The following is a 72,089-nucleotide window of genomic DNA, read 5'->3' on the forward strand; positions in this document are numbered from 1 at the left end:
GCAACGTGGAATGGAATGTGGAAGGGAATGGAATGGAATCTGGAATGGAAGGAAATGTATGTGGAATGGAATGTGGAAGGGAATGGAATGGAATCTGGAATGGAAGGAAATGTATGTGGAATGGAATGTGGAATGAAATGAAATGGAATGTGGAATGAAATTCAATGGAATGTGGAATGGAATTCGACGTTCCATTCAACGGTCCATTCCACGTTACATTCCATTCCATTCCATTCAATTCCATTCTGGATTCCTTTCCATTCCATTCCACATTATATTCTTATTCCATTCCATTCCATTCCACATTCCATTCCATTCCACATTCCATTCGATTCCATTCCACATTGCATTCCATTCCATTCCACATTCCATTCCATTCCATTCCACATAACATTCTACTTTCGATTACACATTCCATACCACATTACAATCTATGTTCCATACTACATTCCACTATATGCCATTCCACGTTCCATTCCGTGTTCCATTCCACGTTCCTTTCCACGTTCCATTCCATTCCTTTCCATTCCATTCAACGTTGCATTTCACGTTCAATTCCGTAACCTTCCACATTCCATTCTATTCAATACCGTTCCATTCCATTCCACATTCCATTCCACATTCCATTACCTTCCATTACACATTCTTATCCATTCCATTCCACATTCCATTCCATGTTCCAATCCATGTTCCATTTCGCGTTCCATTCCACATTCCATTCCATTACACATTCCATTCCGTTCCATTCCACTTTCCATTGCACGTTCCATTCCACATTCCATTCCATTCCATTACACATTCCATTCCGTTCCATTCCACTTTCCATTGCACGTTCCATTCCACCTTCCATTCCACATTCCATTCCGGTCCATTCCATTACATTACAAGTTTCACTCCACATTCCATTCCATTCCACATTCCATTCCATTCCACATTCCATTCCATTCCACATTTCATTCCATTCCACTCCACATTCCATTCCTTTCCATTCCACATAGCATTCCACTTTCCATTACACATTCCATACCACATTTCAATCTACGTTCCATAATACGTTCCACTCCATTCTATTCCACGTTCCATTCCGCGTTCCATTCCACGTTCCATTCCACGTTCCATTCCGTTCCATTCCATTCCATTCAGCCTTGCATTCCACATTCCATTCCATATCTTTCCACATTCCATTCCATTCAATTCCGTTCCATTCAATCCCACATTCCGTTCCACATTCCATTACCTTCCATTCCACATTTTTTTCATTCCATTACACTTTCCATTCCACGTTCCAATCCACGTTCCACTTCGCGTTCCATTCCGCATTCCATTCCGTTCCATTCTACTTTCCATTTGACGTTCCATTCCACATTCCTTTCCGCATTTCATTCCGTTCCATTCAATACTCCATTCCACATTCCTTTCCACGTTCCATTCCACGTTCCATTCCATTCCATTCCACATTCCATTGCACATATCATTCCACATTCCATTCCTCATTCCATGCCATTCCATTCCACATTCCATTCCATTCCATTCCACATTCCATTGCATTCCATTCCACATTCCATTCCACATTCCATTCCATTCCATTCCACGTTCCATTACACATTCCATTGCATTCCATTCCACATTCCATTCCACATTCCATTCCACGTTTCATTCCGTTCCATTCCTTGCCCCAATCCACCTCCCATTCCTCGCTCCACTCCATGTTCCATTCCATGATCCATTCCATTCCATTCCCCGCTCCATTCCATGTTCCAGTCCACATTTCATTCCACATTCCATTAAACATTCCATTACTCATTACCATCCATTGCAGCCCTCATTACGTTCCACATTCCATTCCATTAGACTTAAGCTTTCCTTTCCTTTCGATTCCACATTCCATTCCACCTTCCATTCCATTCAACATTCCATTCAACTTTCTATTCCACATTCCATTTCACAGTCCATTCCATGCAGTTGACATTCCATTCCACACTCTATTCCATATCATTCCACATTCCATTCCGTTCCATTCTAGTTTCCATTTCACATTCCATTCCACATTCCATTCCATTCCATTCCATTACTTTCCACATTGCATTCCACATTCCTTTCCACATTTCATTCCGTTCCATTCAATATTCCATTCCACATTCCTTTCCACATTCAATTCCACATTCCATTCCATTCCATTCCTTTGCATTACACTACACATTCCATTCCGCATTCCATTTCACATTCCCTTCCATTCCATTCCACATTCCATTGCATTCCATTCCACATTCCTTTCTACATTCTATTGCACATTCCATTCCATGTTGCATTCCACATTGTATTCCATGTTCCATTCCACATTCCATGCCATGTTCCCTTCCATTCCATTCCACAATCCATTCCACATTCCACTCCATTCCATTCCGCTTCCCATTCCACATTCCATTTCATGTTCCATTCCGCATTCCATTACATTGTAATCCACGTTCCATTCCACATTCCATTTTATTCCACGTTCCATTTCACATTCCATTCCACATTCCATTCCACATTGCACTCCGTTCCATTCCACGTGCCTCTCCACATTCCCTTCCACATTCCATTCCTCATTCCATTCCAGTCCATTCCACATTCCACTGCATTCCTTTCCACATACCATTCCTCATTCCATTCCCTTCCATTCAATATTCCATTACACATTCCATTCCACTCCATTCCACATTCCATTCCACATTCCATTCCACATTCCATTCCATTGCATTCCAATCCATTCCAAATTGCATTTCGCATTCCTTACCACATTCCATTCCATTCCATTCCACGTTCCTTTCCACCTTCTTTTCTACGTTACTTTCCATTCCACTCCACTTTCAATTCCACTTACGATTGCATTCCATTCCACGTTCCATTCCACATTCCATTCCACATATCATTCCACATTCCATTCCACATTCCATTCCGTTCCATCCCACACTCCATTCCATTCCATTCCACATTCCATTGCATTCCATTCCACATTCCATTCCACATTCCATTCCATTATATTCCACGTTCCATTACACATTCCATTCCGTTCCATTCCACATTCCATTCCACATTCCATTCCACACTCCATTCCATTCCATTCCACGCACAAATCCACCTCCAATTCCTCGTTCCATTCCATGTCCCATTCCACGATCCATTCCATTCCATTCCCCGATCCATTCCACGTTCCAGTCCACATTTCATTCCACATTCCATTAAACATTACATTATACTTTGCATTCCATTGCAGCCCTCATTCCATTCCACATTCCATTGCATTCCATTTAAATATTCCATTCCATTGGATTCCACATTCGATTCCACCTTCCATTCCATTCAACATTCCATTCAACTTTCTATTCCACATTCCATTTCACACTCCATTCCATGCATTTCACATTCTATTCCACACTCTATTCCTTATCATTCCACATTCCATTCCACATTCCATTCCATTCCATTACATTACATTCCACAATCCATTCCACATTCCATTCCGTTCCATTCCACGTTTCATTCCACATTCCATTGCTCATTCATTCCACGTTCCATTACACGTTACATTCCAATCCGTTGCACGTTCCTTCCACTTTCCATTCCATTCCATTCCACGTTCCATTCCACATTCCGTTGTACATTCCATTCCATGTTCCATTCCACATTCCATTCCGAGTTCCATTCCACATTCAATTCCACGTTCCATTCCATTGAAGTTCCAATCCACATTCTATTCCATTCCGTTCCACGTTGCATTCAACATTCCATTCTACGATCCATTCCACATTCCATTGCACATTGCATTCCACGTAACATTCCACATTCCATTCCACGTTGCATTCCACATATCATTCCATGATCCATTCCATTCAATTGCACTTTCCATTCCACATTCCATTCCACTCCATTCCACGTTCCATTCCACATCCCATTCCACATTCCATTCCACATTCCATACCATTCCATTCCATATTCCACTGCATTCCTTTCCACATTCCAATCCTCATTCCTTTCCATTCCATTCCACATTTCATTACACATTCCATTCCATTCCACATTCCATTCCACATTCCATTCCATTCCTTTTCACATTCCATTCCACCTTCTATTCCACAGTCCATTCCATTCCATTCCATTCCATTCCAAATTCCATTCCACATTCCTTACCACACTTCATTCCATTACATTCCACATTCCATTCCACATTCCATTCCACCATCTATTCCACATTCCATTCCATTCCATTCCTTTCCATTACACTACACATTCCATTCCACATTCCATTCTACGTTCCATTCCACATTCCATTCCACGATCCATTCCACATTCCATTACACATTGCATTCAATGTAATATTCCACATTCCCTTCCACGTAGCATTCCACATTCCATTCCATGTTCCATTCCGTTCAATTACACGTTGCATTACACATTCCATTCTACTCCATTCCACGTTCCATTCGACATCCCATTCCACATTCCATTCCATTCCACATTCCGTTCCACATTCCATTCCATTCCATTCCACATTCCATTCCACATTCCATTCCATTTCATTCCACATATCTTTCCACATTCCATTCCATTCAATTCCAGATATCATTCCACATTCCATTTCATTCCATTCCACATTCAATTCTATATTCCTTTCCAATCCATTCCACCTTCCATTCCACATTTTGTTCCATTTCATTCCACATTCCAATCCACATTCCATTCCACATTGCATTCCACATTCCCTTTCACATTCCATTCGACATCACATACCACATTCCATTCCACATTCAATTCCATTCCATTCCATTTCACTTTCCATTCTACGTTCCATTAGAGGTTCCATTTGCTGTTTCATTCCACATTCCATTCCATTCCATTCCACGTTACATTCCGTATTCCATTCCATTCCATTAAACATTCCATTCCTTTCCATTCAACATTCCATTCCATTCCATTCCATGTTCCATTCCACGTTCCATTCCACTTTCCATTCCATTCCATTGCACCTTCCATTCCGTTCCTTTTCTCGTTCCGTTTCCTTCCATTTCACTTTCCATTCCAGGTTTAATTTCACATTCCATTCCACCTTCCATTCCATTCCATTCCATTCCACTTTCCATTTCAATACATTCCACTTTCTATTTCATTCCATTCCACATTCCATTCCATTCCATCCCATTCCATTCCACATTCCATTGCATGCCATTCTGCATTCCATTGCACTCCACTCCATTCCATATTCGATTCCATTCCATTCCATTTTCCATTCCATTCCATTCCACATTCCTTTCCACATTCCATTCCATTCCATTTCACATTCCATTGCCTTCCATTCCTCATTCCATTCCATTCCTTTCCATATTCTATTCCACGTTCCATTCAACGTTCCATTCCACGTTCCATTCCGTTCCCTTCCATTCAATTCCATTCTGGATTCCTTTCCATTCCATTCCACATTATATTCGCATTGCATTCCATTCCATTCCACATTCCATTTAAATCCATTCCACTTTTCATTCCATTCAATTTCACATTCCGTTCCATGCCATTCCATTCCGCATTCCATTGCATACCATTCTGCATTCCATTGCATTCCACTCCATTCCATATTCGATTCCATTCCATTCCACATTCTATTCCTTTCCATTCCACATAACTTTCCACTTTCCATTACACATTCCATTCCATATTACAATCTACGTTCCATACTATGTTCCACTCCAATCCATTCCACATTCCATTCCTCGTTCCATTCCGATCCATTCCATTCCATTCAACGTTGCATTCCACATTCCATTCCGTAAACTTCTACATTCCGTTCCATTCAATTCCGCTCCATTCCATTCCACATTCCATTCCAGGTTCCATTACCTTCCATTCCACATTCTTTTCCATTCCTTTCCACATTCCATTCCACGTTCCAATCCACGTTCCATTTCGCGTTCCATTCCACGTTCCATTCCATTCCATTCCACATTCCATTCCGATCCATTCCACTTTCCATTGCACGTTCCATTCCACATTCTTTTCCACATTCCATTCTTTTCCATTCCATTATATTCCACGTTCCATTCCACATTCCATTCCATATTCCATTCCAGAATTCATTCCATTGCATTCCACATTGCATTCTACATTCCATTGCACATTCCATTCCACGTTCCTTTCCACATTCCATTCCACGTTCCATTCCACGTTCCATTCCACGTTCCTTTCCATTCCATTCCACGATCCATTACACAGTCCACTCCATTCCACTCCACTTTCCATTGCACATTCCATTCCATGTTCCATTCCGCGTTCCATTACATTGCAATCCACGTTCCATTCCACATTGCATTTTATTCCATGTTCCATTTCACATTCCATTCCACATTGCACTCCATTCCATTCCACGTGCCACTCCACATTCCATTCCACATTCCATTCCATTCCATTCCACGTTCCACTGCATTCCATTCCACATTCCATTCCTCATTCAATTTCATTCCATTCCACATTCCATTACACATTCCCTTTCATTCCATTCCACTTTCCATTCCACATTCCATTCCATTCCATTAAATTCCATTCCAAATTCCATTCCACATTCCTTACCACATTTCGTTCCATTCCATTCCACTGTCCATTCCACATTCCCTTCCACATTCTATTCCACGTTCCTTTTCATTCCATTCCACTTTCAATAACACTTTCCATTCCATTATATTCCACGTTCCATTCCACATTCCATTAAACATACCATTCCACATTCCATTCCATTCCATTCCACATTCCATTGTATTCCATTCCACATTCCATTCCACATTCCATTCCACATTTCATTCCATTCTATTCCACATTCCATTCCACATTCCTTTCCATTCCATTCCACATTCAATTCCACCTCCCATTCCTCGTTCCATTCCACGATCCTTTCCACGATCCATTCCATTCCATTCCCCGATCCATTCCACGTTCCAGTCCACAATTCATTCCACTTTCCATTAAACATCTCATTCCACATTCCATTACATTCCATTCCAAATTGTATTCCATTGCAGCCGGCAGTCCATTGCACATTCCATTCCATTCCATTTAAACATTCCATTCCATTCCATTCCACATTCCATTCCAAATTCCATTCCATTCAACATTTCATTCAACATTCCATTACAAATTCCATTCCACACTCCATTCCATGCATTTCACGTTCAATTCCACATTCCATTCCACATTCCATTCCATTGCATTCCATTCCACATTCCATTCCACATTCCATTCCACATTCCACTCCATTCCATTCCACGTTCCATTCCACGTTCCATTCCACATTCATTCCAAGTTCCATTCCACGTTACATTCCAATCCATTCCACGTTCCATTCCACTTTCCATTCCATTCCATTCCATGTTCCATTTCACATTCTGTTGTACATTCCATTACAATTTTCTTTCATCTTTCCATTCCACGTTCCATTCCACATTCAATTCCACGTTCCATTACACGTTCAGTTCCATTCAACTTCCATTCGAAATTCTATTCCATTCCATTCCGCGTTGCGTTCAATATTCCATTCCACATTCCATTCCACGATCCATTCCACATTCCATTCCACATTGCATTCAACATAACATTCCACATTCCATCACAAGTTCCATTCCAAATTCCATTCCATGTTCCATTCCATTCAATTCCACGTTCCATTTGACATTCCATTCCACTCCATTCCGCGTTCCATTGCACATCGCATTCCACATTCCATTCCACATTCCTTTCCATTCCATTCCATTCCACATTCCGTTCCACATTCCCTTCCGTTCCATTCCACATTCCATTCTATATTCCATTCCATTTCATTCCACATAATATTCCACATTCCATTCCATTCCATTCCAGATATCATTTCACATTCCATTTCATTCCATTCCACATTCCATTCCACATTCCTTTCCAATCCATTCCAACTTCCATTCCACATTCCATTCCATTTCATTCCACATTCCAATCCACATTCCATCCCACATTGCATTCCACATTCCCTTTCACTCTCCATTCGACATACCATACCACATTCCATTCCACATTCAATTCCATTCTATTCCACATTCCATAAAACATTCCATTGCATTCCATTCCACACTACATTGCATTCCATTCCGCATTCAATTCCACATTGCATTCCACGTTCCATTCCATTCCATTAAAACGTTCCATTCTACTTTCCATTAGACGTTCCCTTCCATTCCATTTCAGTTTCCATTCTACGTTCCATTAGAGGTTCCATTCGGCATTCCATTCCACGTTCTATTCCATTCCATTCCACATTACATTCCATATTCCATTTCATTCCATTCCACGTTCCATTCCACGTTCCATTCCACTTTCCATTCCATTCCTTTGCAAGTTCCATTCCATTCCTTTTCACGTTCCATTTCCTTCCATTTCACGTTCCATTCCAGATTCAATTTCACATTCCATTCCACCTTCCATTCTATTTCATTCCACTTCACATTCCATTTCAATACATTCCGCTTTCCATTTCATTCAATTCCACATTCCATTTCATTCCATTCCACATTCCATTGCATACAATTCTGCGTTCCATTGCATTCCACTCCATTCCATATTCGTTTCCATTCCATTCCAGATTCCATTGCATTCCACTCCACATTCTTTTCCACATTCCATTCCACATTCCTTTGCCTTCCATTCCACATTCCATTCCACATTCCATTGCCTTCCATTCCTCATTCCTTTCCTTTCCTTTCCACATTCTATTCCACGTTCCATTCAGCGTTCCATTCCATGTTCCATTCAATTCCATTCTGGATTCCTTTCCATTCCATTCCACTTTATATACACATTTCATTCCATTCCATTCCACATTCCATTTCAATCCATTCCACTTTGCATTCCATTCAATTCCACATTCAATTCCATTCCATTCCACATTCCTTTGCATACCATTCTGCATTCCATTGCATTCCACTCCATTCCATATTCGATTCCATGCCATTCCTGATTCCATTCCATTCCATTCCACATTCTTTCCACATTCCGTTCCACATTCCTTTGCATACCATTCCACATTCCATTCCACATTCCATTGCCTTCCATTCCACTTTCCATTCCATTCCTTTCCACATTCCATTCCACGTTCCATTCAACGTTCCATTCCTCGTTCCATTCCACGTTCTATTCCCCGATACATTCCGCGTTCCATTCCATTCAATTCCAAGTTCCATTCCACATGCCATTCCATTCCACTTTCCTTCCCACATTCCATTCCACATTCTATTCCACATTACATTCTGTTCCACTCCACATTCCATTCGACATTCCGTACCAGATTCCATTCCATTCCATTTCACTTTCCATTCTACGTTCCATTCAACATTCCATTCTACATTCCATTCCATTCCATTCCACATTCCATTCCACGTTCATTCCATTACATTCCAAATTGCATTGCACATTCCTTTCTATTCCATTCAACACTCCATTCCACAATCGATTCCATTCCATTCCGCATTCCATTCCACTTTCTCTTCCAGATTCCGTTCCACATTCCATTCAACGTTCCATTGCATTCCATTCCAGGTTCCATTCAATATTCCATTCCATTCAATTTCACGTTCCATTCCACACTTCATTCCACATTCCATTCCACATACCATTCCATGTTCCATTCCACGATCCATTCCACATTCCATTCCACGTTGAATTCCATTCCATTTCGCGTTCCATTCCACATTCCATTCCACGTTCCATTTCACAATCCATTCCACATTCCATTCCATTCCACATTCCATTACATTCCATTCCAGATTCCATTCCTCATTTAATTCCATTCCATTCCACGTTCCATTACACGTTCCATTCCACAATCCACTCCACTTTCCATTCCATGTTCCATTCCATTCCATTCCACGTTCCATTCCACTTTCCATTCCGTTCCATTCCGGGATCCATTCCACGTTCCATTCGACTTTCCATTCCACGTTCCATTCCATTCCACTCCCCATTCCAGTCCACATTATATTCCATTTTATTCCACTTTCCCTTCCACATTCCATTCCACATTCCATTCATTTCCATTCCACATTCCATTCCATTCCATTCCATTCCAATCCACAATCCATTCCATTCCTTTCCAGATTCCATTCCACACTGCATTCCATTCCATTCCACATTCCATATCATTCCATTCCATTCCATTACAGAATCCATTCCATTCAATTCCACATTACTTTGCAAGATAAATTCCACATTCCATTCCTCGTTACATTCCATGTTCTATTCCACGATACATTCCACATTCCGTTCCATTTTATTCCAACTTCCATTCCACGTGCCATTGCATTCCACTTTCCTTTCCACATTTCATTCCACGTTAAATATTATCCACTCCACAGTCCATTCCACATTCCATTCTATTCCATTTCACTTTCCATTATATGTTTCATTTCATTCCATTCCACATTCCATTCCAAATTCCATTCTATTACATATTCCTTTCCATTCCATTCCACATTCAATTCCATTCTATTCCACATTTAATTAAATTCCATTGCATTCATTATTACATTCCATTTCATTCCACATTCCATTCCATTCCATTCCATTCTATTCTAGATTCCATTCCACATTCCATTCCATTCCATTCCATTCCACATTCCATTCTATTCCTTTCCACATTGCATTTCATTGCATTCCATTACATATTCCATTCCATTGCACATTCCATTACATTGCATTCCTTTCCACATTCCATTCCACATTCCTTTCCACATTCCATTACACATTACTTTCCACATTCCATTCCACATTACATTCCATTGATCTTCCCATTCCACATTCCATTACATTCAATTCCATATTCCATTCCATTGCATTCCACATTCCTTTCCATTGCATTACACATTCCATTCCTTTCCATTATACATTCCATTCCATTCCTCATTCCATTCAATTCCTTTCCATTCAAATCCAAATTCCATTCCAAATTCCCTTCCATTCCGTTCCACATTTCATTCCATTCCTTTCCATTCTATTCTAAATTCCATTCCACATTCCATTAAACATTCAATTCCTTTCCAGTCCACATTCCTTGCCATTAAATATTCCATTCCATTCCATTCCACTTTCCATTCCATTCCATTCCATTCTACATTCCATTCCATTACTTTGCACATTCCATTACATTCAATTCCACTTTCCATTCCACTCCATTCCACATTGCATTCCATACCATTCCATTCCACACTTAATTACATTCCATTCCATTCCACATTCCATTCCATTCCATTGCATATTGCATTCAATTCCATTCCATTCCACCTTCCATTCCATTCCATTCCACATTCAATTCCATTCCATTCCACATTCCATTCCGTTCCATTCCATTCCATTCCATATTCCATTCCATTGCATTCCACATTCCATTTAATTCCATTCCATTCCATTACACATTCGATTCCACATTCCATTCCGTTTCATTCCACATTCCATTCCATTCCATTCCACATTCATTTCCATTATATTCCACATTGCATTCCATTCCATCCCTTTAAACATTCCATTCCATTCCATTCCAAATTACATTCTATTAGATTCCACATTCGATTCCATATTCTATTCCTTTCAGTTGTACATTCCATTCAACATTCAACATTCCTTTCCTCATTCCATTCCACATTCCATTTCATTCCATTTCACATTTCATTCCACATTACATTGCCTTTCATTCCACATTACCTTCCACATTCCATTCCACGTTTCATTCCTCGTTCCATTCCACATTCCATTCCATAACATTCCACGTTCCATTCCATTCACTTCCACGTTCCATTTCATTCTATTCCACGTTCCATTCCACAGTCCATTCCACATTCCAATTCGCAATCCGTTTCACATTCCATTGCATTCCATTCCATTCCATTCCACATTCCATTCCACATTCCATTCCGCATTCCACTGCGCATTCTATTTCGGATTCCATTGCACTCCATTCCATTCCATTCCATTCCACTTTAGATTCCACTTTCCATTCCAGATCCATTCCACATTGCATTCCATTCCGTTCCACATTCCATTGCACTTTCCATTCCACATTCCATAGCACTATCCGTTCCGTTGAATTCCACATGCCACTCCACGTTGCATTCCACATTCCATTCCACATTCTATTCCACATTCCATTCCACATTCCATTGCATTCAATTTCACTTTCCTTTCCATATTTCATTCAATTCCATTCCACTTTCCATTCCACATTCCTATCCTGTATATTCCATTCCACATTCATTTCCGCATTCCATTCCGCAGTCCATTCCACATTCTATTCCAATTTCCATTCCTCGTTCCATTCTCATTCCATTTAATTTCATTCCACATTCCATTGCATTTCGTTCCAACTTCCATTCCACAATCCTTTGCATTCCAATTCACATGCCATTCCACATTCCATTCCATACCGTTCCATTCCATTCCACATTCCATCACACACTCCATTCCACATTCCATTGCGCAGGCCATTCCATTCCATTCCACTTTCCATTCCATTGCAATCCACGTTTTATGCCACTTTTCATTCCATTACATTCCACATTCCATTCCACATTCTATTCCACATTCCATTCCACATTCCATTCCATTCAATTCCAAATTCCATTCCACATTCCATTCCATTCCACATTCCATTCCACGTTCCATTAAATTCCATTCCACATTCCATTCCATGATCCATTCCATTCCATTACACATTCCTTTTCACATCTCATCCCTCATATCTTTCCATTCCATTCCTTTCCACATTCCATTTCATTCCACATTCCATTCCATTCCACATTCTATTCCATCCCATTCCACATTCAATTCCCTTCTGTTCCACATTTCAATACACATTCCATTCCTTTCCACATTCAATTCCATTACACATTCCTTTCCATTCCACATTCCATTCCATTAGATTCCATTCCACATTACATTCCTTTGCGTTCCACATTCCATTCCATTCCGTTGCATTTCACGTTCCATTCCACATTCCATTCCACTGTCCATTCAGCATTCCTTTCCACATTCCATTCCATTACATTCCACATTCCCTTTGTATTCCATTCCATTCCCTTCCAAATTTCATTCCATTCCATTCCATTCCACATTCCATTCCACTTTCCATTCCTCTTTCCTTTCCGCATTCGATTCCACATTCCATTCCATTCCATTCCACACTCCATTCCTATTCCATTCCGTTCCTTTCCACACTCCATTCCATTCTCTTCAACCTTCCTTTCCACATTCCATTCCATTACGTTCGACATTCCATTCCAAAGACCATTCCAATTCCTTTCTATTCCATTCCACGTTCCAGTCCACTTTCCATTCCATTCCAATCCACATTCAATTCCATGGTGCATATAAAATTCATTACATTCTATTCCACATTCCACTCCACATTCCATTCCACATTCCATTCCATTCTATTCCACATTCCATTGCAGATTGCATTTCATTCTATTCCACAATGCATTCCACATACCATTCCATTCCAATCCACATTCCATTCCACATTCCTTTCCATTTAATTTCACTTTGCTTTCCATCCCTTCGAAATTACATTCCATTCAATTCCATTCCACATTCCATTCAATTCCATTCCACTTTCCATTCCATTGCATTCCAAATTTCATTAAATTCCTTTCCCATTCCGTTCCATTCCACATTCCAATCCATTCCACATTCCATTCCGTTCCATTCCATTCCCTTTCAATTATATTCCATTACACTCCATTTCACTTTCAATTCTATTCCTCATTACAATCCATTCCATTCCAATCACTTTCCATTTCATTCCATTCCACATTCCTTTCCATTCCACATACCATTCCATTCAGTTCCACATTCCATTCAATTCCTTTGCTTTCCTCTTTCCATTCCATTCCACATTCCTTTCCATTCCACATTCCATTCCACGTTCCTTTCCACGTTCCATTCCATGTTTATTTCCATATTCCATTCCATTCCATTCCACATTCCATTCAATTCTCTTCCACCTTTCCTTCCATTCCATTGCATTCCACTTTCCAGTACATTCCTTTCCATTCCACTTTCCATTCCACGTTCCATTCCACGTTCCAGTCGGCATTCCACACCACCTTCCAATCCATTACTTTCCAGGTTCAATTCCGCTTCACATTCCATTTTATTCCACATTCCATTCCTATACATTCCACATTCCATTCCATATTCCGTTCTATTACATTCCACATTCCTTTCCACATTCCATTCCAATCCATTCCACTTTACATTCCATTCCATTCCACATTCCATTCCACATTCCTTTCCATTCCATTCCACATTCCATTCCACGTTCTATTGCATTCCATTCAATTCCACATCCCATTCCATTCCATCTCATATTCCATTCCATATTCCTTTCCACATTCCATCCCATTCTATTCCACATTCCATTCCATTCCATTCCACATTCGATTCCACAGTCCATTACACGTTCTATTACTTTCCATTACATTCCAAATTCCATTCCATTCCATTTCACATTCCATTCCATTTAACATTCCATTCTACGTTCCATACCATCCCATTCCACTTTCCATTCCTCATTCCATTACATTTCATTCCACAGTCCATTTCAAATACCATTGCATTGCAGTCTACATTCCATTCCATTGCATTCCACATTCCATTCCATATTCCATTCCATTACATTCCACATTCCATTACACATTGTTTACCGTTCCATTCCAGATTCCGTTGCACATTCCTTTCCTCATTCCATTCCACAATCCTGTCCATTCCATTACACCTTCCTTTCCATTCCATTCCACTTTCCATTCCACATTCCATTCCATTCCACATTCCATTCCACATAACATTCCGTTCCATTCCACATGGCATTCCATTCCATTAACTTGCACTTTCCATTCCACTATCCATTCCATTCCATTCCACATTCCATTCCACATTCCATTCCACATTCCATTCCGAATTTCATTCCATTCCATTCCAGATTCCATTCCAAATTCCATTCCACCTTCTATTCCATTCCATTGAACATTCTATTCCACGTTCCATTACATTCCATTCCACATTCTGTTGCATTCCATTTCACATTCCATTACATTCAATTCCACTTTCCATTCCATTCCATTCCATTTCAGTCCATATTCTATTCCATTTGAATCCAGGTTCCTTTCCATTCCATTCCACATTGCATTCAATTCCATTTCATATTCCATTCCATTCTATTAAACGTTCCATTACATTCCATTTCACATTCCTTTCCATTCCATTCCATTCCAGTTTCCATAAATTTCCATTCCATTCCATATTCCATTCTTCCCATTGCACATTTCATTGCATTCCATTCCACATTCCATTCCATTCCAATCCCTTCCATTCCACATTCCATTCCATTCCATTCCACATATCATTCCATGTTCCATTTTTTGTTCCATTCCGTGTTCCATTCCACGTTCAATTCCACTTTCCATTCCACGTTACATTGCGTTCCATTCCACATTCCATTCCATATTATATTCCGTTGCATTCCACATTCCATACCAGTAAATTCCATTCCATTCCATATTCCATTCCAATCCATTAAACATTTCATTCCACGTTCCGTTGCATTCCTTTCCACATTCCATTCCCCATTACATTCCATTCTATTCCACATCCCATTACATTCCATTCTACCTCCCATAGCTTTCCATTCAACATTCCATTCCACATTCCATTAAACATTCCATTCCATTCCATTGCATATTACATTCTCCATTCCATTCCATTCCATTCCACATTCCATTCCTTTCCATTCCAAATTCCATGTCACATTCCATTCCATTCCATTCTACAATCCATTCCACATTGCATTCCACTTCATTCCGCATTCCATTCCACGTTCCATAACTTTCCATTCAATATCTTTCCACATTCCTTTCCATTTCAATCCACACTCCATTCAATTACATTCCTCATTCCATTCCATTCCATTCCACATTCCTTTCCATTCCTTTCCACATTCCATTCAATTCCATTCCACATTCCATTCCATTCCATTCCACATTCCATTTCACATTCCATTGTATTCCATTCCACATTCCATTCCCTTCCATTCCACATTGCATTCCACATTCCAATCCATTACCTTCTACATTCCATTCCACATTCCATTCCACTGCGTTCCATGTTCACTTCCATTTGGTTCCATATTCCATTATATTCCATTCCATTCCACATTCCATTCCATTCGATTCCATTCAAAATTCCTTTCCGCATTCCATTCCATTCCACTCCACATTCCATTACTTACCATACCGTGTTCCCTTCCATTCCATTTCACATTAAATTCCACATTCCATTCCATTCCATATTCCATTCCCCCCTATTGCACATTCCGTTCCTCATTCCATTGCCTTCTGTTCCTATTTCCATTTTGTTCCATTTCACATTCCATTCCACTCCACGTTCCTTTTACTTCCATTTCATTCCATTCAATTCCACATTCTATTCCATTTCATTCCACACTCCGTTACATTCCATTCGTCATTCCATTCCATTCCATTTCATTATCCATTCCATTCCACGTTCCATTGAATTCCATTCCATTCCATTCCATTCTACATTCCATTCCAATCTATTCCACATTGCATTACGCTCCATCCCATTCCATTCCATTCCACTTTCCATTCCAATCCACATTCCATTACATTCCATTTCATTGCAGTGCATTCGACACTCCATTCCATTCCATTCCACATTCCATTCCTTTCCACTCAACATTCCTTTCCACTACAATCCACATTCCATTCCATTCCACTCCACATTCCTTTCAACTACATTAAACATTCCATTCTATTCGACTCCACATTCCATTCCACTCCATTCCATTCCACATTCCATTCCATTCCATTCCTTTCCACAATCCAACCCATTCCACATTCCATTCCCCATTCCATTCCATACCATTCCACATTCATTTCGATTCCATTCCACGTTCCACTCCATTCCATTCCACGTTCTATTCCACATTCCATTCCACATTCCATTCCATAATCTTAACCACATTCCATTCCACGATCTTATCCACATTCCATTCCACGTTCTATTCCACATTCCAACACATTCCATTCCACATTCCAATCCACATTGCTTTCCATTCCATTGCACATTCCATTCCACAATCCATTACATTCCATTCGACATTCCATTCCATTCCATTTCACATTCCATTACATTTGCCGTTTCATTCCATTCCATTCCACATTCCATTCCGTTATGTTTCATTTCATTCCACATTCCATTCCATTCCATTCCACATTCAATTCCATTCCTTTGCCTTTCATTCCAAATTACATTGCATTACATTTGACATTCCATTACACATTCCATTCCACACTACATTTCACATTCCATTCCGTTCCGTTATACATTCCATTCCACACTCCATTCCACATTCCATTCTACATTACATTTCACATTCCATTCCATTCCGCATTCCATACCACATTCCATTCCACATTCCGTTCCATTCCACTCCACTTTCCATTTAACATTCCATTTTATTCCACTCCACATTCCATTTCAAATTCCAGTCCATTCCATTCCACATTACATTTCACAATCCTTTTAACATTGCTTTCCATTCCACTCCACATTCCATTTCACAAACCAGTCCATTCCATTCCACATTCCATTCCTTTCCATTCCATTCCGTATTCCATTACATTCCAATCCACATCGATTCCATTCCATTCCACGTTTCATTCCATTCCAGATTCCATTCTATTGCATTCCACATTCCATTCCATTCCATTACACATTCCATTCCAATCCACATTCCATTCCACATTCCATTCCACATTGCTTTCCATTCCATTCTATTCCACATTCTATTCCATTCCATTCCACATTCCATTCCATTCCATTCCACATTCCATTCCATTCCATTCCACATTCTATTCCACATTCCATTCCGCATTCCTTTCAACCTTCCATTCCATTCCATTCCACATATCATTGCATTCCATTTCACATTCCATTCCATTCAATTCCACATTCCATTCCATTCCATTACATTCCTCATTCCATTCTATTCCATTCCACATTCCGTTACATTGCATTCCATTCTAATCCGCATTGTTTTCCATTCCTTTCGAGGTTCCAGTCTACATTCCATTCCACGTTATATTCCACATTACCTTCCATGTTCCATTCCACTTTCCATTCCACATTCCATTCAATTCGATTTCACATTCCATACAATTGCATTCAATTTCATTCCACATTGCATTCCATTCCATTCCGCATTCCATGCCATTCCATTCCACTTCATTCCACATTCCATTCCATTCCATTCCACATTCTAATCCACATTCCATTCCATTATACTCCACTTTCCATTCCTTTCCGTTGCACTTTCCCTTCCACATTACATTCCACATTCCATTCCACATATCATTCCACAATCCATTCCACGTTGCATTCCACGTTCCATTCCTAGCATTCCACGTTCCATTCCACGTTCTATTCCATTCCATTCCACGTCCCATTCCAAAATCCATTGCACATTCCGTTCCATGTACCATTCCACATTCCATTCCAAGTTCCATTACACTTTTCGTTCCATACCAATCCAAGCTCCATTCCACATTCCACTCGATTCCATTCCACGTTCCATTCCACACTCCATTCCGCATTCCATTCCACATTCCATTTCACATTCCATTCCAATCCGTTTCACATTCCATTTCACATTCCATTAAACATTCCATTCCATTCCACTCCACATTCCATTTAACATTCCATTCAATTTAACTCCACATTAAATTTCACATTCCTGTCCATTCCATTCCACATTCCATTCCGCATTCCATTCCATTCCATTCCACTATCCATTTCATTCCAATCCATGTTCCATTTCATTCCATTACACATTCCATTCCACATTCCATGCCACATTCCAATTCTTTCCATTCCACGTTCCGTTCCACATTCCATCCCTCATTCCATTCCATTCCATTCCACATTCCATTCCACATTCCATTCTATTCCATTATACATTCCATTCCAAGTTCGATTCCATTTCATTCCATTAAACTTTTCATTCGATTCCATTCCACATTCCATTCCAGGTTCCATTCCATGTTCCATTCTACGTTCCATTTGACGTTCCATTCCACGTTCCATTCCAGGTTCCATTCCACGTTCCATTCTACATTCCATTTGACGTTCCATTCCACGTTCCATTCCAAGTTCCATTCCACATTCAATTTCATTCCATTCCACATTCCATTCCACGTTCCATTCCAGGTTTCATTGCACGTTTGATTCACCTTCCATTTCACTTCCCTTTCCATGTCCCATTCCACGTCCCTTACCATTCCATTCCACATTCCATTCCACCTTCCATTCCGCGTCCCATTTCACGTCCAATTCCAATCCATTCCATATTCCATTCCATTCAATTCCACATTCCTTTCCATTTCTTTCCATTCCTTTCCACATTGTATTGCATTCCATTCCATTCCACATTCCATTGCATTCCCTTAAAAATTCCATTCCGTTCGATTCCACATTCCATTCCACATAACATTCCCTCCTATTCCACTTTCCATTCCATTCCATTCCAAGGTTCTATTTCCCGTTCCGTTCCATGTTCAATTGCACGTTCCATTGCACGTTCCATTCCATTCCATTCCACTTTCTATTGCATTCCATTCCATCTTCCGTGCCATTACGTTCGACGTTCCATTCCATGTTCCATTCCACATTCCATTCCACATTCAATTCCTTTCCATTCCACATTCCATACCATTCCATTCTATATTCCATTCCACGTTCCTTTCTATTGCATTCCACATTCCATTCCACGTTCCATTCCACATTCCATTTCACATTCCATTCAAATCCATTCCATATTCCATTCCTTTCCATTATTCATTCCATTCCACATTCCATTAAATTCCATTACGTATTCGATTCCTCTTTCCATTCCATTCCATTCCATTTCACGTTCCATTCCACTTTCCATTCCATATTGTTTTACACATTCCATTCCATTCCATTCCACATTCCTTTCCACATTGCATTCCATTACGTTACTCATTCCATTCCACATTCCTTTCGATTGCATTCCACATTCCATTCCATGTTCCATTCCACGTTGAATTCTATTTCAGTATTTTCCAATCCACTTTCCAATTCATTCCATTCCACATTCCATTCCACATTGCATTTCACATTCGTTTCCAGATTACATTTCACATTCTATTCAATTTAACTCCACATTCCATTCCACGTTCCATTACACGTTAAATTCCATTCCATTCCATACCTTTCCACTTTCCATTTCATTCCATTCCGCATTCCATTCAACATTCCATTTCACATTCCTTTCCACATTCCATTTCACCTTCCATTCCACATTCCATTCAACATTCCATTTCACATTCCTTTCCACATTCCATACGACATTCGAATCCAATCCATTCCATTCCACATTGCATTTCATTCCATTCTACATTGCATTTCACATTCCGTTTCACATACCTTTCCAAAGTCCATGTCAAATGCCATTTCATATTCCATTCCTTTGCATTCAATTACTTTCCACATACCATTCCATTCCAATCCACATTCCATTCCTTTCCATTCCACGTTACAATACATTCCACATTCCATTCCTGTCTATTCCACATTCCTTTCCACTACATTCCACATTCCATTCCACGTTTCATTCCATTCCATTCCACATTCCATTGCATTCCACTCCACATTCCACTGTATTCAATTCCACATTCCATTACAATCCATTTCACCTTCCATGCCATTCCATTCCATTCCATTCTCTTCCTTGTTCCTATCCATGTTCCATTCCAATTTCCTTTCCATTCCATTCCATTCCACGTTCCATTCCATTCCGTTCCATTCCAATCCATTCCATTCCATTCCACGTTGCATTCTATGTTCCATTCCAAGTTCCTTTCCTTTCCACTCCACATTACATTTAACGTTCCAATCCACGATCATTTCCAGTGAATTTCACATTCCATGTCATTCCATTCCACGTTCAATTCTATTCAGTTCCAAATTCCATTGCATTCCATTCCATATTCCATTACATTAAATTGCACATTCCATTCCATTCCATTCCATTCCATTTTCCATTCAATTCCATTCCATATTCCATTCCATTCCTTTCCACATTAAATTCCATTGCATTCCATTCCATTCCACGTTGCTTTCCACATTCAATTCCATTCCATTCCACATTCCATTCCATTCCATTCCATGTTCCATTCCATTCCCTTCCACATTTCATTCTATTGGATTCCACATTGACTTCCATTACATTCCATTCCACATTCCATTCCGTTCCATTCCACATTCCATTGCATTCCACATTCAATTCGATTACACATTCCATTCCATTCCACATTCCATTCCATTCCACATTCCATTCCATTCCACATTCCATTCCATTCCACATTCCTTTCCATTCCTTTCCATTTAATTCCAAATTACATTCCACATTCCATTCCATTCAATTCCCCATTCCATTAGATTCCAATCCACATTCAATTCCATTGCATTCCACTTTCCATTCCATTCCATTCCACATTCCATTCCATTCCATTCCACATTCCATTCCATTCTTTTCCACATTGCATTCCATTCCACTCCGTTCCACATTCCATTCCACGTTCATTTCCATTCCATTCCACATTCCATTCCACATTCCATTCCACATTCCATTTTGTTCCATTCCACATTCCATTCCACATTCCATTCCATTCCATTCCACAATGCATTCCGCATTCCAAATTGCATTACATTCCATTCCACCTTCCATTCCACGATCCAATCCATTCCACGTTCCACTCTACATTCCATTCCTTTCCACATTCCATTCCACATTCCAATCCCTTCTATTCCACATTCCGTTCCATTCCATTCGATTCCATATTCCATTCCATTCCATTCCACATTGCATTCGATTCCATTCCATTCCACTTTCCATTCCACATTCCAATTCGCGATCCATTCCATTCCAGCATTTCTTTCCATTCCATTCCACATTCCATTCCACATTCCACTCTATTCCATACCACATTCCTTTCCTTTCCACTCCATGCCACATTCCATTTGACATTAATTCCATTCCATTCCACATTCCATTCCATTCCATTTCATTCCACATTGCATTCCATTCCACTCCATTTCACATTCTATTCCATTCCATTCCACATTACACTGTGTTCCTTTCCACATTGCATTCCATTCCATTTCTTTCCACATTCCAATCTATTTCTTTCCATATTCCATTGCATTCTATTCGAAATTGCATTTCATTGCATTCCATTCCACATTCCATTCCATTGCAGTGCACATTCCATTCCATATACCATTAATTTCAATACCACATTCCATTCCATTCCATTACATATTCCATGCCATTCCACATTATATTCAGTTCCACTTTCCATTCCATTCCTTTCCATTGAAATCTATATTCCATTAAACATTGCATTTCATTCCATTCCTCATTCAATTCCATTCCATTCCACATTCCACTCCATTCCATTCCTTACCATATTCCATTCCATTGCATTCCACATTCCATTCCATTCCATTCCACATTCCACTCCATTCCATTCCACATTCCATTCCATTCCAATCCATTCCACATTAAATTTCATTCCATTCCACATTCCATGCCATTCCCTTCCATTCCACATTGCATTCCATTCCATCCCCTTTCCATTCCATTCCATTCCGCTTTCAATACCATTCTATTCCACATTCCATTCCATTCCATTCCTTTCCATTCCACATTCCTTTCAACATTCCATTCGATTCCATTCCACGTTCCATTCTACATTCCATTCCATTTCATGCCTCATTCCATTGCTTTCCATTCTGCATTCCATTCCACATTTCATTCCATTCCATTCCACGTTCCATTCCACATTCCTTTCCATTTCATGCCGCATTCCATTTCACATTCCATTCCATTCCATTCCACATTCCATTGCATTCCATTCCACATTGTATTCATTCCATTCCATTCCTCATTTCATTCCGTCCAATTCAATTCCATTGCACATTCCATTCCACTTTTCATTACATTCCATTCTACATTCCATTCCATTCCATTCCACATTAAATTCCATTCCACATTCCATTCCATTCCACCTTCCATTCCATTCCACATTCCATTTCATTCATTTCCACTGAATTCCAAATTCCATTCCACATTCCATTCTACGTTCTGCACCCTTCCATTCGATTCCATTCCATATTTCACTCCATTCAATTCCAAATTCAATTCCCCATTCCATCCCAGTTTCCATTCCTTTTCCATTCCATCGCATTCCACATTCCACTCCACAATCCATTCCAGATTCCATTCCATTCAATTCCACACTCTACTAGTCATTCCATTCCCCATTCCATTTCACATTCCATTCCACCTTCCATTAAACAATCCCTTCCAAATGCCATTCCAACCCATTCCATATTCCATTCCGTTCCATTCCACGTTTCATTCCATTTCACTTTCCATTACATTCCACATCCCATTCCGTTCCATTCCGCATTCCATTCCATTCCTTTCCACATTCCGTTCCACATTCCATTCCATTCCATTCTATTCCACTTTCTATTCCACATTACATTCAACATTGCATTCCATATTTCATTCCAGGTTCCACTCCATATTCCATTCCACGTTCCATTCTATTCAATTCCATTCCACATTCCGTTCCATTCCATTCTGCTTTCCACATTCCATTCAATTCCGTTCCATTCCACATTCCATTATATTCCATTACACATTCCCTTCCATTCCATTCCACATTCCATGCCATTCCATTCCACATGACATTCCACATTCCATTCCATTCCATTCCATATTCCATACCATTCCATTAAATTACAAATTCCATTCTTTCCATTCCACGTTCTATTCCATTCCATTCCATTCCACATTCTATTCAATTCCATTCCACATTCCATTCCATTCCATTCCACGTTCCATTCCAAATTAAATTCCAGTCCATACCACATCTCATTCGACATTACATTCCACGTTCCATTCCACTTTACATTCCACTTGCCATTCCACATTCCATTCCATTCCATTCCACAATCCATTCCTTTCCATTCCACATTCCATTCCACGTTGCATTCCACCTTCCATTCCACATTCCATTCCACGTTTCATTCCCTTCCATTCCACCTTCCATTCTATTCCATTCTACTTTCCATTCCATGTTACATTCCATTCCATTGCAGTTTCCATTCCACATTCCATTCCATTACATTCCACTTTCATTCCACGTTACATTCCACCTGCCATTCCACATTCCATTCCATTCCAATCCACATTCCATTCCTTTCCATTCCACATTCCATTCCGCATTGCACTCCACGTTCCTGTCCACATTCCATTACACGTTTCATTCCCTTCCATTCCACCTTCCATTCCATTCCACTCCATTCCTCTTTCCATTCCATGTTGCATTCCATTCCATTCCACTTTCCATTCCACATTCTATTCCATTCCATTCCACATTCCAAGCCACGTTTCATTCCACATTACATTTCACGTTCCATTCCATGTTCCATTGCACGATCCATTCCACGTTCCATTCCTTTCCATTCCAAGTTCCATTCCATTCCATTCCACCTTCCATTCCACATTCCATTTCACATTCCATTTCACATTGCATTTCACATTCCATTCCATTCAATTCCAAATTCCATTCCATTCTATTCTACATTCCATTCCTTTCCATTCCACATTCGATTCGACTTTCTATTCCTTTCCATTCCACATTCCATTCCACGTTCCATTCCACGTTCCATTCGACTTTCCATTGCAAGTTTCATTCCATTCCATTCCACTTTGCATTCCACATTCCATCCCATTCCACATTACATTCCATTCCACATTCTATTCTGTTCCTTTCCATTCAATTCCAAATTCCATTCCACATTCCATTCCATTCCATTCCCCATTCCATTGGATTCCTCTCCACATTAAATTCCATTCCAATCCACATTCCATTCCATTCCATTCTAATCCATATTCCATTCCATTCCATTCCACATTCCATTCCATTAATTTCCACATTACCTTCCATTCCATTCCATTCCACATTCCATTCCATTAATTTCCACATTACCTTCCATTCCATTCCATTCCACATTCTATTAATTTCCATTCCACATTCCATTCCATTTCACTCCACATTGCATTCCATTACGTTCCATTCCACATTCCATTCACATTGCATTCCATTCTATTCCACATTGCATTCTGCATTCCACATTCCACTGCATTCCATTCCACTTTCCATTCCGCGATCCATTCCATTCCACATTCCACTCTACGTTCCTTTCCTTTCCACATTCCATTTCACATTCCAATGCATTCTATTCCACATTCCATTCCATTCCATTCCATGTTCCTTTAAACATTCCATTCCACATTCCATTCCGTTCAATTCCACATGCCATTCCAATTTCCATTCCACATTCCCTTCCACAGTCCATTACATTGCATTCCACTTTCCATTCCACATTCCGTTCCATTCCACGTTCCTTTCCACATTCCATTCCATATTGCATTAGATTCGATTCCACATTCCATTCCAAATTCCATTCCATTCCATACCACTTTCCATTCCACATTCCAATGCATTCCATTCCACGTTCCTTTAAACATTCCATTCCACATCCCATTCTGTTCCATTCCACATGGCATTCCTATTTCCATTCCACATTCCATTCCACATTTCTTTCCTTTCCATTCCATTCCTCATTTCATTCCACATTCTATTCCACATTCCATTCCATATTCCAATCGATATCATTCCACATTCTATTCCACATTCCATTCCATTCCATTCCACATTCCATTCCACTGCTTTCCAAATTCTATACTATTCCATTCCGCATTCCTGTCCACATTTCATTCTAATCCATTTCACATTGCATTCCACATTCCATTCCATTCCATTTCACATTCCATTCCGCATTCCACTCAACGTTCCATTGCATTCCATTCCACGTTGCATTTCACGTTCCATTCCGTGATCAATTCCATTCCATTCCATTCCACGTTCCATGCCATTCCATTCCACGTTCCATTCCATTCCATTCCATGCCCCATTCCACCTGTAATTCCACGTTCCATTTAACTATCCATTCCATTCCTTTCCATGTTCCATTCCATGTTCCACTGCATTCCATTAACTTTCCATTCCAAATTTCATTATATTCCATTCCACATTGCATTACACATTGTATTCCATTCCACTCCGCATTCCATTACACATTACATTACATTACATTTAACAATTACTTTCCATTCTATTCCACATTCCATTCTACGTTCCATTCCATTCCACATTCCATTCCACTTTCCATTCCATTCCATTCTGCATTCCACTCCACATTCCGTTCCTTTCCATTCCACAATCCATTCCACTTTCCATTCCACAATCAATTCCTCTTTCCATTTCACATTTAATTTCATTACTCATTCCATTCCAGATTCCATTCCATTGCATTCCACATTCCATTCCGCTTTCCATTCCACTTTCCTTTCCACATTCCATAGCATTCCACTCCATTCCATTCCGTGTTCCATTCCATTCCATTCCACATTTTTTTCCACATTCCATTCCATTGCATTCCACATTCCATTGCATTGCATTCCACATTCTATTCCTTTCCATTCCACATTCCATTCGTTTCCATTCCACATTACATTCCACATTCCAATCCACGTACCATTCCACATTCCATTCCACGTTCCATTCCAAATTCCATTCCACGTTCCATTCCACGTTCCATTCCATTCCAATCCACGTTCCATTCCAAGTTCCATTCCATTGCATTCCACGTTCCATTCTGCATTCCATTGCACATTCAATTCCATGCTCAATTCCAACTCCCATTCCATTTTTCTTTCCACATTCCATTTCACATTCCATTCCATTTCATTCCGTATTCCATGAAATTCCATTCTATTGCATTCCATTCCTTTCCATTACACATTCCATTCCACATTCCAATCCCTTCCTTTACACATTCCATTCCATTCCATTCCACATTCCATTCCACGTACCATTCCATGTCCTTTCCACTTCCAATTTCATTACTTTCCCTCCATACCATTCAGGCTTCATTTCCATTCTATTCCACATTATATTCGACATTCCATTTTATTCCATTCCACATTCCATTCCATTCCATTCCACATTCCATTCAATTCCATTTCACATTCCATTTCTTTCCCTTCCACAATACTTTCCACTTTCCTTTCCATATTCCATTCCACATTCCATTCCACGTTCAATTCTGCGTTCCAATCAATTCCATTCCACGTTCCTTTTCACGTTCCATTACACATTCCATTCCATGTTCCATTCCTCGTTCCATTCCTTTCCATTGCACTTTCCATTCCATGTTCCATTCCATAACATTCCACATTCAATTCCATTCCATTCCTTTCCATTCCATTCCAAATTCCATTCCACATTCCACTTACTTCCATTCCAAATTCTTTTCCATTCCATTCCACATTCCGTTCCATTCCATTCCAGATTCCATACCATTATCTATTCCATTCCATTCCATTCCACAGTCCATTCTACATTCCATTCAATTCCATACCACTTTCCATTCCATTCCATTCATCATTCTATACAATTCCTTTCCACGTTCCATTCCATCCCATTCCAAATTCCATTCCATTCCATTCCCTTTCCATTGCATTCCGTTCCACTCAATTCCACTTTCCATTCCATTCCATATTCCGTTCCATTCCATTGTATTCCCTTTCCATTCGATTCCATTTAACATTCCATTCCATTCCACATGCCATTCCATTCAATTCCACATTACATTTAATTCCATTACATTCCTATTTCCATTCCATTCCACATTCCTTGCCATTCCACATTCCATTCTACTTTCCATTACACGTTCCATTCCACCTTCCATTCGATATTCCATTTCATTCCATTCAACTTTCCATTTCATTCCGTTACACATTCCATTCCATTCCATTTCACATTCCATTCCACGTTCGATTCCTTTCCATTGCATTCCACATTCCATTCCATTCCATTCCATTTCACATTCCATTCCAAATTCCATTAGACATTCCATTCCATTCCATTCCATTCCACATTCGATTGCACATTCCATTCCACGTTCTATTACTTTCCATTCAATTCAAAATTACATTCCATTCCCTTCCACATTCCGATCCACATTCCATTCCATTCCACATTCCATTCTACATTGCATTCCATTCCATTACATATTCCATTCCTCATTCCATTCCGTTTCATTAAACAGTCCATTTCAAATTCCATTGCATTTCATTCCACATTGCATTCCACATTCCAATCCATTGCATTCCGCTTTCCGTTTCACATTCCATTCCATTTCATTCCACATTGCTTTCCATTCCATTGTATTTCATTCCATTCCATTCCATTCCACATTAGGTTCCATTCCATTCCATTCCGCTTTCCATTCCATTGCATATGGAATTCCAATCCTTTCCATTCCACATTCCATTCTTCATTGCATTCCTTTCCTGTCCAGTTTCCATTGTACATTCCATTCCACATTCTGTTCTACAATCCCTTCCGTTCCATTCCACATTGCTTTGCATTCCATTCCACTTTCCATTCCACATTCCATTCCATTCCATTCCACATTCCATTCCATTCCACTTTCCTTTCCACATTCCATTTCATTCCATAGCAGATTCCATTCCACATTCCATTCCATGCTGCATTTCACATTCCATTCCATGTTCCATTCCACTTTCCATTTCAAGTTCCATCCACGTTCCTTTACATTCCATTCCAATTGACATTGCACATTCCATTCAATTTCATTCCACAATCTATTCCACATTCCTTTCCACTCTCTATATCACAATCCATTCCGATCACTTCCACATTCGATTCCACATTTCATTCCACATTCCGGCACATTCCATTCCACATTCAATTCCATTCCACTCCACATTCCATTACACATTGCCTTGCATTTAATTCCACATTCCATTCCACAGTACATTCCACATTCCATTCCAATTCATTGCACGTTCCATTTCACGTTCCACTCCACAGTCCATGCCACATTCCATTCCAGATTCAATTCCATTCCATTCCACGTTCCACTCCACTTTCAATTCCTTTCCACTTCACATTCCATTCCACATTCCATTGCACATTCCATTCCACGTTCCATTCAATTCCATTGCACGTTCCATTCCATATTACATTCCACATTCCATTCCACGTTCCATTCCGTTCCATTCTGTTCCATTGCACATTCCATTCCAGATTCCATTCCACATTCCATTCCATATTGCACTCCATTCCATTCCACGTGCCACACCACATTCCATTCCACATTCCATTCCATTCCATTCCATTCCGTTCCACATTCCATTCCACATTCCATTCCATTCCATTCCGCATTCTATTCCACATTCCAATACATTCCATTCCACATTCCATTCGATTCCATTCCACATTCCATTCCACATTACATTCTACTTTCCAATACTTTCCATCCCGCGTTGTATTCCACATTCCATAACATTCCATTCCACATTCCATTCCATTCCAATCCATATTCCAAACCATTCCATTCCATTCCACTGTGCATTCCATTCCATTCCATACCACATTGTATTCCACATTTCATTCCATTCCATTCCACATTCCATTCCACATTCCATTCCATTCCCCATTCCATTTCGTAGTCCATTCCACACTGCATTCCGCATTCCATTCCATGTTCCATTCCACATTGCATTCCAAGATCCATTCTACGTTACTTTCCATTCCATTCCACGTTCCATTGCACAATCCATTCCATTCCATTCCACTTTCTATTCCACATTCCATTCCACTTTCCATTCCACATTACATTCCTTTCCAGTCCACATTCCATTCCATTCCAGATTTCATTCCATATTCCCTTATATTCCATTCCACATTCCATTCTACTCCATTCCACATTCCATTACACATTCCCTGGCATTACATTCCACATTCCATTCCACATTCCATTCCACATTCTATTCCAATACATTCCACTTTCCATTTCACTTTCCATTCCACAGTCCATTTCACTTTACATTCCATGATACTTTCCCTTCCATTCCTTTCCATTCCACGTTCCATTCCACATTCCATTGCACATTCCATTGCACGTTCCATTCCATGTTCCATTCCACGTTCCATTACAACCCATTCCACGTTCCATTCCATTCCATTCCAAGTTCCATTCCACATTCCATTCCACATTCCATTCCGTTCCATTCCATTCCATTCCACATTCCATTCCACATTGCATTCCACATTCGATTCCACAGTCTATTCCGTTCCATTCCACTTTCCTTTCTATTCTATACCCTTCCATTCCACATTCCATTACATTCCATACTACATTCATTTCCATTCCATTCCTTTCCAAATACTATTCTATTGGTTACATTCCACATTCCATCAATTCCATTCCACATTCCATTCCATACCATTTCACATTCCATTCCATTCCATTCCGTTGCATTCCACATTCCATACCATTTCATTCTATTCCACATTCCATTCCTTTCCATTCAACATTCCATACCATTCCATTCCATTCCACATTGCATTCTTTCCATTATATATTCTATTCCATTCCATTCCATTCCATTCGACTTTCCTTTCCATTCTATTCCACATTCCATTTCACATACCATTACACATTGCATTCCATTCCATTCCACATTCCTTTCCACATTCCATTCCACCTTCCATTCCATTCCATTCCATATTCCATTCCATTCCATATTTCATTCCATTCCATTCCACATTCCATTCCATTCCACATTCATTCCACTTTCTATTCCTCGTTCTGTTCCACATTCCATTCCAGGTTTGATTGCAATCCATAGCATGTTCCATTGCACGTTCCAATCCACGTTCCTTTCCATTTCATTCCACTTTCCATTCCATTGTACATTCCATTCCATTCCACTGTACATTCCATTCCATTCCACTTTCCATTACATATTCCTTTCTATTCCATTCGATGTTCCTATCCACATTCAATTCCATATTTCATTCCTCATTGCATTCCATTTCATTCAACATTCCATTACACATTCCATTCCACATTCCACTCCATTCCACTCCATTACATTCCACTTTCCATTCCACATTACAAGGCACGTCCCATTCCACATTCCATTCCATGTTTGTTTCCATGTTCCATTCCACGATCCATTCCACTTTCCATTCCATATGCCATTCCTTTCCATTACACATTCCATTCCATTCCATTCCACATTCTGTTTCACATTCCATTCCATTCCATTCCACATTCCATTCCACATTCCATTCCACATTCTGTTTCACATTCCATTCCTTTTCATTCCACATTCCATTCCATATTCCATTCCACATTCCATTCTCATTTCGTTGCATTTCATTCCACATTCCATTCCACATTCCATTGCATTCCAATTCACATTCCATTCCACATTACATTCCATTCTCATTTCGTTGCATTTCATTCCACATTCCATTCCACATTCCATTGCATTCCAATTCACATTCCATTCCACATTCCATTCCATTCCATTCCAGTCCACATTCCATTCCACATTCCTTTCTCATTCCATTGCATTTCATTCCACATTCCACTCCACGTTCCATTGCATTCCAATTCCCTTGTCAATACACTTTCCATTCCATTTCATTCCGTTCCATTTCAGATTCCCTTCCACATTCCATTCCATATTCCATTCCGCAGTCCATACCATTCCATTCCACATTCCATTCCATTCTTTTCCACATTCCATTCCAAATTCCATTCCACATTCCATTCCATTCCATATCACATTCCATTCTTTCTATTCTGCTACATTCCATTCCACGCTCCATTCCACTTTCCATTAAATTCTATTCCACATTGCATTCCTTTCCATTCCACATTCCATCCCATTCTATACCAGATTCCCTTCCATTCAATTCCATTCGACGTTCCATTCCACTTTCCATTTAATTCTAATCCACATTCCATTCCATTCCATTCCACATTCCATTCCATTACAATCCACATTTCATTCCACATTTCATTTCATTCCATTCCACATTCGATTCCACTTTCCATGCCTTTCAATTCCACATTCCATACCATTGCTTTCCATTCCATTCCACATTTCATTCCATTCCATTCCATTTCATTACATTCCACGTTCCATTCCTAATTCCATTCCATTCAATTCCACGTTCCATTCCACCGTCAATTCCACATTCCATTACACATTCCATTCCGTTCCATTCCACATTGCATTCCACATTCCATCCCACGTTCAATTCCACATTCCATTCCACGTTCCTTTCCACGTTACATTCCATGTTCCTTTCCATTCCATTTCAAGTTCCATTCCACATTCCATTGCATTCCATTCCATTCCAAGTTTCATTCCATATTCCATTCCAGTTTCCGTTCCATTGAATTCCACTTTCCATTCCGCATCGCATTCCACATTCCATTCCATTCCATTCCACGTTCCATTCCACATTCCATCGCATTGCATTCCAAGTTCCATTCCACAGTCCATTCCACATTCCATTCCACATTCCATTCCGTTCCATTCCATATTCAATTCCACAATCCATTCCACTATCCATTCCACATTCCATTAAACTCCATTCCACATTCCACTTCACATTGCATTCCACATTCCATTCCATTCCTTTCCACATTCCATTCCACATTCCATTCCACATTTCATTCCACTTTCCATTCCACGTTCCAGTAGATTTAATACCATGTTCCATTCCACATTCCATTCCATTCCATTCCACATTGCATTCCATATTCCATTCCACATTCCATTCCACAATCCATTCAGTTCCATTTCACATTCCTTTCCACATTCCATTCCACATTGTGATCCATTCCATTCCACATACATTCCACATTCCATTCCATTCCCTTCCACATTCCATAAAATTCTTTTCTATTCCACATTACATTTCTTTCCATTAAACCTTCCATTCCATTGCATTCCTTTCCACATTCCATTCCCTTCCATTCTACATTCCTTTCCATTACATTCCACATTCGATTCCGCATTGCATTCCGCATTCCATTCCATTCCACATTCCATTCCATTCCAGTAAATTTCACATTCGATTCCATTCCATTCCACATTCCACGCCAGTCCATTCCACATTCCATTCCATTCCACTCCATTCCTTTCTACGTTCCACAACTTTCCACTCTATTCCACATTCCATTGCTTTCCATTCCACAATCCAAACCATTCCATTCCATTCCTCATTACATTCCTTTCCATTCTACATTCTATTCCATTCCATCCCAAATTCCAATGCATTCCATTCCACATTCCATTCCCTTGCATTCCACATTCCTTTCCCTTCCATTCTACATTCCATTAAACGTTCCATTCTACGTTACATTCCATTCCATTCCACGTTGCATTCCACTCCGTTCCACATTCCTTACCTTTCAATTCTGCATTCCGTTACATTCCATGCAGCATTCTGTTGTCATTACATTTAATTCCATTCCACATTCAATTCCACATTCCTTTCCACACCATTCCACATTCCGTTCCATTCCATTCCATTCCATTCCATTCCACATTCCATTCCTTTCCATTCCACACTGCCTTCCACAATCCATTCCAGTTTACATTAGAGGTTTCAGTCCTAGTTCCATTCCATGTTCCATTCCATTCCATTCAACGTTCCACTCCGCATAACATTGCATTGCATTATACTTTCCATTACACATTCCATTCCACAATCCATTAGACATTCCATTGCATTTCTTTCCACATTCCATTCCAAATTCCTTTCCACATTTCATTGCGTTACTTTGCACATTCCATTTCACATTCCATTTCACATTCCATTCCACGTTGCCTTCCATTCCATTCCATTTTCCTTTCCAATTTCCATTAAACATTGCTTTTCACATTCCATTCCATTCTGTTCCACATTCCATTCCACATTGCCTTGCATTCCAATCCACTTTCCTTTCCACGTTACGTTCCATTCCATTTAATCATTCCAATCCATTCTTTTCCACATTCCATTACACATTCCATTCCATTCTATTCCATTTCACATTGAATTCCACATTCCATTCCACATTCCATTCCACATTCCATTCCATTCCATTACACGTTCTATTCCACGTTCCATTCCATATTCCATTCCACATTCCATTCCGCGTTCCATTCCATTCCATTCCACGTTCCATTCTACATTCCATTCCATTCCATTCCACATTCCATAACATTCCACTTCATTCCACTCCGCATTCCATTCTTTTCCATTCCACATTCTGTTCCACATTCCATTTCATTCCATTCCACATTCCGTTCCACATTCCATTCCATTCAATTCCACGTTCTATTCCATTCCATTCCATATTCCATTCCACGTTCCATTGAACGTTGCATTTCACATTCCATTCCACTTACCTTTCCACGTTCCATTCCAAGTTCCATTCCACTCCATTCCACGTTCCATTGCACATTCTATTCCATTCCATTCCCCTTTCTAATGCACATTCCATTCCACATTCCATTCCACATTCCATTCCAATACAGTCTATGTTCCATTTCACGTTCTATTCCACAGTCCATTCCACATTCCATTCCACGTTCCATTCCATTCCATTCCATTCCATTTGATACCACATACTTTTCCACATTGCATTCCATTACATTCCTCATCCCATTGCACGTTCCGTTCCATTCCATTCCAAGTCCCATTCCATATTCCATTCCACATTCCATTCCATGCTCCATTCCACATTCCATACCATTCCATTCCATTCAATTCCGCATTCCATTCCATTCCCTCCCACATTCTATTCCACATTTCATTCCATTCCATTCCACATTCCATTCCATTCCTTTCCACATTTCATTGCATTCCATTCCCCATTCCATTTAGTATTCCATTCCACATTGCATTCCACATTCCATTTCACGTTCCATTCCACGTTGAATTCCAAGTTCCATTCTACGGTACTTTCCATTCCATTCCACGTTCCATTGCACAATCCATTCCATTCCATTCCACTTTCTATTCCACATTCCATTCCACATTACATTCCTTTCCAATCCACATTCCATTCTATTCTAGATTTCATACCATATTCCATTATATTCCATTCCACATTCCATTCCATTCCATTCCACATTCCATTCCACATTCCCTGGCATTACATTCCACATTCAATTCCACATTCCATTCCACATTCTCTTCCAATACATTCCACTTTCCATTTCACTTTCCATTCCACAGTCCATTTCACTTTCCATTCCACCGTCCTTTTCACTTTCCATTCCACGATAGTTTCCCTTCCATTACTTTCCATTCCACATTCCATTCCACATTCCTTTGCACATTCCATTGCATGGTGCATTCCATGTTTCATTTCACCTTCCATTATATCCCATTCCACGTTTCATTCCATTCCATTCCACGTTCCATTCCACATTCCATTCCATAATCCATTCCATTCCATTCTATTCCATTCCACATTCCATTCCACATTGCATTCCGCATTTGATTCCACAATCTATTCCGATCCATTCCACATTCCATTCTATTCTATTCCCTTACATTCCACATTTCATTACATTCCATTCCGCATTCAATTCCATTCCATTCCATTCCACATTCCATTCCATTCGGTTAAATTCCACATTCCATGAATTCCATTCCACATTCCATTCCATTCCATTCCACATTCTATTCCATTGCATTCCGTTCTCTTCCACATTCCATATCACTTCATTCTATTCCACATTCCATTCCTTTCCATTCCACATTCCATACCATTCCATTCCACATTGCTTTGCTTTCCATTATATATTCTATTCCATTCCATTCAACATTCCATTCCATTCCATTCGACTTTCCATTCCATTCTATTCCACATTCCATTTCACATACCATTCCACATTGCATTCCATTCCATTCCACATTCCGTTCCACATTCCATTCCAACTTCCATTCCATTCCATTCCACATTTCATTCCATTCCATTCCACATTCCATTCCATTCCACATTCCATTCCACTTTCTATTCCTCGTTCTATTCCACATTCCATTCCACGTTTGATTGCAATCCATACCATGTTCCATTCCACTTTCCAATCCACGTTCCTTTCCATTTCATTCCACTTTCCGTTCCACTGTACATTCCATTCCATTCCACTATCCATTCCATTTTCCTTTCCATTCCATTCAACTTTCCTCTCCTCATTCTATTCCATACTCCATTCCACATTGCATTCCATTTCATTCAACATTCCATTACACATTCCATTCCAAATTCCGTTCCATTCCACTCCATTCCATTCCACTTTCCATTCCACAAACCATTGCTCGTCCCATTCCATGTTCCATTCCGTGTTCGATTCCACGTTCCATTCCACGTTCCATTCCACATTCCATTCCATTCCATTCCACATTCCATTCCATTCCATTCCACATTCTGTTTCACATTCCATTACATTCCATTCCATGTTCTCTTTCACATCCCATTCCATTCCATTCCACATTGCATTCCACATTCCATCCACATTTCGTTGCATTTCATTCCACATTCCATTCCACATTCCATTGCATTCCAACTCACATTCCATTCCACATTCCTATCCATTCCATTCCAGTCCACATTCCATTCCACATTCCTTTCTCATTCCTTTGCATTTCATTTCACATTCCATTCCACGTTCCATTGCATTCCAATTCACATGCCAATACACTTTCCATTCTATTCCATTCCATTTCAGATTCCATTCCACATTCCATTCCACGTTCCATTCTGCAGTTCATACCATTCCATTCCACATTCCATTCCATTCTTTTCCACATTCCATTCCAAATTCCGTTCCACATTCCATTCCCTTCTATACCACATTCCATTCTTTCCATTCCATTACATTCCATTCCATGCTCCATTCCACTTTCCATTAAATACTATTCCACATTGCGTTCCTTTCCATTCCACATTCCATTCAATTCTATACCACATTCCCTTCCATTCAATTCCATTCGACGTTCCATTCCACTTTCCATTAAGTTGTAATACACATTCCATTCCATTTCATTCCACATTCCATCCCATTCCAATCCACATTTCTTTCCACATTTCATTTCATTCCTTTCCACATTCCATTCCACTTTCCATGCCTTTCAATTCCACATTCCATTCCATTTCTTTTCATTCCAGTCCACATTTCATTCCATTCCATGCCATTTCATTCCATTCCAAATTCCATTCCAAATTCCATTCCATTCAATTCCATGTTCCATTCCACACTCAATTCCACATTCCATTTTACATTGCATTCCGTTCCATTCCACATTCCATCCCACGTTCAATTCCACAATCCATTCCACGTTCCTTTCCCCGTTACATTCCATGTTCCTTTCCATTCCATTTCAAGTTCCATTCCACATTCCATTGCATTCCATTACATTCCAAGTTTCATTCCATATTCCATTGCAGTTTCCATTCCATTGAATTCCACTTTCCATTCCATATCGCATTCCACGTTCCATTTCATTCAATTCCGCATTCCATTCCACATTCGATTGCATTGCATTCCAAGTTCCATACCACAGTCCATTCCACATTCAATTCCACATTCCATTCCGTTCCATTCCACATTCCATTCCACAATCCATTCCACATTCCATTCCACTATCTATTCCACATTCCATTAAATTCCACTCCACATTCCATTTCACATTGCATTCCACATTCCATTGCATTCCTTTCCACATTCCATTCCACATTCCATTCCTCATTTCATTTCACTTTCTATTCCACGTTCCAGTAGATTTAATACCATGTTCCATTCCACATTCCATTCCATTGCATTCCACATTCCATTCCATATTCCATTCCACATTCCATTCCAGAATCCTTTCAGTTCCTTTCCACATTCCATTCCACATTCCATTCCACATTCCGATCCATTCCATTCCACATACATTCCACATTCTATTCCACTCCATTCCACATTCCATTCTCATTCCATTGCATTCTATTCCACATTTCATCCCACATTCTATTCCATTCCATTCCTCATTCAATTCCACTTTACATTCCACGTTCCATTCCACCTTCCATTCCATACCATTCCACGTTCCATTCCATTCCAGTCCACGTTCCATTTCATTCCGTTCCACATTTCATTCCACATTCTATTTCACTTTCCATTCCACATTCTATTTCACATTCCATTCCATTCCATTCCATTCCACATTATATTCCATTCCATTCCCTTCCGTTCCACATTCCATTCAATTCCTGTCCGCATTCCATTCCATTCCATTCCTTTCCACATTCTATTCCATTCCATTCCATTCCATCTTCCATTAAAATTCCATTAAATTCCACATTCCTTACCATTCCATTCCACATTCCATTCCATTCCATTTCGCATTCCTTTCCACGTTCCATTCCATTCAACTCCCTTCCACATTCCATACAATTCCTTTCTGTTCCACATTCTATTTCTTTCCAGTAAACATTCCATTCCATTACATTCCATTCCACAATCCATTCCCTTCCATTCTACATTCCTTTCCATTCCATTCCACATTCCATTCCACATTCCATTCCATTCCATTCCATTAAATTTCACATTTGATTCCATTCCTTTCCACATTCCATGGCAATCCATTCCACATTCCATTCCATTCCACTCCATTCAATTCTTTGTTCCACACATTTCCTCTCTATTCCAAATTCCATTGCTTTCCATTCCACATTCCAAACCATTCCATTCCATTCCTCATTGCGTTCCTTTCCATTCTACATTCTATTCCATTCCATCCCAAATTCCAATCCATTCAATTCCATTCCATTCCATATTCCATTCAATTCCATTCCACATTCCTTTCCATTCCATTCTACATTCCATTAAACTTTCCATTCCACGTTCCATTCAATTCCGTTCCACGTTTCATTCCACTCTGTTCCACATTCCTTACGTTTCCATTCCTTTCCATTCCGCATTCTGTTACATTCCATTCAGCATTCTGTTGTCATTACGTTTCATTCCATTCCACACTCAATTCCACATTCTATTCCACACCATTCCACATTCTATTCCACACCATTCCACATTCCATTCCACACCATTCCACATTCCATTCCATTCCGTTCAATTCCATTCCACATTCCATTCCTTTCCATTCCACATTACCTTACACAATCCATTCCAGTTTATATTAGAAGTTTCAGTCCAAGTTCCATTCCACGTTCTATTCCATTACATTCAACGTTCCATTCCGCATAACATTACTTTGCATTATACTTTCCATTACACATTCCTTTCCACAATCCATTCTACATTCCATTGCGTTTCATTCTACATTCCATTCCACATTCCTTTCCACATTTCATTGCGTTACATTGCACATTCCATTCCACATTCCATTTCACATTCCATTCCACGTTCCATTACATTCCATTACACATTCCTTTCCACTTTCCATTAAACATTCCTTTTCACATTCCTTTCCATTCCATTCCTCATTCCATTCCACATTGCATTCCATTCCAGTCCACATTCCATTCCATTCCATTTAAGCATTCCAATCCATTCCTTTCCACGTATCTTTCCACATTCCATTCCATTCTTTGCTATACCACATTCTATTCCACATTCCATTCCACATTCCATTCCTTATTCCTTTCCACATTCCATTCCACATTCCATTCCTTATTCCATTCCACAACCCATTCCATTCCATTACACGTTCTATTCCACGTTTCGTTCCATATTCCATTCCACAATCCATTCCACGTTCCATTCCATTCCATTCTACGTTCCATTCTACTTTCCATTAGACGTTCCAATCCATTCCATTTCACTTTCCATTCTACTTTCCATTTGAGGTTCCATTCGGCGTTCCATTCCCCGCTCCTTTCCATTCCATTCCATATTACATTCCACATTCCATTCCATTCCATTACACATTCCATTCCTTTCCATTCAACATTCCATTCCATTCCATTCCACGTACATTCCACGTTCCATTCCACTTTCCACTCCACGTTTCATTCCACTCCATTACACGTTCCATTCCATTCGTTTTCACGTTCAATTTCATTCCATTTCACATTCCATTCCAGATTCAATTTCACATTCCATTGCAACTTCCATTGCATTCCATTCCATTCCACATTCCATTTCAATCCATTCCACTTTCCATTCTATTCAATTCCACATTCCATTCCATTCCATTCCACATTCCGTTGCATACCATTCTGCATTCCATTGCATTCCACTCCATTCCATATTCGATTCCATTAGATTTCAGATTCCATTCCATTCCATTCCACATTCTATTCAACATTCCATTCAACATTCCATTCCATTCCATACCACATTCCATTCCATTCCATTCCACTTTCCACTTAATTTCATTCAACATTCCTTTCCATTCCGTTCCATTCCACCTTCCAAACCATTCCTTTGCACATTTCATTCATTTCCATTCCACATTCCATTACATTCCTTTCCACTTTCCATTCCATTCCATTACACATTCCCTTCCACGTTCCATTCCCTTCCAATCCACATTCCTTTCCATTCCATTCCACGTTCTATTCCACGTTCCAATCCACATCCCAATCCACTTTCCATTTCAAGTTCCATTCCATTCCAATCCACCTTCCATTCTACATTCTATTCCGTTCCATTCCACATTCCATACAATTCATTTGCATTCCATTCCACATTCCATTACTTTCCATTCCACATTCCAATCCATGGCATTACGCATTGCATTCCAAATTCCATTGCATTCCACTTCCCATTCCACATTCCATTCCATTCCATTTCACATTACTTTCCACTTTCCTTTCCACGTTCCGTTCCATTACATTCCACGTTCCATTCCACATTCCATTCCATTCCTTTCCACATTCCATTGCACAATCCATTCCTCATTCCATTCCATTCCATTCCACGTAACATTCCACATTCCATTCCATTTCACTGCACTTTCCATTCCACAGTCCATTACATTCTATTCCACATTCCATTCCACATTGCATTCCAAGTTCCATTCCACATTCAATTCCACCTTCCAGTCCATTTCATTCCACGTTCCATTCTATTCCATGGCATAACATTCCATTCCATTCCATTCCACTTTCCATTCCATTGCATTCCATTCCATTCCACATTCCGTTCCATTCCATATTGAATTCCATTCCATTCCATTCCACATTCCATTCCACATTGCATTCCATTGCATTCCAGATTCCATTGAACATTCCATTTCGCATTCCTTTCTAAAATCCCTTCCGTTCCTTTCCACATTCCATTCCTTTCCATTCCACTTCCCATTCCACATTCCATTCCATCTCATTCCACAGTACGTTTCAAATTCCATTGCATTCCATTCCACATTCCATTTCACATCCCATATCACGTTCCATTCCACGTTCCATACCTTTCTATTCCACATTCTATTCCATTACATTCCACATTCCATTCCATTCCATTCCATTCCATTCCACACTCCATATCATTCCATTCCACATTCCATTCCATTCCATTCCACATGCCATTCCACATCCCATTTATTTCCAGTCTACCTTCCATTCCACATTCCATTCCATTCCATTCCACATTCCAATACATTCCAATCCGCATTCCTTTCCACGTTCCATTCCATCCCATTGCCCATTCTATTTCACATTCCATTCTACATTCCATTGCATTCCGTTGAACATTCCATTCCAGAATCCATTCCATTACATTCCACGTTACATTCCACGTTCCATTCTACATTCCTTTCCAGGTTCCATTCAGTTCCGTTTCCCATTCCATTCCACATTCCGTTTCATTCCATTCCACATTCCATTCCATCCCACTCCACATTCCATTCCACATTCCTTTCCATTCCATTCCACATTCCATTCCACGTTCCATTCGATTCCAATTTACGTTCCATTCCACGTTCCATTCCACATTCCATTCCACATTCCGTTCCACATTCCATTGCATTCTATTCTACATTGCATTCCACATTGCATTCCACATTCCATTCCACTTTCGATTCCATTACATTGCACTTTCCATGCCACATTGTAATCCATTCCATTCCACATTCCATTCCAAAATCCATTAGACATTCCAATCCATTCCATTCCACATTCCATTCATCATTCCATTCCACTCTATTCCACATTCGATTCCATTCCTTTCCACATTCCATTTCACTTTCCATTCCACGTTTCTTTCCCCATTGCATTGCATTCCATTCCACATTCCATTACACATTCAATTCCACATTCCCTTCCACATTCCATTCCATTCCATTCCACATACCATTCCACATTCCATTCAATATTCCATTCCCTTTTCCATTCCATTCAGTTCCACATTCTATTCAATTGCATTCCATTCCATTCCACATTCCATTGCATTCCATTCCACATTCCATTCTATTCCATTCCGCATTCCATTCCATTTCATCCCACATTTCATTACACTTTCCATTACATTCCATTCCACATTCCATTCCACGTTACATTCCATTCCATGTCACTTTCCATTCCCCGTTCCATTGCAAGTTCCACGCCATGTTCCTTTCCACGTTCGATTCCACATTCCATTCCATTCCATCCTATATTCCAGACCATTCCATTCAATTCCATCCCAAAATCCATTCCATTCCATTTGACATTCCATTCGCATTCAACTCCACATTCCATTTCGTTCCATTCCACATTCCAATCCACACTCCATTCCACATTCCATTCCACATTCCATTCCGTTCCATTCCGGATTGCATTCCACATTCCATTCCACATTCCATTCCACATTCCATTTTGCATTCCATTCCTTTCCATTCCATTTCATTGCACATCCCATTCCATACCAATCAATATTCCGTTCCATTCCATTCAAACTTGCATTCCATTCCACATTCCAATGCATTGCCCTTCCCATTCCATTCCATTCCACACTCCTTTCCACGTTACACACCATTCCATTCAAGATTCCATTCCACATTCCATTCCTTTCCATCACACATTCCATTTAAATTTCTATTCCAAATTCCATTCCACTTTCCATTCCACAGTCCATTCCACATTCCATTCCATTCCATTCCACTTTCCTTTCCACAGTCCATTCCACATTCCAATCCATTCCATCTCACCTTGCATTCCATTTCATTCCATTCCACATTATATTCCATTCCACATGCCATTCCATTGCATTCCATGATCCATTCCACATTCCATTCCACATTAGATTCCCTTACATTCCACATTCCATTCCACATTCCATTCCACATTCCAGTCCACATTCCATTCCTTTCCTTTCCACATTCCATTCCACATTCCATTGATTTCCATTACAAATTCGTTTTCACTATCCATTCCACGTTACTTTCCACTTTCCATTGCACTTTCCGTTCCACATTCCATTCCATTCCATTCCACATTCCATTCCACATTCCATTCCATTCCATTTCACATTCCATTCCATTCCATATTCCATTCCAAATTCCATTTCATTTCATTCCACATTCCATTGCTCATTCCCTTCCACATAACATTCCATTCAATTCCACATTGCATTCCCTTCCATTCCACGTTGTATTCCATTTCATTCCACTTTCCATTCCTCATTCAATTGCACATTCCCTTCCACATTCATTTACATTACATTCCACTTTCCATTCCAGATTCTCTTCCATTCCGTTACACATTCCATACCACAATCGATTCCCTTCTACTCCACGTTACTTTCCATTCCATTCCGCATTCCGTTCCACATTGCGTTCCACGTTCCATTCCATTCCATTCCTAGTTCCATTCCACCTTCCATTTGACGTTCCATTCCGTGTTCCATTCCACTTTCCATTCCATTCCATTCCAATTTCCATTGCACATTCCATTCCATTAATTATTCCATTCCATTCCATTCCAGATTTCATTCCATTCCATTCCATTCCAATTTCCATTCCACATTCCATTCCATTAATTATTCCATTCCATTCCATTCCATTCCAGATTTCCTTCCATTCCATTACACATTCCATTCCATTCCTTTCCACATTGCATTCCATTCTATTCTAATTTACATTCAATAGCATTCTATTCAATTGCACATTCCATTCCATAGACCAATCCCTTCCATTGAGAATCCTATTCCATTCCATTCCATTCTGTTCCATATTCCATTAAATTTCATTCTGTTCCACATTCCATTCCCTTCTATTACACATTCCATTCCATTCCATTTCACATTCTATTAAATTCCATTCCACATTCCATTCCACAATCCATTGCATTCCATTCCACATTATATTCCATTCCATTCCACATTTCATTCCAGGTTCCATTCCATTCCATTCCACATTTCATTCCAGGTTCCATTCCATTCCATTCCGCATTCCTTTCCACATTCCATTCCACATCCCATTCCATGTTCCATTCCAGGTTCCATTCCACTTTCCATTCCATTCCATTTAACCTTTCACTCCATTCCATTCCACGTTATATTTCATTCCATTCCACATTGCATTCCACATTCCGTTTCACCTTCCATTCCATTTCATTCAATTCCATTCCACATTCCATTCCATTCTATTCCGCATTCCATTATATTCCATTCCACGTTCCATTACATTCCATTCCACATTCCATTCCATATACCATTCCACATTCCATTCAATATTCCATTCCCCTTTCCATTCCATTCAGTTCCACATTCCATTCCATTGCATTCCATTCCATTCCACATTCCATTGCATTCAATTCCACATTCCATTCTATTCCATTCCTCATTCCATTCCATTTCATCCCACATTTCCTTACACGTTTTATTCCATTCCATTCCACATTCCATTCCGCGTTCCATTCCACTTCATGCCACTTTCCATTCCATGATCCATTGCGAGTTCCAAGCCATGTTCCTTTCCAAGTTCGATTCCACATTGCATTACATTCCATCCTATATTCCACACCATTATATTCGATTCCATTACGCAGTACATTCCATTAAATTTGACATTCCATTCACATTCAATTCCACATTCCATTTCATTCCATTCCACATTGCATTCCACATTCCATTCCACATTCCATTCCACATTCCATTCGATGTTCCATTCCTTTCCATTCCATTTCACATTCCATACCATTCCATTCAAAATTCCATTCCATTCCATTCCACATTCCATTGCATATTCCTTTCCATTCCATTCCATTCCACCTTTCATTCCACATTCTTTTCCATTGCATTCCACATTCCATTCCATATTCCATTCCACATTGCTTTTCACATTTCATTCCCTGTAATATTCCACATTACATTCCACATTGCATTCCACGTTCCATTCCACGTTCCATGCCATACCTTTCCACGTTTCATTCCATTCCATTCCACTTTTCATTTCATTCTATTCCAGGTTCCATTCCACATTTCATTTCCCCATTCTAATCCCCTTTCCATTGCGTTCCATTCAACTTCCAATTCTATTCACTTCCACATTACTTTCCATTCCATTACATTCCATTCTACATTCCATTACATTCCATTCAACATTCAATTCTATTCCATTCCATTCCACATTCTCTTAAATTCCATACCACATTACCCTCCATAGCATAACACATTCCATTCCATTCCATTCAAGTCCACATTCTATAACATTATATTCAATTCCACATTCTATTCCATTCCATTCCACATTCCATTCCATTCCAATTCATTCCATTCCACATTCCATTCCATTCCAATTCATTCCATTCCATACCACATTCCATTCCATTTCACTTTCCGTTCCATTCCATTCCATTCCATTCCACATTCCATTCCATTCCATTCGACAATCCATTCCTCATTCCATTGTGTTCCATTCCACATTTCATTCCACATATTTTTCCACATTTCCTTGCGTTACGTTGCCCATTCCATTCCACATTCCATTTCACATTCCATTCCACCTTCCATTACATTCCATTCCACATTCCTTTCCCCTTTCCATTAAACTTTCCTTTTCACATTCCATTCCATTCCATTCCACATTCCATTTCACATTGCTTTCCATTCCAGTCCACATTCCACTCCACATTCCATTCCATTCCATTTCATTCCACATTCCATTCTACATTCCATTCCATTCCATTCCACGTTCCATTCCACATTCCATTCCACGTTCCATTCCATTACATTCCACATTCCACTCCACTTTCCATTCCTTTCCATTGCACGTTCCATTCCTCATTCCATTGCACATTCCATTCCACGTTCCATTCCATAATCCATTCCATATTCCATTCCACTTTCCATTCCATCCCATTCCACGTTCCATTCCGCATTCCATTCCATTCCAGTCCACCTTCCCTTCCATTCCATTTCATTCCATTTGGTTTTCCATTCCATTCCATTCGACCTTCTATTCCACATTCCATTCCATTCCATTCCAAATTCCATTCTACATTCCATTCCATTCCATTCCAGATTCCATTCCATTCATTCCACATTCCATTCCACATTCCATTGCAAATTCCATAACACGCCGCATTCCACATTCCATTCCATGTTCTGTTACAAATTCCATTCCATGTTACATCCCATTCCATTCCAGATTACATTGCGCATTTCGTTCCAGACCATTCCACTTTCTATTCCACATTCCATTCCACATTCCATTCCACATCCCATTCCGTTCCATTCCACATACCATTCCACTTTGATTTGCATTGCATTCCATATTCCATTCCACATTACATTACAATACTTTCCACGTTCTTCGTCACGTTCCTTTCACAGTCCATTCCACTTTCCATTCCACTTTCCATTCTATTCAATTCCACATTCCATCCACTTTCCATTCCTTTCCATTCCACTTTCAATTCCACATTCCATTGCATGTTCCATTCCACGTTCCATTACACACTCCATTCCACGTTCCATTCCATGTTCTATTCCACATTCCATTCCATTCCATTCCACCTTCCATTCCACATTGCATTCCCTCCCATTCCACGTTCCAATCCATTCCATTTCACGTTGCATTCCACATTCCATTCCACATACTATTCCACAATCCATTCCTTTCCACTCCATTACATTCCACTTTCCATTCCACATTGCATTCCACATTAATTTCCACATTCCATTCCATTCCATTCCACAATCCATTCCACATTCCTTTCCACATTCCATTCCACATTCCATTCCATTCTACATTCCATTCCACATTCCAATCCATTACTTTCCACATTCCATTCCAAATACCATTCCACATTCCATTCCAATAATTTCCACGTTCCATTCCTCTTTCCATTCCATTCCATCCCCTGTTCCATTCCACATTCCATTGCACATTCCATCCCACGTTCCATTCCACGTTCCATTCCACATTCCATTCCATTCCATCCCACTTTGCTTTCCATTCCACGTTCAATTCCACATTCTATTCCACATTCCATTCCACATTGCACTCCATTCCTTTCCACATGCCACTCCACATTGCATTCCACATACCATTCCATATTCCATTCCATTTAATTCCACCTTACATTCCATGCCATTCCACATTCCTTTCCGCATTCAATTCCTTTCCATTCCACATTCCATTCCACATTCCATTTCATTCCATTCAATATTCCATCCAACATTACAATCCATTCAATTTCACAATCCATTCCATTCCATTCATATTCCATTCCACGTTCCATTCCACATTCCATTCCATTCCTTTCAACGCTCCATTCGTCCTTCCATTCCACGTTCAATTTCACGTTCAATTCCACTCCATTCCACCTTGCATCCACGTTCCATTCTACGTTCCACACCATTCCATTCTATTCCATACCGCATTGCATGCCATTGCATACCACATTCTATTCCGCAATCCAATCCATTCCATTCTCATTCTTTCCCCTTCCATTACACATTACATTCCACATTCCATTCCACCTTCCATGCCACGTTCCATTCCACATTCCATTTTGCTTTGCATTCCATTCCATTCCGTTCCATTCCAGATTCCAATCCATTCCGTTACACATTCTATTCCACATTCCATTCCATTCCATTCGACTTTCCATTCCACATTACTTTCTATTATATTCCATTCGATTCGACATTCCATTCAACATTACATTCTATTGCATTCCACATTCCACTCTTTTCATACCACATTCCTATCCTCTCCATTCCTCGTTACATTCCACTTTCCATTCCACCTTCCATTCAACATTCGATTCCACTCCGTTCCAAATTCCATTCCATTCCATTCCACGTTCCATTCCACACTCCATTCCACATTCCATTCCATTCCATTTGATTACACATTCCATTACATTCCACTTTCCATTCGAATTTCCATTCCACATTCCTTTCCACTTTCCATTCCATGTTCCAATCCATGCCATTCCATGTTCCATTCCATTGCATTCCACTTTCTATTCCACTTTCCATTCCACATTACATTCCACAATCCATTCCATTCCATTCCATTCAATTTCAAGTGACATTACACATTCCATTCCACATTTCATTCCGTTCCGTTCCACATGCCATTCCACATTCCTTTCCACATTCCATTCCACATTCCATTCCTTTCCATTCCATTCCACATTACATTCCGCATTCCATTACACATTACATTCCACATTCCATTCCACATTGCATTCCATTCCATTGCACTTTCCATTCCATTTCATTCCACTTTCCATTCCACGTTCCATTCCTCATTCTATTCCACATTACATTCCACTTTTCATTCCATTCCATTCCACATTCCATTCCTTTTTCCATTCCATTACATACCACGTTCCATTCCAAATTCCATTGTCCATGCCATTCGAAGTTCCATGCAACATGACATTTCACTTTCCATTAAACGTTACTTCCAAGTTCCATTCCGTTCCATTCCACTTTCCATTGCACTTTCCATTCCACATTCCGTTCCACGTTCTGTTCCACGTTCCCTTCCACATTCTGTTGTACATTCCATTCCAATTTCCATTCTGCATTCCATTCCACTTTCCATCCCAAGTTCCATTCCACGTTCCATTCCGTTCAATTACATTCCCATTTCCGTTCCATTCCATTCCAAGTTCCATTCCACATTCCTTTCCACATTTCATTCCACGTTCCATTCCACATTCCATTGCACATTCCATTCCACATTCCCTTCCACATTCCATTTCACATGCCATTCCATTCCATTCTATTCCACTCCATATTCCATTCAATTCCATTCCAAATTCCATTCCATTCCTTTCCACATAACATTCCATTCAATTCCACATTTCATTTCACATACCATTCCACATTGCATTCCATTCCATTCCACATTCCTATCCACATTCCATTCCACATTTCATTCCATTCCATTGCACATTCCATTCCATTCCATTCCACATTCCATTCCACATTCCATTACATTCCACATTCCATTCCACTTTTAAATTGTAGTTCCATTCCTCATTCCATTCCACGTTCCGTTCCAATCCATTCAATGTTCCATTCCACGTTCCTATCCACGTTCCATTCCATTCGATTCCACTTTCCATTCCACATTCCTTTCCATTCCCTTCGACGTTCCACTCCACATTCAATTGCATTTTCCATTCCACATCTATTCCATTTCATTCAACATTCCATTCCACATTCCATTCCCCATTCCATTCCATTCCACTCCATTGCATTCCACTTTCCTTTCCACATTCCATTGCCCACCCCATTCCACGTTCCATTCCATGTTTGATTCCACGTTCCATTCTACATTCTATTCCGTATCCATTCCACATTCCATTCAATTCTATTCCACATTCCATTCCACATTCCATTTCATTCCATTCCACATTCTATTCAACATTCCATTCCACATTCTATTCCACTTTCCTTTCCATTCAATTCCACGTACCATTCCACTTTGCATTCCAACCCTTTCCACGTTCCATTGCACATTCCATGCCACGTTCCATTACACATTCCATTCCACCTTCCATTTCACATTCCATTCCACATTCCATTCCATTCCATTCCACGATGCATTCCATAATCCATTCCATTCCATTCCGCTTTCCATTCCATACTCCATTGCACGTTCCATTCCGCGTTCCATTCCATTCAAATCCACGTTCCATTCCACATTGCATTCCATCTCATGTTCCATTCCACATTCCATTCCACATTCCATTACACATTCCTTTGTATTCCATTCCACATTCTATTGCATTCCATTCCACATTCCATTTCACATTCCATTCCATTGCGTTCCACATTCCATTCCACATTCCATTCCATTCCATTCCACATTCCAATCCATTCCATTCCACATTGCATTCCATACCATTCCACATTCTAGTCCACATTCCCTTCCACATTCCATTCCATTACATTCCACCATCCATTCCATTCCATTCCATGTTCTATTCCACGTTCCACTCCAGATTTCATGCCACATTCCATTAAACATTCCGTTCCACATTCCATTCCATTCCATTCCACATTGCATTCCACTGCAGTCCACTTTCCATTCCACATTCTGTTCCATTTCATTCAAACATTCCAATCTAGTCCATTCCAAATTCCATTCCAACTTCCGTTCCATTCCACTTTCCATTCCACATTCCATTCCATTCCATTCCACGATGCATTCCATAATCCATTCCATTCCATTCCGCTTTCCATTCCATACTCCATTGCACGTTCCATTCCGCGTTCCATTCCATTCAAATCCACGTTCCATTCCACATTGCATTCCATTTCATGTTCCATTCCACATTCCATTCCACATTCCATTACACATTCCTTTGTATTCCATTCCACATTCTATTGCATTCCATTCCACATTCCATTTCACATTCCATTCAATTGTGTTCCACATTCCATTCCACATTCCATTCCATTCCATTCCACATTCCAATCCATTCCATTCCACATTGCATTCCATACCATTCCACATTCTAGTCCACATTCCCTTCCACATTCCATTCCATTACATTCCACCATCCATTCCATTCCATTCCATGTTCTATTCCACGTTCCACTCCAGATTTCATGCCACATTCCATTAAACATTCCGTTCCACATTCCATTCCATTCCATTCCACATTGCATTCCACTGCAGTCCACTTTCCATTCCACATTCTGTTCCATTTCATTCAAACATTCCAATCTATTCCATTCCAAATTCCATTCCAACTTCCGTTCCATTCCACTTTCCATTCCACATTCCATTCCACACTCCATTCCACACTCCATTCCATATCATTCCATATTCCAATCCACATTCCATTCCATTCCATTCCACGTTCCATTCGACATTCAATTCCACATTCCATTCCACATTCCATTCCACATTCCATTCAGTTCCACATTCTGTTCCACATTCCATTCCATTGCATTCCACATTCCATTCCACATTCAAATCCACATTCCATTGCACATTCCATTCAATTCCGTTCCACGTGCAATTCCATTCCATTCCATTCCACGTGCCATTCTACTTTAAATTCCCCATTCCATTCCACTTTCCATTGAACATCGCATTTCATTCCATTCCACTTTCCATTCCACATTCCATTTTACACTCCATTCGAAGTTCCATTCAACATTCCATTCCACGTTCCATTCCACTTTCCATTACATTCAACTTCCATTTCACTTTCCATTTTATTCCATTCCATTCCACATTACATTCCAAATTCCATTCCACATTCCATTCCCCGTTCCATTCCACATTCCATGGCCCATTCCATTACACGTTCCATTTCACATTCCATTCCATGTTCCATTCCACGTGGCATTCCATGTTCCATTCCAATCCATTCCACCTTGCATTCCATTCCATTCCAATTTCCATTCCACATTCCATTCGACATTCCTTTCCATTGCATTCCACATTCCATTCCACATTCAATTCCATTCCATTCCATATTCAATTCCATTCCATTCCACATTACTTTCCAAATTCCGTTCCATTCCATTACACTTTCCTATCTACATTCCATTCCATTTTATTCCACTTTCCATTTCACATTCCATTACAAATTCCATTCCACATTGCATTCCACATTCCCTTTCACATTCCATTCCGTTTCATTCCACATTCCATTCCACATTCCATCGCATTCCATTCCACTTCTCATACCACATTCCATTCCACATTCCATTCCATTCCATTCCACATTCCATACCACATTCCATTCCATTCCATTCCATTCCATTCCATTCTATGTTCCATTCCATTCCATTCCACATTCCATTCCACACTCCATTCCGCGTTCCATTCCATTCCATTCCACGTTCCATTCTACTTTGCATTAGAAGTTGCATTCCATTCCATTCCACGTTCCATTCTACATTCCATTAGAAGTTCCGTTCCACGTCCCATTCCACGTTCCATTCCATTGCATTCCACATTACATTTCATATTCCATTCCAGTCCATTCAACATTCCATTCCATTCCATTCAATATTCCATTTCATTCCATTCCATTTCATTCCATATTCCATTGCATTCCATTCTATTCCACATTCCATTCCATTCCGGTCCAATCCACTTTCCATTCAACGTTCCATTCCACGTTCCATTCCATTTCATTTCACTTTTCCTTCTATTCAATTCCATTCCATTCCACATTCCATTCCACATCCCATTCCCTTCCATTCCACATTCCATTCCCTTCCATTCCACATTCCATTCCATGTTCCTTTGCAAGTTCCATTCCATGTTACCTTCCAGTACATTCCATTCCATTCCATTCTGAATTCCTTTCCATTCCATTCCAAATTATATTCGAGATTCCATTCATTGCATTCCACATTCCATTCCATTCCATTCCACATTCCATTACTTTCCATTCCACATTGCATTCCACGTTCCATTCCTCATTCCTTTCCACGTTCCATTCTGCGTTCCACTTCATGTTCCATTCTACGTTCCTTTCCATTCCATTCCAAGTTCCATTCCATTCCATTCCACGTTCCATTCTACTTTCCATTAGACCTTATATTCCATTCCATTCCAAGTTCCTTGCTACTTTGCTTTAGTGCTTCCATTCCACGTTCCATTCCACGTTCCGTTCCATTCCATTCTACGTTCCATTCCATTCCATTCCAAGTTCCATTTCATTCAATTCCACTTTCCATTCCACATTCCATTTCACATTCCATTCCACCATCCATTACATTACATTCCGTTCCACATTCCATTCCTTTCCTTTCCACTTTCCATTCCTTTCATTTCCAAATTCCATTCGATTCCATTACATTGCATTCCACTTTCCGTTCCATACCATTCCACATTCCATTCCATTCCATTCCACTCCACACTCGAATCCATTCCATGTTCCATTCCACGTTCCATTCCAGTTTCCATTATATTGCATTCCATTCCATTCTGGTGTCCTTTCCATTCCATTCCAAATTATATTCAACATTCCGTTCCATTCCATTCCACATTCCATTCCTTTCCATTCCAAATCCCATTCCATGTTCCATTGCACTTTCCATTCCACGTTCCATTCCACATTCCATTCCATTCTATTCCACGGCCCATTACACTTTCCATTCCATCTTCCAATCCACGTTCCATTCCATAACATTCCACATTCCATTCCATTCTATTCCATTCCACATTCCATTCCACATAGCATTATCTTCCTTTCCACATACTTTTCCATTCAATTCCACATTCCATTCCATTCCTTTCCATATTCCATTCCACATTTCATTACCGTCCTTCCCACATTCTTTTCCATTGCATTCTACATTCCTTTCCATGTTCCATTCCACGTTCCATTTTGCGTTCAATTCCATTCCATTCCATTCCATTCCATTGAATTCCATTCCGAATTCCGTTCCATTCCATTCCAGATTCTATTCTACAATCCATTCCATTCGATTCCACATTCCATTCCACATTCCTTTCCATTCCATTCCATATTCCACTCCGTTCCATTCCACATTGCATTCCTTTCCATTCCACGTTACATTCCACATTCCATTCCACCTTCCATTACACATTCCATTCCATTGCATTCCAAATTCCATTCCTTTCCATTCCACATTCCATTCAAATTTCCATTCCATTAAATTCCACCTTCCATTCCACATTTCATTGCCCATGCCATTTCACATTCCATGCCACATTCCATTTCATGTTCCATTCCACGTTCCATTAAGAGTTCCAATCCATTCCATTCCACGTTCCATTCCACATTGCATTACTTTCCATTCCACATTCCATTTCACTTTCCATTCCACATTCCATTTCATTGTATTCCGCATTCTATTCCACATTCTATACCATTCCATTCCACATTCCATTCCACATTCCATTCCGTTCCATTCCACATTCCAGTTCCTTCCATTTCACATTCCATTCTACATTCCATTCCACTCTGCAGTCCCCATTCCTTTCCACTTTCATTTGCATGTTCCATTCCAAGTTCCATTCCACGTTCCATTCAATTCCATATGACGTTCCATTGCACATTCCATTCCATTCCACTCCAATTTCTATTCCACATTCCATTCCGTTACATTCCAATTCCATTACATTCAATTCCGCATTACATTCCACATTCCATTCCACTCCAATGCATATTCCATTCCACATTGCCTTGCATTCCATTACACATTCCATTCCACATTCCATTCCAATACTTTCCACGTTTCATTTCACGTTCCATTTCACAGTCCATTCCACATTACTTTCCACGTTCCATTCCATTCCATTCCACGTTCCACTTCAGTTTCCATTCCTTTCCATTCCACGTTCCATTCCACATTGCATTGCACGTTCCATTCCACGTTCCATCCCGTGTACCATTCCACGTTCCGTTCCATGTTCCATTCCACGTTCCATTCCCATCCATTCCACGATCCATTCCACTTTCCATTCCATTCCATTCCACGTTCCATTCCACATTGTATTCCATCCCATTCCTAGTTCCATTCCATTCCATTACACGTTCCATTCCTCATACCATTCCACATTTGATTATACAATACATTCCATTCCATTCCATTCCATTCCATGTTCCATTCAGCATTCCATTTCACATTCTATTACTCATTCTATTCCGTTCCTTTCCACATTCCATTCCACATTCCTTTCCTCATTCCATTGCACATTCCATTCAATTCCATTCCATTCCATTAAATTCCATTCCATTCCTTTCCACATTCCATGCTACATTCCATTTCACAGTCCTTTCCACATTCCTATCCTTTCCATTGCACATTCCATTCCACATTCCATTCCTCTTTACATTCCACTATCCTTTCCATTCCATTCCACTTTTCATTCCACTTTCCATTCCATTCCTTTCCACGTTCCATTCCACATTCCATTGCACATTGCATTCCACGTTCCATTCCACATTCAATTACATGTTCCATTCCACGTTGCATTCCATTCTATTTCACAATCCATTACACAGTCCCTTCCATTCCATTTCACTTTCCATTCCACATTCCACTGCACGTTCCATTCCACATTCCATTGCATGTTCCATTCCATTCCATTCTGCATTCCATTCCACATTGCATTCCATTACACATTCAATTTCCTATTGCATTCCACATTCAATCCCACATTGCACTCCTTTCCATTCCACGTGCCACACCACATACTATTCCACATTCCATTCCACATTCCATTCCATTTCATTCGACATTCCATTCCATTTCATTCCACATTCCATTGCATTCCATTCCACATTCCTTTCCGTTCCATTCCACATTCCATTCCACATTCCAATCCATTCATTTGCACATTCCTTTCCATTTCATTCCACATTCCATTCCACTTTCCATTCTACGTTCCATTCCATTCCATTCCAGTCTCCATTCCACCTTCCATTCCACGTTCCATTCCAAGTTCCATTCCACGATCCATTCCATTACATTCCACCTTCCCTTCCACGTTCCATTCCAGATTTCATGCCACATTCCATTGAACATTCCATTCCACATTCCATTCCATTCCATTCCACATTCCATTCCACATTTCATTCCATTCCAGATTCCATTCAAAATTCCATTCCACATACCATTACACAACCCATTCCATATCATTCCACATTCCATTCAGCATTTCATTTCATTCCATTCCACGTTGCTTTCCACATTACTTTCCACATACAATTCAACATTCCATTTCACATTCCATTTCATTAAATTCCATTCCATTCCACTTTCCATTCCATATTCCTTTCCACATTCCTTTCCATTGCATTCCACTTTCCATTCCATTCCACTTTCCATTCCACATTCCATTCCACATTCCATTCCATGTTCCTTTACATTCCATTCCACTTTCCATTCCATTGCTTTCCACATTCCATTCCACGTTCCAGTCAACGTTCCAGTACACTTTCTATTCCATTCCATTACATGTTCCATTCAACGTTACATTCCACGTTCCATTTCATTCCATTCCATTCTGGATTCCTTTCCATTCCATTCCACATTATATTCGCATTCCATTCCACATTCCATTTCACATTCCATTCCAATACTTTCCACGTTTCATTTCACGTTCCATTTCACAGTCCATTCCACATTACTTTCCACGTTCCATTCCATTCCATTCCATGCTCCATTGCACATTCCGTTCCATTCCATTTCACATTCAATTCTACATTCCATTCCACATTCCATTCCAGATTCCATTCATCATTGCATTCCACATTCCATTCCATATTCCATTTCATTCCATTCCACATTCCATTCCACAGTCCATTCCATCCCACATTGCATTCCATTCCATATTCCTTTCCTTTCCATTCCACATTCCATTGCACATTCCTTTCCATTGCTCATTCCATTCCAATCCACATTCCGTTCCATTCCATTGCACATTCCATCCCGTTCCATTTCACATTCCATTCCATTCCACTCCACTTTTCATTCCATTCCAGATTCCATTGCATTCCATTCCACATTTCATTCCATTCCATTCCACATTGCCTTCCATTCCATTCCCAATTCCATTCCATTAAATTGCACATTCCATTCCACATTCCATTCCATTCAATTGCACATTGAATTCCCCATTCCATTCCCTTCCATTCCACATTATATTCCATTTCAATCCATTCCATACCTCTTTCCATTCTATACCAATAAATTCCACATTCCATTCCTTTCCATTTCACATTCCATTACATTCCATTCAATTCCATTCCATTGCACATTCCATTGCATTCCACATTCCATTCCTTTCCACTCCATTCCACATTCCATTCCACATTCCATTTCATTCCATTCCACATTCGATTCCATTCCATTCCACATTCCATTTCATTCCATTCCATATTCCATTCTACTTTGCATTCCATTCCATTCCACATTACGTTGCACACTCCATTCCATTCCATTCCATTCCACATTCCACTCCATTCCGTTCCACATTCCATTCCATTCCATTCCACTTTCCATTTCTTTCCTTTCCACATTACATTCCACTTTCCATTCCACGTTCCATTCCACAATCAATTCTACGTTCCATTCTATGTTCCATTCCAAGCTCCATTCTACGTTCCATTTCTTTCCATTCCACGTTCCATTCCATTCCATGTCACGTTCCGTTCCACTTTCCATTAGACGTTCCATTGCTTTCTATTCCACGTTCCATTCTACATTCCATTAGAGGTTTCATTGCACATTCCATTCCAGATACCATTCAACTGCATTCCATTCATTTCCATTCCATTCCATTACACATTCCATTCCATATTCCGTTCCCGTCCATTCCACATTCCTTTCCATTCCACATTCCATTCAACATTTCATTCCACATTCCATTCCATTCCATTTAAATGTTCCATTCGTTTCCATTCCACCTTCTATTCCATTCCACATTTCATTCAACCTTCCATTCCACATTCCATTTCACATTCCATTCCAAACCATTCCACATTCCATTCCACATTCTGTTCCATTCCATTTCACCTTCCATTCCATGTTCCATTCCACATTTAATTCCACATTTCATTCCGCATTCCATTCCATTCCATTCCACTTTCCATTTAAAATTCCATTGCATTGCATTCCACATTCCATAACTTTCCATTCCATTCCACGTTTCAAACCATTCCATTCCATTCCACATTCCATTTTTTCAATTCCACAGTCCTTTCCATTATATTCCAAATTCAATTGCATTCCATTCCATTCCGCAATCCATTCCACGTTACTTTCCCTTCCATTCCACATTCCATTCCATTCCATTCCATTCCTATCCACATTCCATAGCATTGCATTCCATTCCACATTCCATTCCATTCCATTCCACATTCCATTACACATTCCATTCCACATTCCATTCCGCAGTCCATTCCATTCCATTCCACTTTCCATTCCATTGCAATCCACGTTTCATTCCACGTTTCATTCAATTCCATTCCACATTCAATTCCACATTCCATTCCACATTCCATTACATACAATTCCTTTCCATTGCACATCCCATTCCATTCCATTCCACTGCATGTTCCATTCCATTCCATTCCACTTCCAATTCCTTTCAATTCCACATTCCATTCCATTTCATTACTTTGCATTCCACATTCCACACTATACCATTCCGCATTCAATTCCATTCCATTCCATTCCATATTCCATAACGTTCCATTCCACATTCCATTACATTCCATTCCTTTCCACATTCCATTCCATTCCACTCCATTCCATTCCACTTTCCACATCATTCCATTCCATTCCACATTCCATTAGTTTCCATTCCACATTCCATTGCATTCCATTCCACGTTTCATTGCATTCCGTTCCATATTCCATTCCACATTCAATTCCCTTCCATTCCACATTCCATTCGATTCCATTCAGCATTCCATTCCACGTTGCATTCCTTGTTTCATTTAATGTTCCATTCCATTCCATTCAAGATTCCAGAACACAACGTTCCTTTCCATTCCGGAATCCATTCCATTGCATTCCACATTCTGTTCCTCATTCCATACCATTCCATTCCATATTCCATTCCACATTCTATTCCATTGCATTCAACTTTCCATTCCATTCCATTCCACATTCTATTCCTTTCCTTTCCACATTTCATTCCACATTCCATTCCACGTTCTATTCCTTTCCATTACACATTCCATTCCCCTTTCCATTCCATCTCATTCCACTTTCAATTCCACATTCCATTGCCCATGCCATTCCACGTTCCATTCCACATTCCATTGCACATTCCATTCCACGTTACAATCCAAGTTCCATTCCATTCCAATCCCGATTCCATTCCACATTCCATTCCATTCCAGGTTGCATTCCATTACACTCCATTCCATTCCACTTCACATTCCATTCCACATTCTATTCCACATTCCATTCCATTACATTCCACTTTCCTTTCAATTCCATTCCACGGTACATTCCCTGTTCCATTCCACGTACCATTCCATTCAATTCCACATTCCATTCCGTTACATTCCACGTTCCATTTCACATTCCACTGCACATTCCATTTCATTTTCCTTTGCATTCCATTCCACATTCCATTCCATTCCTTTCCACATTCCATTCCATCCCACATTGCATTCCATTCCATCCGCATTCCATTCCTTTGCTTTCCACTTTCCATTCCCTTCCACAATCCATTCCACATTCTATTCCACATTCCATTCCATTCCACTCCATTCCATTCCATTCCATTCCGCATTACATTCCATTCCATTCCATTCTGCATTCCACTCCATTCAATTCCACATTCCATTCCATTCCATTCCACATTCCATTCTTTTCCATTCCACATTACATTCCACTTTCCATTCTACGCTCCATTCCGCATTGCATTCCACGTTCCATTCTACGTTCCATTCCATTCCATTCCACTTTCCGTTACCTTCCATTTCATTTCCATTACCTTCCATTCCACATTTTTTTCATTCCATTCCACATGCCATTCCACATTACCTGACCACCCATTCCACATTTTTCCATTCCATTACACATTGCATTCCATTCCATTCCACTTTCCATTCCACATTCCATTACCTTCCATTCTCATTCTTTTCCATTCCATTTCACATTCCATTCCACCTTCTATTTAACATTCCACATTCCACATTCCATTCCATTCCATTCCGCATTCCATTCGACATTCTTTTCCACATTCCATTCCATTCCATTCTATTCCACATTCCATTATATTCCATTGCTCGTTGCATTCCATTCCATTCCATATTGCATTCCACATTCCATTCCACATTCCATTCCACGTTCCATTCGTTTCCATTACATTCCACTTTCCATTCCCTTCCATTCCACATTCCATTCCATTTCATTCCATATTCCATTTGACATTCCATTCCTTTCCACATTCCATTTCACAATCCATTCCATTGCATTGCACAGTGCATTCCACTTTCCATTCCACATTCCATTCCACACTCCATTCCACGTTCCATTCCACATTCCATTGCCTTCCAATTCACATTCCATTCCACATTCCTTTCCATTCCATTACAAATTCCATTTCACATTCCAATCCTTTCCATTGCATTCCACATTCCATTCCGCATTATATTCCCCATTCCATTCCACATTCCATTCCACTTTCCATTCCACGTTCCATTCTGATTCCATTGAATTTCGTTCCACGTTCCATTTCATTTCGTTCCACATAGCATTCCACAATCCATTGTATTCCAATTCACATGCCATTCCACATTCCATTCCATCCCATTCCACATTCCATTACACTTTTCATTCCACATTCCATTCCGCCATCCATTCCATTCGATTCCACTTTCCATTCCATTGCAATCCACATTTCATTCCACATTTCATTCCATTCCATTCCACATTCCATTGCACATTCCATTCCACATTCCATTCCATTCCATTACATAATCCATTCCACATTTCATTCCATTCCATTCCACATTACATTCCATTGCATTCCATTCCATTCCACATTCCATTCCATTCCATTCCATTCAAATGCACTTTCCATTCCAATTTCCTTTAAATTCCATTCCACATTCCATTCTATTCGATTCCACATTCCATTCCATTCCAATCCACGTTTCATTCCACATTTCATTCGTTTCCATTCCACTTTGCATTCCACACTGCATTAAAATTTCCTTACCAGGTTACATTCCACATTGAATTCCACATTTCATTCCACATTCCATTTCACTGCACATTCCTCTCCGCATTCCATCCCATTCCACTCCACATCCCATTCCTCATTCCATTCCATTCCTTTCCACATTCCATTCCGCATTCCATTCCTCTTTCCTTTCCACTTTCCATTCGGTTCCATTCCATGTTCCATTCCACATTCCATTCCATTCCATTCCACATTTCATTCCATTCCATTCCACATTCCATTGCACATTCCATTCCACATTCCATTCCACATTCCATTCCATTACATTACATAATCCATTCCACATTTCATTCCATTCCATTCCACATTCCATTCCATTGCATTCCATTCCATTCCACATTCCATTCCATTCCATTCCACATTCCATTCCACGTTCCATTGCACTTTCCATTCCACAATCCATTCCATTCCTTTCCACGTTCTATTCCACATTCAATTCCACATTCTTATCCACATTCCATTCCGTTCCGTTGCACATTCCATTCCACATTCAATGCCACCTTCAATTCCTCCTTTCTTTCCAGGTTCCATTCCACGTTCCTTTTCATTCCATTTCACGTTCCATTCCATTCCATTTCAACTTTCATTGCACATTTCAATCCACTTTCCATTCCACGTTCCATTCCATTCCATTCCATGTTGCATTCGATTCCATTCCACGTTCCATTCGACATTCCATTGCATTCCATTTCAAGTTCCATTCCACATACCATTCCACATTCCATTCCACAATCCATTCCACCTTCCATTCCGTTCCATTCCACATTCCATTCCAGAATCCATTGCACATTTCATTCTACTTTGCATTCCACATTCCATTAAAGTCCATTCCACATTACATTCGGTTCCATTCAACATTCCATTCCACATTCCATTCCATTCCGTTCCATATTCCATTCCATTACACTCCACATTTCATTGCACATTTCCTTCCATTCCATTCCACATTTAATTCCAAGTTCCATTCCATTCCATTCCACGTTCCTCTCCACGTTTCATTCCACTTTCCATTCCACATTCCCTTCCGTTCCATTGCGCATTCCATTCCACATTCCATTCCACATTCCATGTCAGTCCATTCCATATTCCACTGTCATTCCACTGCATTACATTCCACATTCTATTCCACATTCCATTCCACATTCCATTCCATTCCATTTCACTTTTCATACCACATTCCATTCCATTGCATTCCACATTCCATTCCACATTCCATTGCATGTTCCATTCCGCGTTAAATTTCACGTTCCATTCCATTCAATTCCACGTTCCATTCCGTTCCATTCCACGTTCCATTTCATTCTGTTCCACATTCCATTCCACATTCCGTTCCACATTCTTTTTCAATTTCCTTTCCATTCCATTCCTTTCCATTCCACATTCCATTCCATTTCATTCCACATTCCTTTCCACATTTCATTCCTCATTCATTTCCATTCTATTAAACAAACCATTCAACAAAAGAATCCATTCCACATTCCTTTCCACATTCCATTCCATGTTTCATTCCATTGCATTCCATATTCCAATACATTCCATTCCACATTCCATTCCATTCAAATCAACATTCCATTCCATTGCATTCCCTTCCATTCCAAATTCCATTCCATTCCATTCCACTCAATTCCACAATCCATTACATTGCATTCTGCATTCCATTCCATTCCATTCCTTTCAATTCCACAATCCAGTCCATTCCTTTGCATTTCACCTTCCATTCCATTCCATTGCACATTCCTTTCCATTCCTTTAAACAATCCATTCAACATTCTATTCCATGTTCCATTCCGTTGCATTCCGCATTCCAATCCATTCCATTCCATTCAAATCCACAATCCATTCCATTGCATTCCATTCCATTCCACATTCCATTCCGTTCCATTCCATTCCATTCCACATTCTATTCCATGGCATTCCACATTCCTTTCTATAACATTCCATCCAATTGCACATTCCAGTCCATTCCATTGCATTCCACATTCCATTCCATTCCATTCCACAATCCATTCCATTCCACAATCCATTCCATTACATTCAATTCCATTCCATTCCACATTCCATTCCACTTTCCATTCCACGTCGCATTCGATGTTTCATTCCACGTCCCATTCCATATCCCATATTCCATTTCTTTCTATTCCTCATTCCATTCCATTCCATTACAAATTCCATTCCATTCCATTCCACATTCCTTTCCACGTTCATTACATTCCATTCAACGTTCCATTCCATTCCATTCAAAGTTCCATTCCATGTTCCATTGCAAATTGCATTCCTTTCCATTCCACATTCCATTCCATTTCATTCCACATTGTATTCCATTGCATTTCACATTCCATTGCACGAACCATTCCACGTTGAGTTCCATGTTCCATTCCACGTCACATTCCACGATCAATTAATTTCTGTTACAGATTCCATTCCATTTCATTCAGCATTCCATTCCATTTCATTCCACGTTCAATTCCACCTTCCATTCCACTTTCCACTCTACATTGCATTCCAAATTCTCTTCCATTTCTTTCCACATTTCATTCCATTCCATTCCAGGTTCCATTCCACGTACCATTCCACGTTCCATTCCACATTCCATTCCACATTCAAATCCCTATTCCATTCCATACTTTCAAAGCACCATCCCACAATTTCCAAATTCCATTCCACTTTCGATTCCATTCCATTCCACGTTCCATTCCATATTCCATTGCTCATTCCACTCCACATTACATTGCTCGTTCCATTCCATTTTCAATTCCACATTCCTTTCCATTCCATTCCACATTCCATTCCTTTGCATTCTACATTGAATTCCACATTCCTTTCCATGCCATTCCACATTTCTTTCCATGTCATTCCACATTCCCTTCCGCATCCCATTCCACATTCCATTCCATTCCTTTCCACATTCCATTGCATTTCTCTCCACATTCCATTCCATTTTCCAATTCACATTCCATTCCTTTCCCTTCCACATTCCGTGCACATTCGTTTGCATTCCAGTCCATATTCCATTCCTCATTCCATTCCATTCCATTCCATTCCAAATCACATTCCATTCCATTCCATTCGACATTCCATTCCACATTCCATTCCAAATTGCATTCCACTTTCCATTCCACATTCCATTCCACTATCTATTCCTCCTTCCATTTGACGTTCCTATCCATTCAATTCGACTTTCCTTTCCACTGCCATTCCATTCTATTCCACTTTCCATTCCACATTCCATTGCACACTTCATTCCAGTTTCCATTCCACATTCCACTCCACGTTTCATTACACGTTCCATTCCAAGTTCCATTCCACGTTCCATTGCATTCCATTCTGCGATCCATTCCGCATTCCATTCTATTCCATTCTACATTTTATTCAACATTCCAGTCCATATTCCATCAAATTCCATCCCACCTTGCATGCCATTCCACATTTCATTCCATTCAATTCCACATTTCATTCCTTTCCATTGCAATCCACATTCCATTAAATTCTATTCCGCTTTCCATTCCATTCTATTCCATTTCATTCCGCATTCCATTCCATTCTATTCCGTTTCATTCCACATTCCATTCAATTCCATTCCACATTCCATTCCGTTCCATTCCACTTTCCATTGCACATTTCATTCCACATGCTATTCCAAGTTCCATTCCATTTCATTCAATATTCCATTTCAGTCCATTCCACTTTCCATTCCACGTTCTATCCCATTCCATTCCACATTACATTCCATTCCATTCCACATTACATTCCATTCAATTCCTCATTTCATTCCATTCAATTGCATTCCACATTCCATTCCATTCCATTACACATTCCATTAAGTTCAATTCCGCATTTCATTCTATGCCATTGCATTCCACATTCCATTACATTCCATTCCCATTCCATTCCATTCTATTCCATTTTGTTCCACATTCCATTTCATTCCATTCCACATTCAATTCAATTCCATTCCACATTCCATTCCGCATTCTATTGCACTTTCCATTCCATTTCAGTCCACATTCAATTCCATTCCATTCCACCTGCCATTCCATTCCATTCCACATTCCATTCCTTGTTCCATTCAATTCCTTTCCACATTATATTCCTTTCCATTGCACATTGCATTCCGCATTCCATTCCATTCCATTCCACATTCTATTCCACATTCCATTCCATTCCATTCCACATTCCATTCCACATTCCATTCAACATTCCATTCCACATAACATTCCCTTCCATTCCCAATTTAATTTCACATTCCATTCCATTCCATTGCACACTCCATTACACTTTCCGTTCCTCATTCCTTTCCCTTCCATGCCACATTACATTCCAAGTTCCAATCCATTCCTTTCCACGTTCCATTATATTCCATTCCAGTCCACTTTCCATTCCACGTTTCATTCCACATTCCATTCCACATTCCATTACGTTCAATTCAACATTCCATTCCTTAACATTCCACTTTCCATTCCACATTACATTCAGTATTCCATTCCACGATACATTCCACATTCCATTCCACATTCCGTTCCACATTCTATTGGATTCCACTCCACACTCCATTCCACAAATCATTCCACATTCCATTCCACTTTCCATTCCACATTCCATTCCACATTCCAATCCACATTCCATTCCATTCCATTCCACATTCCATTACATTCCATTCCACATTCCATTCCAAATTCCATTTCATTTTCCATTCCATTAAATTCCATTCCTTTCCATATTTCATTCATTTCCAATCAACATTGAATTTCATTGCATTCCATGTTCCATTCCATTTCACATTCCATTCCATTCCATTCCAATTTCCATTCCATTCTATTCCACATTCTATTGTACATTTCATTTCACATTCTATTCCCCATTCCATTCCACATACCTTTCCATTATATTCCGCATTCCATTCCATCCCAGTCTGTTCTTATCCACATTCCATTCCATTCCATTCCAAATTCCCTTCCAAATTCCATTCCACATTCTATTCCATGTTCCATTCCTTTCCATTCCACATTCCATTGCATTCCATTCCAGTTCCCATTCCATTCCATTCCTCATTCCATTCCCCATTTCATTCCATTCCATTGAACTATCCATTCCATTGCATTCCACATTCCATTCCACATACCATTCCCCATTCCATTCCACATTCCATTCCACGTTCCATTCCATTGCATCCCACATTTTATTAAATTCAATTCCACATTCCATTACATTCAATTCCACATTTCTTTCCATTCCATTGCAATCCACATTCCATTCCATTGCATTCCCCATTCCATTCCATTCCATTACACATGACATTCCATTCCGTTCCACTTTCCATTCCATTCCATTTTGCTTTCCATTCCACATTCCATTCCACATTCTACTCCACCTTCCATTCTACATTCCATTCCATTGCATTTCACATTACATTCCATTCAATTATTCATTTCATTGTACAGCATTGCTTTTCAAATTTCATTCTATTCCATTCCCATTCCGTTCCATTCAATTCCATTCTTTTCCACATTCCATTCCATGCCATTAGGCATTCCATTCCATTCCATTCCACATTCCATTCCCCATTCTCTTCCACTTTCCATTAAATTTCATTCTGCATTCCATTCCATTCCATTCCACATGGCATTCCATTCCATTCCACATTCCATTCCATTCCATTCCACATTCCATTCCTCATTCCATTCCATTCCATTCCACATTCCATTCCATTCATTTCAACTTTCCATTCCACATTCCATTCCGCATTCCATTCCATTATATTCCACATTTCATTCCATTCCACATTCCATTACACACTACATTTTATGTTCCGTTCCATTCCACTTCACATTCCATTCCACAGTCTATTCCATTCCATTCCACATTCCATTCCATTCCATTCCACGTTGCATTCCACATCCCATTCCATTCAATTACACATTGCATTCCACATTTCATTCCATTCCATTCCGCATTCCATTCAACGTTCCTTTCCACATTCCATTCCATCTTCCATTCCACTTTACATTTCATTACACATTCCATTCCACATTCCATTCCACATTCCATTCCTCTTTACATTCCATTCCATTCCATCCACTTTCTATTTCATTCCATTCCACATTGCATTCCTTGTTTCATTCCACATTGCATTCCACATTTCATACCATTCCATTACAAATTCCATTCCATTCCTTTCTACATTCTATTGTTCATTCCATTCCACTCCATTCCATTCCACATTCCATTCCACTTTCCATTCCATTGCATTCCACATTCCATTCCACTTTCCATTCCATTGCATTCCACATTCCATTCCACATTCCCTTCCAAATTAAATTCCACATTCCATTGTACGATGCATTCCACATGCCACTCCACGTTCCAATCCAATTTCCATTCCAGGATCCATTTCATTCCATTCCACGTTCCATTCTACGTTCCATATCATTCCATTCCACTTTCCATTCCATTGCATTTCACGTTCCATTTCATTCCATTCTATGTTCCATTCCAGATTCCATTTCACATTCCATTCCAGCTTCCATTCCTTTCCATTACCCATTCTGTTCCCCATTCCTTTCCATTTCATTCCACCTCACATTCTATTCAATTCCACATTGTTTCCATTCGATTCCATTTCATTCCACATTCAATTAAGTTCCATTCCACTTTTCATTCCCGTCCATTCCACATTCGATTCCGTTCCAATCCATTCCATTGCATTCCACATTCCATTCCCTTCCATTCTACATTCCATTTCATTGCGTTCCACATTTCATTCCATGTTCCATTCCACGTTCCATTCCACGTTCCATTCCATTCCATTCCACATTCCAAACCAATCCATTCCATTTCATTCCGGATTCCATTCCATTCCATTCCTCATTCTTTTCCAAACACCATTCCATTCCACTCCACATTCCATTCCATTCATTTCCACATTCCATTCCTTTCCAATCCACATTATATTCCACATAACATTCCGTGTTCCATTCCACAGTCCATTACACGATCCATTCCATTCCATTCCACGTTCCATTCCACGTTCTATTCCTCTTTCCATTGTACATTCCAGTACACGTTCCATTCCATTCCATTCCTAGTTCCATTCCATTTTTCAATCCATTGCATTCCACGTTCCATTCCACATTGCATTCCATTCTATTCCACATTAAATTCCATATTCCATTCCATATTGAATTACATTCTATTCCACATTGCTTTCCACATTCCTTTCCACATTCAATTCCATTCCATTCCACTTTCCATTCCAGATTGCTTTCCACTCCAGACCACATTCCATTCCAAATTCCATTCCATTCCATTCCATTCCAAATTCCATTCCACATTGCAATCCATTCCATTCCACCTTCCATTCCTCGTTCCATTCAAGGTTCTATTTCACATGCCATTCCGTTCCATTGCACGTTGCATTACACATTCAATACCAATCCACTCCACATTGCAATCCACGTTCCATTCCACATTCCAGTCCAATTTTGATTACATTCCATTCCATAATACATGGCGTTCCATTCCATTTCACATTCCATTCCATTCCGTTTCACATTCCATTCCATTTGATTACATTCCACATTCTATTCCATTCCATTCCACATTCCATTCCATTCCATTTCATTCCAAATTCCACTTTATTTATTCCACATTGAATTCCATTACATTCCACATTGCATTCCATTCCATTTTACTCCACCTTCAATTCCATTCCTTTGCATTCCATTCCAAATTCCATTCCAGATTCCATTCCATATTCCATTCAATTCCATTCCATTCCATTCCACATTCCATTTGACATTCCATTCCACATTCCGTTACATTCAATTCCACATTCCATTCCACATTCCTTTCCATTGCATTCCACAGTCAATTCCACATTCCATTCCATTCCATTCCACATTCCATTCCGCATTCCATTCCATTTCATTCCACATTAAAGTCCACATTCCATTCCACATTGCATTCCAAATTCCCTTTCACGTTCCATTCTACAGTCAATTCCTCATTACATTCCAATATATTTCACAGTCCATTCCGAATTGCATTCCATACCATTCCAGTTTCCATTCCATTCCTTTGCACGTTCCGTTCCATTCCATTCCACGTTCCATTCCACATTCCATTCCACATTCCATTCCACAATCCATTCCGTTCCATTACATTCCATTCCACGTTCCGTTCCACATTCCATTCCACACCCCATTCCACATTCCAATCCATTCCATTCCACATTCTATTCCACATTCCATTCCACATTCCCTTCCACATTCCTTTGCATTGCATTACACATTCCATTCCACGTTCCATTCTATGTTCCATTCCACGTTCCATTCCAAGTTCTATTCCATTCCATTCCCCGTTGCATTCCATTGCATTCCACGTTCCATTTCATCCCGTTCCACATTTCATTGCACATTCCTTTTCACATTCCATTCCACATGACGTTTCTCCTTCCATTCCATTCCATTCCATTCCATTCCATATTCCATTCCATTCGATTCCACATTCCCTTGCATTCAATTCCGCATTCCATTCCATATTCCATTCCACCTTCCATTCCATATTCCACATTCCATTCCATTCTTTCCATTCCATTCCACATTCTATTCCATTCCTTTCTCTTCAAAATTCCATTCCTTTCCATTCCACATTCTATTCCATCATATTCCACATTCCATTCCATTCCATTCCACATTCCACTACATTCCATTACATTCCAAATTCAATTCCATTGTACAGTCCATTCCATTCCATTCCAAATTCTATTCCATTCAATTACACAGTCCATGCCACATTCCACTCCACGTGGCATTCCACGTTCCATTCCTCGTTCCATTCCACTTTCCATTCCCTTCCATTCCACATTCCATTAAATTCCATTCCACTTTCCATTCCACGTTCCATTCCACGTTGCATTCCACGTTCCATTCCTTTCCACTCCACATTCCATTCCATTTCATTCCACATTTCATTCCTTTCCATTCCACTTCATTCCACATTCCATTCCGCATTCCATTCCCTTGCATTACAGATTCCATTTCATTCCATTCCACATAACATTCCACGTTCCATTCCAGTTTCCATTCCAAGTTCCAATCCATTCCATTCCACATTCCATTCCACACTGCTTTCCATCTCAGTCCATATTCCATTACACATTGCATACCATTCCATTTAAACATCCATTCCATTCCATTCCACATTGCATTCAACATTCCATTACATTCCACATTCCATTCCACATTGAAATTCGTTCCATTCCAGATTCCATACAAAACAATTCCATTCCATTTCACATTCCATTTCATTCTATTACGCATTCCATTACACATTCCAATCCATTCCATTCCACATTGCATTCCACCTTCCATTCCACTTTCCATTGCATTCCACTTTCCTTTCCACATTCCATTCCATTCCATCCCACATTGCATTCCACATTCCATTCCATTCCTTTCCACTGTCCATTCCATTCCATTCCACTTTCCATTCCACATTCCATTGCATTCCCTTCCACTTTCCATTCCAACTTCCTTTCCAAATTCCTTTTCACATTCCATTCAATTTGATTCCATATTACATTCCTTTCCATTATACATTCCATTCCACATTCCATTCCATTACCTTCCACATTCCATTCAACATTCCATTCCATTCCGCTCCATGTTCAATTCCATTAGGTTCCATATTCCATTATATTCAATTCCATTCCACATTCCTTTGCATTCTATTCCATTGCACATTTTATTCCACTTTCCATCCCATTCCATTCCAAATTCTATTCAACATTGCATTCCGCTCAATTCCACATTAATTTCCATTCCATTCCACATTCCATTCCATTCCATTCCATTCCATTCTCTTCCACATTCCATTCCATTCCATTGCAATCCATGTTCCATTCCATTCCATTCCACTTTCCACTCCATTCCGTTAAACATTCCATTCCAAACCATTCAATTCCTTTTCACCTTCCTTTCCATTCCATTCCACATACCATTCCATTGTATTCCACTTTCAATTCCACATTCCATTCCACGTTCCATTCCATTCCATTGCATTCCATTCCATATTCCACTCCGTTACATTACGCATTCCATTTAATTCCATTCAACATTCCATGGCATTCCTTTAAATATTCCATTCCAATCCATTCAACATTCTATTCCGCATCCCATTTCATTCCATTCTTCATTCCATTCCACATTCCATTCCATTCTATTCTATGTTCCATTCCATATTCCATTCCATTCCACATTCCATTCCATTCCATTCCAGAGTCTATTGCATATTGCATCCCATTCCATTCCACGTTCCAATACACAATCCTTTCCATTCCATCTCACATTCCATTCCATTCCATTCCATTCCACAATCCGTTCCATTACATTGAATTCCACGTTCCAGTCCATTACATTGAATTCCACATTCCATTCCATTCAATTCCACATTCCATTCCATTCCATTCCATTCCACATTCCATTCCACATTCCAATTCATTGCATTCTATATTCCATTCACATTCCATTCCTTTCAATTTCTCATTCCATACCACATTCCATTCAATTTCATTCCACATTCCATTCCTCATTTCATTCCATTCCATTCCACTTTCCATTCCATGTTTCATCCCATGATCCGTTCCATTCCATTCCACATTCCATTCATTTCCATTCCATTGCACATTTCATTCCATTCAACATTCCGTTTATCATTCCACTCCATTCCATTCCACATTCATTTCCACTTTCCTAGCCTTTCCATTCCATTATGTTCAACATTCCATTAAACGTTCTAGTCCACTTTCCTTTCAACTTTCCATTC

Source organism: Pongo abelii, chromosome 11 (assembly GCF_028885655.2).
Source record: "Pongo abelii isolate AG06213 chromosome 11, NHGRI_mPonAbe1-v2.0_pri, whole genome shotgun sequence".
Lineage (NCBI taxonomy): Eukaryota > Metazoa > Chordata > Mammalia > Primates > Hominidae > Pongo > Pongo abelii.